At 36.9% G+C, this 71411-nt stretch overlaps 7 protein-coding genes and 1 long non-coding RNA gene across 13 annotated transcripts in view; 6 read left to right on the top strand and 2 right to left on the bottom strand.

Moving 5' to 3' along the window:
* Positions 1 to 3900, top strand: part of LOC105044500 (probable glutathione S-transferase DHAR1, cytosolic) — a 6012-nt gene extending 2112 nt beyond the window's left edge. The window contains exons 4-6 of one of the 2 annotated variants that reach the window (XM_010922425.3): positions 809 to 926; positions 1158 to 1298; positions 3635 to 3900. In XM_010922425.3, coding sequence (XP_010920727.1) covers positions 809 to 926; positions 1158 to 1298; positions 3635 to 3721 — 346 coding nt within the window. In that variant the 3' untranslated portion in view covers positions 3722 to 3900. Of the gene's footprint in view, positions 1 to 808; positions 927 to 1157; positions 1299 to 2817; positions 3095 to 3634 lie in introns of those variants that run through there. The other variant, XM_010922426.3, reaches the window with a different exon arrangement.
* An 11348-nt stretch (positions 3901 to 15248) lies between these two features.
* LOC105044499 (probable sulfate transporter 4.2) lies at positions 15249 to 33011 on the bottom strand. The gene is given in 22 exon segments (XM_073257197.1): positions 15249 to 15702; positions 15782 to 15858; positions 16822 to 16910; positions 17054 to 17192; positions 17826 to 17877; positions 19382 to 19446; positions 19449 to 19497; positions 20637 to 20678; positions 23857 to 23984; positions 24177 to 24237; positions 25415 to 25480; positions 25569 to 25676; positions 25793 to 25900; positions 25986 to 26051; positions 28529 to 28697; positions 30687 to 30888; positions 31018 to 31066; positions 31375 to 31829; positions 31971 to 32205; positions 32286 to 32525; positions 32651 to 32744; positions 32862 to 33011. Coding segments are annotated over 18 exon segments (2040 nt in total). The 5' UTR covers positions 31672 to 31829; positions 31971 to 32205; positions 32286 to 32525; positions 32651 to 32744; positions 32862 to 33011; the 3' UTR covers positions 15249 to 15429.
* An 11717-nt stretch (positions 33012 to 44728) lies between these two features.
* On the top strand, positions 44729 to 47740 carry LOC105044497 (actin-101). The gene is made up of 5 exons (XM_010922423.2): positions 44729 to 44869; positions 46098 to 46168; positions 46291 to 46684; positions 46767 to 47380; positions 47470 to 47740. Exons 2-5 carry the CDS (start codon positions 46109 to 46111, stop codon positions 47533 to 47535), a joined length of 1134 nt encoding a protein of 377 aa, XP_010920725.1. The 5' UTR covers positions 44729 to 44869; positions 46098 to 46108; the 3' UTR covers positions 47536 to 47740.
* A 534-nt stretch (positions 47741 to 48274) lies between these two features.
* On the top strand, positions 48275 to 48614 carry LOC140857886 (uncharacterized). Its single transcript, XR_012141322.1, has 2 exons — positions 48275 to 48411; positions 48459 to 48614. It is a non-coding gene; the product is annotated as an uncharacterized lncRNA (long non-coding RNA).
* Positions 48615 to 52476: 3862 nt separating this feature from the next.
* LOC105044496 (glutelin type-D 1) lies at positions 52477 to 55000 on the top strand. Its single transcript, XM_010922421.3, has 3 exons — positions 52477 to 52768; positions 53833 to 54556; positions 54683 to 55000. The coding sequence occupies exons 1-3, from the start codon at positions 52573 to 52575 to the stop codon at positions 54834 to 54836; spliced, it is 1074 nt and encodes a 357-aa protein (XP_010920723.1). The 5' UTR covers positions 52477 to 52572; the 3' UTR covers positions 54837 to 55000.
* An 838-nt stretch (positions 55001 to 55838) lies between these two features.
* LOC105044494 (metal tolerance protein 5) lies at positions 55839 to 60896 on the bottom strand. The gene is given in 7 exon segments (XM_019850839.2): positions 55839 to 56167; positions 56170 to 56452; positions 56986 to 57219; positions 57653 to 57733; positions 59430 to 59675; positions 59773 to 59876; positions 60741 to 60896. Coding segments are annotated over 7 exon segments (1080 nt in total). The 5' UTR covers positions 60808 to 60896; the 3' UTR covers positions 55839 to 56102.
* A 54-nt stretch (positions 60897 to 60950) lies between these two features.
* Positions 60951 to 62061, top strand: LOC105044495 (uncharacterized). Its single transcript, XM_073257017.1, has 3 exons — positions 60951 to 60986; positions 61032 to 61606; positions 61718 to 62061. The coding sequence occupies exons 1-2, from the start codon at positions 60951 to 60953 to the stop codon at positions 61581 to 61583; spliced, it is 588 nt and encodes a 195-aa protein (XP_073113118.1). The 3' UTR covers positions 61584 to 61606; positions 61718 to 62061.
* A 6537-nt stretch (positions 62062 to 68598) lies between these two features.
* Positions 68599 to 71411, top strand: part of LOC105044492 (protein-tyrosine-phosphatase MKP1) — an 8361-nt gene continuing 5548 nt past the window's right edge. For 3 of the 5 annotated variants that reach the window (XM_073257196.1, XM_073257195.1, XM_019850917.3), the window contains exon 1: positions 68599 to 71411. This exon is cut by the window's right edge and continues 2 nt beyond it. In XM_073257196.1, coding sequence (XP_073113297.1) covers positions 69065 to 71411 — 2347 coding nt within the window. In that variant the 5' untranslated portion in view covers positions 68599 to 69064. The other 2 variants (XM_010922420.2, XM_010922419.4) reach the window with 1 other exon arrangement.

Genomic DNA, 71411 nt, shown 5'->3' with positions numbered 1-71411 from the left:
GATTAAGTTGCCTTTCCATTTTTTTATTAGTTTTGGATTTCTGAGAGATGAATGCTTCTTTCAACTAATAAACCTATGGAACAAATGTCTGCTTAATGTCTGACAGACCATTATTCATTAATGTGTGAAGTCCTTTATTTATATGAGCCTTGATGAGGTATACATGGAGGAGAGGAGGTCAGTGATGGAGAGAGAAATCAAATTAAGAAGAAATGGGTTTCTTCTATAACTTTTCTTAATGAGTGATGATTCTAGATGCTGTGCTTGGCAGAATAGATAGATACTCGTAACCAAATTGATTCATGCCTTTATCTGGTTGGCCTTATTATGAAAGAGATCATTAAATAGTTCTCCTTAGTAGGCATGGTCTGTGAGCATCAGGAGGGTTATGCCTTGTGATTGGGAGAAAATAAATTACCATGTTCTTTGTGCTACTATCTTTGGGTGTGGCTTGTGAGCGTGAAGAGGGGCTTGTTTCCAAGATTTAAAAAAAAAAGTTCCACATGAACATCTGAGTCTGGATCATAGCTGTAAACAAGTTGTTCATACTTCCTTTCTGAACTAGCTTGATGCTTATTGGGTCAATGGAATGAAGAAACTGGAATCCTTTTATGGTTTGAAATAAGTGGGTATCTGTAACACCTTTTCTGATATATCCATTCACTTAGAAAAATACCTTCCCTTATAAAGTGTATTGTGCTGCTTGCTTCAGAACATCAAAGTTTAGTAAATATTTTCAGAGCTTCGGTCTTTTAGCTTTGGATATTCAACTATTCAGCCATCTAACTTTTTTCTATATTCACTTCAGGGGATCAAAAATATTCCCGTCTTTTGTCAAGTTCTTGAAAAGCAAGGATCCCAATGATGGGTCGGAACAAGCATTGCTTGATGAATTGCGTGCACTGGATGAGCATCTCAAAGCTCATGTAAAATATTGACCTTTCTGATTCCTCTCTCTCCCTCTCTCTCTCCACCCCCCCCCCCCTTCCCCTCTTCCTCCATCGTAGGGCTAGCTTGAATGCTTAAGGCCATAAAAAGACCTGCATGCATCTACAACTTAGACTGCGTGCATATAAATATTTCTTTCTAAATACTTGTGTAGTGTGTTACCGCTTCTTCAATACTGGCATATCGTGATTGAGCTCTGATGCTGGCAGGGTCCATATGTTAATGGTGAAAATATATCTGCAGTTGACTTGAGCTTGGCACCTAAGTTGTTCCATCTTGAGATCGTCCTTGATCATTTTAAAGGATGGAAGATACCAGAAAATTTGACATATGTTCATGCTTACATGAAGGTATGAACAAAACCTTTCTGAACTTTATTTGTTCATCTTCTTTCTCTGGTTGACTTCTGTTCTTGTACATTGTTTTTATCCTTAAATTTTTACTGCAAAGGCTTCTTTCTGGCAATACCTTTCAGTGGTTAATGCTGCACATCTGTCCTTGAAGCACAGTTTATTCTGTTTAGGTTGTTGTAAAGTCTAAGCATCGCATTTGGAGTTTGATCACATTTTCTGTATTTGCATTACTATCGGCCTTTTTAGCATTCAGAAATGTGTCTTTGTCTGGTTATGGTGTCTTTTTAGGATGGAGTGTGTAACCTTGATCTCATAAGTTGCTTCTCATTGAGCTAGGGTTTATTTTGGTGGCATTTTACTGATCCTCTAGATCCTTTTTCTTTCAAAACTGATTTTAGTGGAAATTTACTGATCCTCTACATTGACCATGTTATTGATGAAAGAATTCTTGGTAATAATTGAATTTAGTTGTCTTTTGTGGAATTTCTCTTGGCATTTGGTCCTGTTTTCTAGATCTTGCACTATATGGGATTATCTTTAGTTAATGGTTACCAACTAGTTCTAATTCTCCTCTCTTTTCATACACTGTAATGAGGATATTTCTTTGTGCTCTTTATTGTTTCTCACTTTCCATTGCTTAATTACCATATAATGATTAAAATACATTAAATTCTTGTCTTCTCCAAAGTTTTTTTAAATATTGTCTGTATTGATCTTTGAAGATTGACGGTCTGGGGGATCTATAGGCATTTGTGAACCTGACTAGTACTGAGAGATCTAACTCTCTGAGTCTGATCTTTCTGTTCTCATCAAGTTGCTGATTTGTGAAGAAAACATTGCATCAGAAGCATTTATTTTTCATGATGGTCATCATGATTTTCTTGAATTTTCAAACGTACATCAAGGCATGTGCCTTCTGTCGTAAGCCAGGATCCTTGGCAAGGGTTGAAAAATGAACTATACTTCAGTACAATACTTCCATACTGAGGCATATTGAGGGTGTACTAATATCATATTGTACTGTGTACCGAGATATATTGTTAAATCATGAGTTGAAACAAGTGCACATGATTGTACACACCATACTAAATCGTGACCAGTATGCTTCACTACTATGATATTTCAAACCTTGCCTGTTAGCATAATGTGTAAGAGGTTTGGGTGATTTGACAATAAGTATAGCTCATTGCGTGCATCTATCTGACATTTATGTGGTGACTTCTTATCTTAAGAGTTGACATTATGGCTCATCCCAGTTCTGTAAGTCTTGTGGTCTCAGTCTTATCATTCACTTTGTAGTGATCAAACTGGAATGCCCATTATCAGTACCTTAGATTTGTGGTTTTGTTCTTCTTTTTTTCCCCATTGGAATGTTTTATGTGATGCTGAATGGTATTATCTTCTTGAGTAAAAATTGAAGAACAATCTTCCATGACTTGATTCTTTTTATTGTTATTCATAGCCTTATCAATTGTTCAGCTAATTGGGTTCACTATGTTGTTGATCTTTCTTTCAGGACTGCTTCAGTTTGATACATATCTATGCTGGATAAGCTTCTAGGACTTTTATTTATTATGTTTGAGATGTGCGGGTGTGTGTGCAAGCACGTGTGGGGTTGTGTGCTCCCATGTGCGTGGTGGGGATTGAATGATTGCTTAACGTTGAGGAAAGATGGTGTTGTTGAGAGTGATTTCAGCCTGCTGTGTTTATCTGTTGTGTTATCTCTGTAAAGACTCACAACGTAAATAATTGCGGTATTCTCAAACTAAAAGTAGCTATTGGAGATTGTTATCCATGGTTTTTTTTCACTAGAAATAGTCTATCCTAATAAAAGAAAATGAAATATTTTGAGCTATGCACTGGCTCGGGAAAAACCATGCAGCATAGGACTAGAGGCAAACTGATGAGATATCTTAAATTATGCATGTTATTGTGGGAACTGATGCAGTATTTTCGTAAAACCTAGTCATTCTACTTCAATGGAGAAAGCTTAGCTGTTCAAGCTATTAGCTATGCCTGCTATTAGAACGACTACTCAAGAAAGAGATATGTGTATTTTTAAAATGTCTTTACGAACTTTGTGGATTTGTTATTGCTGCTAATTCAGAGAATATTGCCTGGGTTCTTTGATTTCTGCTCATATTATTCTATGCTTGGATCATATTAATATATAAATAGTTATTATCCCACTTTTTAGGATTTTGAGTTCCCTTCGTGAAGAAATGTGGTTATATCTACACATGAATTATTTTTGTGGTGCCATATGCTAATTATGTCTCTTTAGGTAGTAATTTTATGTAAAAGTCTTAATGTAACATTCTCATTTTGTCCAGCTACTTTTCAATCGGGAATCATTCATAAAGACCAAGCCAGCAAAGGAGCACGTGATCGCTGGATGGGCACCCAAAGTTAATGCTTGATGCTTAATGCTTAATGCTTGAGTTTAGTGTGAAGTCGGTTAGGTCAGTGCTGTCGGAGCCCTGGTGCAATAAATAGCCTCTTGCTTTAACTGGGTTTAAGCATTTGCCGCTGTTATGCTTTTGCTACCTTATACCATGGCTTGAAATAATAAATATTTCTCATATGAGTTAAGGACCAATGCAATAGTGTTTGTCTGCTTCCATGTTATTTTGTTCTTGTCTACATTTATATTAGTAAGCTAGTTTTGTGCCCGCTCATTATGTGCAAGTTTTAGGTCACATAATTTATCATGTTATGAAATCAATCATTTAATGTGATAAATAATAAATAAAAAATAATTATGAAATTGATGTTGATAAACAATCTATAATATTCTTAAATGAAGGACAATGAATATAAAGCTATGATAATATGAATATAGATGGTGATATTCTATGATCAGCATTCTTAACATGGTTATAGATTTTGCTTTCAAGTATCGTCTCTTGATTAATAATACATAAAAAATAATCAAAGAAAAAGAAAATCTATTCTCTTATCGAAGGTCTTTTCTAAACACCATTTGATACACAGTCAAATCCAAACAAAAGCATCATTTGAATATCCAAATGATTGTAGAGTAAAATGACAAAGCAAAAAGAAAGCAGTAAAAAAACAACAATGAATAGAAAAAAAAAAGGATAGAAAAAAAAAAGGAAAACTTCTTTGTAACAATATTTAGCCATTGTAAACAACAAATCCATGGAATTCAAAGCGGCAAATCCAAAATAAAATAATATTTATTCATCTAAATTTTTTATGTCAATTCAAATTCTCAGTTATATAGAATGGTAGTGGAATGAAAAGGAAGTAACTATTAATGATTTATTGAACTTCAATTTAATTCATATAAATGGGCTTTAATTGCAAGAATGTAATTATAAATTTTATGGGTTATAATACAATGCTTTTACTCTCTCTTTAGATAGTACTTTTAAGATGCTTTTGATTCAATACTTTAGTAGCATAATGCTTTTCATTCTCTCTCTCTATTTTTAGCCGATGCTTTTAATATTTTTTTAATATTTTAATAATATAATATTTTTCATACACTCTCTCTACTTTCACATATTGTGAAGGTTTTTATTTTGATCCAGATGGTATTAATAGTTGATCATCTTATGCTTATATATATGAACATGTTAAAGTGATAAGCTAATTTCTCTGGGTTTCTAGTTATATATATATATATATATATAGAAATTCCCACTTTCTAGTCCTTAAATTAGGAGTCCATTATTAAACATTGCAATGCCCGTTAGCGAAGCATAACACACAAACATTATTCCCAGCAGATTATGGATCTGTTTAAGCAACGATGAAGTTGCTACGGGAGAAAATTCATAGCATAAACGGAACATATCCTCGTAAGGAAACCGAAAGTATAAGCTCAAACTTCAAAAAAGCATCAAGGTACCAGGGTAGGGTTAACTTCAGAGTGCTTTACCTAATTAATGTTAAAAAAAAATTATTTACAAAAATAACATAATTTTTAACTTATTTATCAGATTGATGTAAAAAAGATAAAATATCATTTTGAATAGTATTTTATCATTGCCACGTCATCCTCCATTTTTCACGTAAACGATGTCAAAATAAATAGTATTTTTTAAAACGTCATTTGAAATGGTATTTTAAAAAACATCATTTGTTTTGACGATTTTAATTTTTTTCAAAAAAAAATAATTTTTTTTTAAAATTTATAAAAAAATTATAATTTTGATAAAAATAAAAATTATCATTTCAAATTAATATCCCGATTTAAAATTATCTTTTTAAAAAAATATCTGAAAAAAATTAGTGTAAAAAAAATTTAAAAATAACGTAAAAAAAGAATTAGAAAGAAATAGAAATTATAATTTTAAATTTTAAGAAAATAAAAATTTTAATTTTAATTCAAATAAAAATCATCATTTCAAATTACAATCGCTTTTTCAAATTATTTTTTTTTAAATATCATAAAAGAAGAAAAAAATGAGAAAAAAATAAAAAACATAATTTTGAATGAATTTTAAAGAATAAAAATTTTAATTTTAATTCAAATAAAAAAGATAATTTTAAATTATTTTGTCCATTTAAAATTAATTTTTTTAAAAAAAATATCTCAAAAAGAAATCATAAAAAATTAAAAAAATAAAAAATACCATAAAAAAGAAAAAATGAGAAAGAAATAAGAAAAAAATAAAAATTATAATTTTGAATTAAAAAAATAAAAATTTTAATTTTAATTCAAATAAAAAATATCATTTCAAATTACTTTCTCTATTTCAAATTAATTTTTTTAAAAAAAATATATCAAAAAAAATAAAAAAATTTAAAAAAGTACCATAAAAAAGTAAAAAATTTAAAAAAATGAAAAAAAAATTATAATTTTTAATTTAAAAGAAATAAAATTTTTAATTTTAATTAAAATAAAAAATATCATTTCAAATTACTTTTTTCATTTCAAATTATTTTTTTTAAAAAATATTCCAAACAAACAAGAAAAAAATGAGAAAAAAATAAAAATTATAATTTTAAATTTTGAAAAATAAAAATTTTAATTTTAATTCAAATAAAAAAGATAATTTCAAATTATTTTCTCCATTTAAAATTAATTATTTTAAAAAATATCCCAAAGAAAATCTTAAAAAAATAAAAAAATAAAAAATACCATAAAAAAAGAAAAAATGATAAAGAAATGAGAAAAAATAAAAGTTATAATTTTAAATATAAAAAAAATAATTATTTTAATTTTAATTCAAATAAAAAATATTATTTTAAATTACTTTCTCCATTTAAAATTAATTTTTTAAAAAAAATATGTCAAAAAAATAAAAAAATAAAAAGTGCCATAAAGAAGCAAAAAATTTAAAAAAATGAAAAAAAATAAAAATTATATTATAAAATTTTTAATTTTAATTAAAATAAAAAATATCATTTCAAATTACATTCTCCATTTTAAATTATTTTTTAAAAAAATATTCCAAACAAAGATGAAAAAAATGAGAAAACAATAAAATTTTAAATTTTAAATTTTGAAAAATAAAAATTTTAATTTTAATTCAAATAAAAAAGATAATTTCAAATTATTTTCTCCATTTAAAATTAATTTTTTTAAAAAAATATCCCAAAGAAAATCTTAAAAAATTTAAAAAAAGTATACCATAAAAAAAGAAAAAATGAGAAAAAAATAAAAGTTATAATTTTAAATTTAAAAAAAATTTAATTATAATTCAAATAAAAAACATCATTTCAAATTACTTTTCTCATTTAAAATTAATTTTTTTTAAAAAATATGTCAAAAAAAATAAAAAAAAGTGCCATAAAGAAACAAAAAATTTTAAAAAAATAAAAAATAAAAATTATAATTTTAAATTTAGAAAAATAAAATTTTTAATTTTAATTAAAATAAAAAATATCATTTCAAATTACTTTTCCCATTTTAAATTATTTGTTTTAAAAAATATTCCAAACAAAGAAGAAAAAAATTTAAAAAAATAAAAATTATAATTTTAAATTTTGAAAAATAAAATTTCAAATGTTAATTCAAATGAAAAACATAATTTTAAATTATTTTCCTCGTTTAAAATTAATTTTTTTTAAAAAATATCCCAAAAAAATCTTAAAAAATTTAAAAAATGAAAAATACCATAAAAAAATTAGAAAAAAATGAGAAAAAAATAAAAATTATAATTTTGAATTTAAAAAATAAAAATTTTATTTTTAATTCAAATAAGAAATATAATTTTAAATTACTTTCTTCATTTCAAATTAATTAATTTTTTTTCCCATGCCGCACCGTACGTAGCTGTTCGTGCTCGTACCAGATCGAGATGTACCAGTGCGGTCTGATTCATCTCATAATTAAATTATTCGATATATTATTATTATTTACGTTATAATTTCTATAGCCGTTTTAGCATAACTCTTTCTCTCCTAATATTCTGAAACACATTAGAGTATGTGTATCCATATCCACAAAGTATAATATCTGATCACTTGAAATTAAATAATATAAAATAAAATCAATAATTAATAATATTAAATAAAAAAAATATGAAGTATACAAAAAATAGTACAATAAAAATTTTAAAAATATTAAGTACAAATCTAAAAAAGACTAAGTCCTACAAGGACGTCGTGGTGCCCGTGATCGCTTGGACCTTCTCAGGAAGGTCCTTAACGGCTGCTCCTGCTCCTATGATGGCTCCTCTTTTATATCAGTGGAGGAGGTCTGCTGGTCATGCTACTCAGAAATAGCTGATGCTGTCGAATCATCTACAGACTGAGCGATCTGCTCAACCCTCTCATCTGGATACACGGATGGCCTGCAAAGAAAGTATCATACTCATGTGACCAACTGGTACCCGGTGATGTCATCTTGGGGATATAAGAAGAAGAAGGCACTGTCATCTGTGGATCAAAAGATGGTGGCATATGTGCAGCATCTAGTGATGATATCTGCGGAATATACAGTGATGGTATATGTGGAACATATGGTGACGGCGTATATCTCATATCTGACATATCGGCTGCTCCATACCAAGGCGCACAGCTATATGGATCAACACCAATCGCCACCAATGTTTCGAAACTTTTTTATCTATCTCACGCAGTATCCGAATCCATTCGTCCTCATCAGTCGTAGATAAAGCACGACGAGCGTCCAACACAAGATCCGACATAGAATCAGTCTACAAAATAAAAATAAAACAGTCAATATACTGTAAAATATAAAATAAAAATATAACACAAACAACATAAACTAATTTTCATAGTCTTACCAAAAGACGCATAGCAGAACTCTCGTCCTCGTATCCGGGAACTGCATACCGAGGCTGTCCAATGACTCGTACTGTAATGCTAAAAAATCAAGCCATGTAGTTCTCGGTATATGAACGGCCTCTCAAAATGGGATCACCATGAACAATGTGATCTCGACGTGCATCCCAAATATCGATGTATTCTGTATGTCTGATACGCCAGTCAATACGAGCTCTCCCTCGTCGATTAATACGATGAAGTCTCTAACTGGTATCAAACTGCTCTGGGATGCCCTGAATCTGACCAAACTGCCGCAGAACACGATCGAAAAGATGCCACTCTACCATATCAAAATAAATAAGTGGCACCCTAGCAGTCCATATGTCATGTCCAACTGTACACATCTGCGGCAATATAGCCAATATCTCATCTGTATATGGCTCCCATAAAAACTGATAGAGTAAAAATAAAAAAAAATTAGTAAGCTTAAATTTTAATAGATTATGAATACTGTAAAATGATATTTGTAAAAAAATTATAATTTATCCGTCTATATGTATCAACTATTGTATCCAACTGGCACGTATAAACCCATGCCACTCTCGTCGATACGTGATGAACGTTGAATGTAACGTTCCATCTATTTCACAATCTACTCATGTTAAATAAATTTTATCGGATTTAAAATAATAAGTTTCAAATAAAAAAAATAATATTTTTATACCTATATCCCAATGGTCCGTCTAGTCTGAATGGAACATCAAGATCATGCTGTTCTGATGGTATCTCGAGCAACTGTCGTCGTAATGGACTGATAGTTGGCATACGCTCCTATACCCAAATCTGCAAATTTCAAAAAAATCATACATGATATACCCAATGTGAAATATAATTAAATATTAAAAATAAAAATTTTTAATTCACATATCTGTAATAATACAAGATAACCACCAATCTCGTTCTGATCAGCATAAGAACTCCGACACATAGCTCTGTACAGGTAAGCTAGTACTGCACTGCCCTAACTGAGTCTACGAGCGAAGTCTAAATCCTCTAATAATGGTAAAAACATCAACTTCATCTTATTCAATGAAGTATCGGGTAACAGGACATCACCTAACAACCGCAGCACTTGACCCCTAACATACTGCTGCACCATCTCCTCTGGTGCATCATCCGCAATATGAAAATATCGATAACGATCATCCAAACACAATCCTGAGTTGTGAATGATCGAAAAAATGTGCGTCGGGCTCAAACCCTAGCAATCGCAAGCACAATGCCTGTCACTCCAGAATGATAAGCGTGGGATCAACTCCGATAACTGGATCGCCATCAACTGGTAGTCCAGTAAGGATGCTGACATCCTGTAAAGTGATGGTCACCTCACCAAATAGAAGATGAAATGTGTGTTTCTGGACGCCATCTCTCAAGCAAAGCAGTAATAAGACCAACGTCTATCTGTATACGATCAATTCGATATACTCCATAAAATCCAAGATATCGTAAATAATCCAGCACTCTATGTGGGATGTCCTCTATTCTTCAGAAGTCAGCATCGGATCATCGTAGATGAAGATGTCTGGGCTCCTGCAATAAAATATAATAATTAGATAATGTATATGATTTTTCAAAAAAAATTAAATAGTAAATAGGATTGGAATGTTTATACCGTCATCTAAAATAGTCTGTGATCGATGGTGCTCCTGCAATGTAAGAATACTGCTGTCTCAAGGATCGGGATGCCGCGAATCATAAGCCATAATATGCTAATGAATCTAAAATAATGATATTATCATAAATGTATTAAAAAATAAGAAATATGACAGTCATTCATTTTATGAGAAATATATTTTAAATATAATATTATCACACAATACAACTTAAACACAAAATTCAGTTCATCTCTGGATATTAAACACGTATATTCAAATACAATCTCACAAAAATACATAAAACAATGACGAAAATACATCTTTAGAGCCTTTAATTTCTTCCACTGCTTGAAGTTGAAGTGTGTTGAAATATCCTAAGATAGCGGCGGTGGTCATGACCCTGTTCCTTACAAATGCCACAGTGGTTCTTACTTCTTATTTGCCTATCATCCATCTCATTTCGTAGTCTTGTTGACTTTGGTCTATCTTTCTGCTTAGGTCTCAAACGATGATGATCAGGAATACATTTGAATATACGTATATGCATTCAATAATCTTCATGTGGTAATGGATTAAAGTCACCGCTTTAAGCATTCATATATGCTGTAATTGTATATGCATCATCCACAAAATCACTAAAATATACAGTAATTTCTTGACACACAGCTAAAACGTGTGAACATGGATATTTGTACATGCTCCACTTTTCATAAGAACATTTTCTTTCAGCTAAAGTAATAGTATGAAAATTTTCTCCACCTCGTAACCCTACACTTGCTCTCCTCGTAAGCATTTCATATAAGCCTCTTTGAAGGTTGAATGCTGTTACTCGGTGCTGGTTAGCTTTAACTTGATCTTCAACAATCTTAATTGCAACATGAGAAGTAAAAAGATTATTTGGATTCTCCTCTACATATTTCAAGGCTTGGGCATACCTCGTATTGAAGTATTTCACAAGACGATAAAATATCATTTGAACACAAGCTGTAATTTATACGTTTCTAGCTCCTCGTAAAATATTGTTAAAATCCTTCGACAAATTTGTAGTTAAGACACCATAGCGCAAACCATCATCATGTGCCAACGTCCACTTCTCCTTTTCTATCTCAAACAACCAGCTCAAACCTCTTCATTCACTGTTCTGATCCTACCCATGATAAAGTTGAACTTGCGAACTTGATGAATGCTTTCTGCTTGTCATACTGCTCTTTTCAGCTGCACATTTTTAAAATGAGTGTTGAAATTACTGCAGATATGTCTTAAGCAATATCGGTGATAGACCCGTGGTGGACTCCATCCAATAGACTCATCTGCGATGACATTTAATATACCTGGATGCCTATCAGAAATTAAGCATATTCCATTTCTATCTTTGATGATATGTATTCTGAGCTGGAAAAGAAACCAACTCCAACTTGCAGTCGTTTCCTCATCTACAATTGCATATGCAAATGAAAATATCCCATTCTCTGCATCAATTCCTATTGCAATTAACATCTTACCTTTAAACTTTCCATACAAATGCGTGCCATCAATGCTGATTACAGGACGACAGTGCGTAAAACCCTGGATAGATGGTTTGAAAGTTCAAAAATATAATTTAAAACTCAGACATTGGAATTCACAGTTTGAAAAAAATTCTATGAAACAACTGTACCGGGATTTGCATGTTGAAGTGCAGCTATATAATTGGATAATTTAGCATAAGACGGCTCCCATTCTCCATAAATATCAACCAATGTCTTCTGCTTTCCACACCATGCTTTCCTGTATGACACTGTATATTAAAATTGATCATTAACGGTTGCCACAATAGCTTCAACTTTAACACCGAGATTTTTCTCAATAATATTTCGAACTAGTGTGCCAATCATCCTTCCACTGACATATTTATGGTCTCGACTCAACCCCGTAAACAAACAAGTGTGAGGACCCTCATATTTTGTGATTTGAAAATTTTCATGTTTTTTCAACAATGCAGCACGAAGCCTCCATTTACAATTTTGAACATTATCTGATGATGCGCACGGCACCGCAGAGCCGCACGGGCCTGCCACCAGAGGGCCGCCATGGGGCCATCACGGGGCCACCGTCGGGGCCCACCACGGCCCGTCGTCGGGGGAGCCACCGCCGGGGCCTGCTGCGGCCCATCGTCGGGGGGGCCACCGTGAGGGGGGGCCGTCGTTGAGGCCCGTCGCGGGGGGCCGCCGTTGGGGCGTGTGGGCCCACCGCCGGCGGATCAAGGAAAAAGAGGCAGAGAGAGAGAGGAAGAGGGAGAGAAGAGGGAGAGAGAAAGGAGAGGGAGAGAAGAGGGGGCCAGCCAAGGGAAGGGGAGGGGCGGGGCGGCCGCCGGCGGCCCACTGGCGGACCAACTGACGGGGGCACGCGGGCTCGCCATCGGCCGTCTGTCGCCGACGGGCCAAGGAAAAAGAGGGAGAGAGAGAGAGAGGAAGAGGGAGAGAAGAGGGAGAAAGAGAGAGGAAGAGGGAGAGAAGAGGGGGCCGGCCAAGGTAAGGGGAGGGGCGGGGCGGCCGCTGGCGGCCCACCGGCAGACCAACCGACGGGGGGGCGCGGGCCTGCCGTCGGCCGTCTGTCACCGACGGGCGAAGGAAAAAGAGGGAGAGAGAGAGAGGAAGAGGGACAGAAGAGGGGGCCAGCCAAAGGACGGGGAGGGGTGGGGCGGCCGTCGGTGGACCAACTGGCGGGGGCGCGCAGGCCTGCCACCAACCGTCTGTCGTTGGCGAGCCAAAGAAAAAGAGGGAGAGAGAGAGAGAGGAAGAGGAAGAAGAGAGAGGAGAGAGCTCACCGCCGTCGGAAGCTCGCCGCCATGCCATCGGAGAGGAGAAAACACCAGAGAAGAGGGAGAGAGTTATTTTTTTTTTGGATTTTATGCTTCAAAAATACCAAAAGGAATGATGTTTTCAAAAATGTCATTCTCTCTGACATTTTCTTTCAATTTTTTTTCTTTTTTTATGATATTTTTAATTTTTTTAGTTATTTTTATGTAATTTTTTAATAAAAAAATTAATTTAAAATAGAGATAGTAATTTAAAATGATAATTTTTTATTGTAATTAAAGTTAATTTTTTTAAAAAAATTTATAATTATAATTTTTATTTTTTTACCTTTTTTTCCCTTTTATTCACTTCTTTTATGGCATTTTTTTTATTTTTGGAATTCAAATTAAAATTTTTATATTTTAAAATTTTTATTTTAATTCTCTCTCATTTTTACCCTTTTTGGCATTTTTTTAGGTATTTTTTTCCTTTGTTTGGAATATTTTTTAAAAAAATTAAATTTAAATTAATTTAGTAATTTGAAATGATATTTTTTATTTGAATTATAATTAAAATTTTTATTTTTTTAAATTAAAAATTATAATTTTTATTTTTGAATTAGAATTAGAATTTTTATTTTTTTCAATTCAATTCTTTCTTCTTCTTTTTTTATGGTGTTTTTTATTTTTTCTACACCATTTTTTCAAGATATTTTTTTAAAAAAATAATTTGAAATGGAGAAAGTAATTTGAAATGATATTTTTTTATTTTAATTAAAGTTAAAATTTTTTTTATAATTTTAATTTATAATTTTTATTTTTTTGACATTTTTTCTTTTTTTTCACTATTTTATGGCATTTTTCTCTTTTATTTTTTGAATTCAAATTAAAATTTTAATTTTTTTATAATTTAAAATTTTAATTTTAATTTTTTCCATTTTTACCATTTTTTCTGTTTTTATGAAATTTTTTTAGGTATTTTTTCATTTGTTTGGAATATTTTTTAAATACATTAATTTGAAATGGGGAAAGTAATTTGAAATGATATTTTTTTATTTTAATTAAAAATAAAAATTTTATTTCTTTTAAATTTAAAATTATAATTTTTATTTTTTTCTCATTTTTTTAAATTTTTGACTTTTTGTGCTCTTTTTATTTTTTAATTTTTTGGACATCTTTTTTTAAAAAATTAATTTGAAATAGAGAAAGTAATTTGAAATGATGTTTTTTATTTGAATTAAAATTAAAATTTTTATTTTTTTAATTTAAAATTATAATTTTTATTTTTTATCATTTTTTATCATTTTTTATGCTATTTTTTATTTTTTAAATTTTAAAGATTTTTTTAGATATTTTTTAAAAAATTTAATTTAAATGAGAAAATAATATAAAATTATCTTTTTTATTTGAATTAAAATTAAAATTTATATTTTTAAAAATTCATTCAAAATTATAATTTTTTTTCTCATTTTTCTTTCATTTTTTTCTTTTTTATGATATTTTTTAAAAAAATTAATTTGAAAAGATGATTGTAATTTGAAATGATATTTTTATTTGAATTAAAATTAAAAATTTTATTTTTTTAAATTTAGAATTATAATTTTTATTTTTTAATTATTTTTTAATGATATTTTTAATTTTTTTTACAATAAATTTTTTTCAAATATTTTTTTAAAAAGATAATTTGAAATGGAGATACTAATTTGAAATGAAATTTTTATTTTGATAAAATTATAATTTTTATTTTTTTATAAATTTAAAATTATAATTTTTATTTTTTTAATTTTTAATTTTTTATTTTTTTTGAAGAAAAAATTAAAATCACCAAATAATTTGACGTTCTAAAAAACGTCATTTGATTTGATGATTTTTTTTTTTAACGTCGTCTACGTAAAAAATGAGAAAAAAAATGGATGACGTGACGATAATAAAACGTCATTCAAAATGACGTTTTATCCTTTTTATGTCCATTCGATAAATAAGTTAAAAATTAAATTATTTTTATAAATATTTTTTTAAAATTAATTAAGTAAAGCACTTGTGAACTTCACCCACAAGAATCACTCAGAACCTTTACATCGCAGTCCACGTACCGTTACCTAACTAATAGCACCGGTCCCGTCAATGAAAATGATCTTGATCTCAGTCCCTGTCGGCTCAACGAGCACGATTAGTTTGCCATATTGCACAAACATGTGCCAGACTGATCACGTGGGGGCGTTATTGAACATTTATGTAGTGATAATGGTACACTGCCCCGAATGCCAACATATATGAAGCATTTCACCCCACATTTTTTGACACATAAAATTACCTGACCACCTGGTCTGCACCAAGCAGCTATCTTATAAATTATGGAACCTTTTCTGGTTTGACAAGGCAAAACTATACTTTATTTTTATCATATGAGACAAGAACCCTTGCCACCGGTTCACATCTACAGTTGATGGATGAACCAGGAGAAGGCAGGACAAATGGGAAGAAACAGCACTTAAACCTCCTTTTGTGACAGGAGTGGTTCCTCGTCAGGGCTGGATTCCTCTCCACCATCGTGTCTCCTTTGCCACTGCAGGAAACCTGTTTGCCTACCGGGCGTCTGGTCTCCCATTCTCGGCGTGTTCCCGTGGAAGTTCTGCATGTGTTCCAGGCAAGCTTTCACAGCATCATGCACGCTTACGAAATACCATCGCTTGCCAATAAGTTCGATATGACCAGCCCGCGAGAGTGTTATCAGAACTTTTCGGTTCGGGTTGGAAATTGCAATCTGCACAAGGGACCCCAAGCCATAAAAATCATATCAAAAGATGTGAACGTTAGGAACTTGGAATAAAGGTATGCCGAACCTGGATTTCACGTGATTTATATTCTTGATGCAAGTCCTTAAGAGCTTGAACTGCACTGGAATCTATGTACGGAACAGCTGCAAGAATTAGAGACAAAGCTTCATGATTTCAATAGTAATGTTACAAGTTAAAAAAAGAGGAACAAAAATTACAGAGGGATGATCACAACACGTCCAAAACTCAACGGGATACCGAGCACCCCTCCAGGATGGCTGTTACGATTTTTTTTTTTTTTTTTTTGAAAGAAAGAATCCGAATCGATTAGCTGAAACACCCGGATTGGACCGATCTCCTCAGCCTGGTCTCTTCCTCATTTCATACTCTCAATGAAATGCGAGTTGGGTACCTGTTTCGCTCGAGATTGGAAGAGACGAAAACAAAGATGGGCAGCAAGAATAATAAGAAGTCTCAAGGATTGAGATATCCAGCATTCTTGAATCCAAAGTCTAACCACAACGGAGACAGACAGATTGTGAAGCTCTGAGAAAGAGTAGGTCAAAAAGAAAGAAAGAAATGAACATAGAATCCTGTATAAGATTTGTCTGAAAACAAGGAGCATCTACTAGAATTCATCACTACATCCCTACTCTTCACTTAAGTATGGACATGTTTGTTCATAGAATGTGGTTTTGTTTCCTCCCTAACCATATAACCAAGATCCACTAGCTCACTTACAGAGAGCAAGGTGCTACATGTCCGTGATCATCATTTGTGTCTCATAGTTGTTCAAATTATTCAACATATTCATTAATTTCTCACTGGAGTAAGCTCAACGAGAGATATTGAGACCTATATGTGTTATTGTATGAGCAACCATATAGGCTATACGATGAATTACATTTATCAGGTAGCATCATAACATAAACATAGTGAAGAGAGGATGCTTTCAATAATGAAAGCTTACTCATCACTGAGGCAATTTGTATAAGAATCTCAGCCAGGTCAATTATGTAGATTTTTTTTTTATAAAAAAATATATTTTTTCAGTTTCTTAGCTTAAGTAGTCCTAGAAACTGAATGTGGGAAATTTGAAGACTCACGTGCCATTTCAATGATCACAAAATATATTCTTTCAGATTCTGCTCCATGCTTTGTGCTGCCTGAACAACTGAGTTCATATTCCCGTAGCCTGTTAACACCAAAACAGTGATTGCTTGAAATCAATTCCAAATTTGATGAAGAAAGCTAAAGCATACAAGATTTTACAAGAAGTGAATTTTATTTATATTCTTCTTGATTCGTATGCATCTGCAAAGAACTATAACTCTTCACCTGTCTTTGATGTAACTTATATTTGCAAAGTAAATGGGTGCATCAATTCGTACAACTACAATCCCATTATATACATATGCTTCAGGATATTGTTCAATGTTTCTGTAGACGGTAGTACCAGGAAGACGTCCCAAGACAGCTGCAACAAAAACATGCACATGACTTACCAGAAAAAGAAAATTTAAAAAGAAGTAACAATTTGGAATGCAGATGACGACAAACCAATGAAAATATGTAAAAATATCTCAAAAACAAAAATTAGGATGCTTACAAAATTCCAACATCTCATAGTTTACTTTTTGCAAACTTGAGGATATAAACTTATGAAAACATTCACTTGGATAATATGCATCATATTAGAATATAGCAATACAAAAATCAGAAGATTTTCTGTTGGTCGATAGAATAATGGTTTCAATAGTAATTTAGACAAGCTCAATGCAAATCAAAATGGGCTTGAACAAGAAATGACACCATCAAATAGTCAATTGCTTCATCTAGAAAACACCACCATCAAATAAATTTGGAAATGCCAAATTTATGACCATTAATGATATTTAGCTTCAGCCCCCCGTGATGCAACTTTAGCTAGAGCGGAAAATGGAACATAGGATGAACACAATGTTCAGTACTAGATTAAAATAAGATTATGACCATAAATTAAAAAATTGCCACCCAAATATTGGATGAAGTCAATCTTTCATGTTGATAATGCTGCATTGCGAAAATACAAAGTTTCAGTTTGGTGATCCAACTCAAGAAGCATACTTACCAATATACGGATTTGCTGATTCATGGATAACAAATGCAAGGGAAGCACTGACCTGCAATGTAAAACTCCCCACTCAAAATTAGATTTGCTATCTTTTAATCAATTGGCACTACTTATTCTCAAACAAAAAAATGGCACATCCGGATATACAGAAATGAAAGAACTAAACCTGCACATATACTAATCATAAACTGTGCCATAATATAAAGTATTTCTGGTTTAGTGGGCTAACAGAACTGAACCTAGTAATCATGAATGATCTTGCACTGACTAGATGTGACATAACACACAATGCATTGGCTCATGCTGACATCATACTGATTTCTGTGCTCTAGAGTACTACAATTCTATGCAAGAATAAATTATTCTTTTAGAATGAAATTCAAATAAGTTATAAGACTACAATTATATGAATCCTTAAAATATTTCCTCTAAATTTGGAAATGCTCAGCTTTGTCATACTTATATTGTTAGAAAAATCTAAAAAGATATCTTATGATATTTGGTCCAACTTTATGACTTATTGGATGCAAGCCTCGTGACTTGCACATTATCCAGGATCACAAATTTAACTTTCAAAATAGCATGCTTGCCAATACAAAAACAAAGTTAATATAGGGCGAAGGATCAGCTGTATTCCAATATTTTAATAAAAAAACACATTATTTTGTGTACATGATGGCAAATATCGCATGTGCCCTGTTCTACGCTTAGTTATTACTAACCACATAGATCAGTCTTATTTGTACTGTTAACAGGAACAATGAGTTGCATGAATTGAAGACCTTGACTTCTCTTTATTCAGTATTTTTTTTTTTAATTAAAACAACATAAGTTACACTGGAAACTAAATAGTTTAAATGGCCAGTGAATTAAGGCCAGAAGAAATATTAAACAACTCTCAAGGGGAACCTTAAAACCCAACTTCTTAAGTTCAACTTTTAAACTTATAGTGGAAACAAAAAACTGTCATTCTTCCTTTTTCATTTGTTAAACAATCATCAGCTTCCATAAATGATAAGCTTAGTCCTATAAGCTCTAATCTACTTCAGAGCTCACAAGTGGCATATATACAAGTTGAACATGGCAAATTGTTCCCCCCTTTAGCAGGACAGCTTCATATCATTATATCTCATAATGCCATGTAAATTCAAAAATAATATCCAATTTAATTGTTCGAATGAAAATAATTAAATAAAACTATAGCCATCTATAGTTATCAATTGTAGGACCCTCCAATATATGTTTTCTCAATAAGACAATTACACGCTTCACATTTGCCATACAAAACTGTACAATATGGTGAAAAATACTTAATAAGGTAATGGACAATGGGTGGCCTGTCTTGAAGATCAGACAAACTGTGCCAGTTATGGCCATGATAATAAAACATAACATCAAGAAGAAATGACAAACAATATAAATAATACATAAAAGGAAAGAAAATGAAAATACTTTAAAATTATGCAGTCCAATGAGGTGGTAACAATTCTAACAAGGCATCATGTCCAGCGAAGAAAATTATGCTTGAGATACCCATGTAAATAAATACTTACTCCAACAAGCACACCAATCTCTATCCCAAGAAATAAAGTTGTGATACAGGTGATGGTCCACAGAAGAAATCTTTCTTGTCTACACGCCACAAGAATAAGGCTTCCTCATAATCCACCTGAAATAACAAAGGCATATCTGTCATTAAGTTGACCATGTTCTAACCTACCATCACAAAGTTGTTTGAAAAAAATCTAATGAAAAAGTTGTATGCCAAAATTAACTTCGTAGAGAGAGAGAAATTTTAATGCCTACATCATGGAAAAAGGGGAAAAAGATTAGAATGCCCTATAATGTGGAAATTGCATCTATTGCAGATCTTGCTGCATCTATGGCACTCTCACATGCGCACTAACAATCTCAAACCCTCTGACATGTGGTTGTTTCAGTAATTATCAAAAAGTTATCACTTGCAACTCACAGAATTTTATCTAACCAATGATGCTGAAGTAGAAAAGTCTGTCAGACAGGATTGTATCATTTCTGGCTAATACGAAAAAAAATATATAGCAAGGCGTGGCATAAATTATTGAAGCTAGCAGTTATAGACATGCAGAGCAGGCTATGTGATGTTGGCAATACAAAAGAATTAAAACAAATGTCAGACCAGATGAGCAAGATTAATAAATTTAGTAGGTCAGAAAACAGATAGACTCCAATTTTGTAGGTCAGAATATAGATAGTGTCAGTATCACAAAAAGATTGTATAATGCACCATATACAACCATGCTTTTTATTTTTTGCAGAAAGGGTAGGTGTTGAAAATCTGGAACGTGAACCAAGACAAAATGGTGATAATTGGCAAAAGTCTTGCCTTGTTTTTTATTCACAGTTACCAGTATTGGATCACCAAATTGCTTGATACAAAGTGACCATGATTTACTAAAGGATTAGATAAGTGGAGGGAATATCTTGCATAATTTTTCTAGAGGTATTCAGAACAATTTGAATGAATATGAGAGAAGAACAGAAAATGGATGATAGATAATAAACCGAAACCAAATATATTGACCATTAAGATACACATTTCATTTTACATTTCCATTTTCAACTACCAGATCACTGTTTATGTAAATCCCATCATTCCACTTCTTATTCAGGGCATAATTTCATGGAGAAAACAAGTTAAATGGTGACCATCTATTGAAAAGGGACTCAAATGAACCCAGGTATCACCCAACAAGTGTGACTGGTAAAACTCATCATGAAAAAGAACACTGAGATCAGGTAAAGGATTCTTTTTAAAGGATTTCTTACCAGACTTATTCCAACAGAGATAACGATGGCAGCGAGTGCACACTGAAACATTACAAGGCAACTTAAGGTCAATTTAACTATAAAGATTGTCCAGAGTGCTAAATGAAAAAAGAAACAAGGCTTAGATGATAAAAATGTTGACTGCCAGAAAACAGTAAAATAGAAAACTAGCACTGTTTACAAGAAGGATGAACGTTATAGAAAAAACAACTTAGATGCATCTTGCACAACATAGTTTGGATAGGATAGATAGATACAGAATCCCAAAAATTATTTTAGCAGGCATAGAAACTAAGTAACATATGTTGTGGTCAATTTACAAGCAAACTCCCAATGGACCTTGAAAGTTGGTTGAAGAAAATTAATATGAAGCAATATATCTAGCAAATGCCTATGCACTTCCACATGTGCTTGGTCCCTAAACCTTTTTTTTTTTAAATCTATCTGTAGCTATTTTTGTTTTTTCCTCCATCATTCCAAAAAAAAGACCTTTCTCCACCAATTGCATATCAGGACTTTGTGCTGCAGTGCTAGGTTTCTTTCCGTGTGTATTGCATACCTTGGTTTCTTTATATTTTCAGTATATTTTGGAAACATTCTGCAATGTGACATCTAACACTACTTTTGATATAACTCTTAAGATTTGATTTCCTTTCTTCAAAATCCTTTCTTCCAAATATCCCTACCATCTTAATATTGGGAATCTTGTGATCTCATTCCTTTCTTCTTGTTAACAGTGTGCACCTATATACTGAAGTCAGATTATGTTCATATACATTTCATTTTCACTACCAGTTTGTCCCCTTTTTCTTTACAATATTCTATTACTGAAATGGATATGTTGCCCTCTGGACAATCAGCAGATGCTCAAGCATTAGCATGTACTTTCTATTTGCTAGATAGGCCATAAGAGACATATAGTCATTTAACTCATCCTAAATACCAAACCATCTTCTCCATTCACTATTCTGAACTTTTTATATCATTTTGCTGCATGACCTATCAGGTCAACACTTGTAAATATTGCTTGTTCCTCCAGAACTCTTTTCATTTATCCATCAAACTCATCCCAAATTAGAAACATTAAGGAGCCCTTCTAGAACCATATTTCCTTTATGGGCTTTTAAGAAGTTATTAAGAGGTTCCTGAGGATTCATCATATACCTTTATTTGCTATTACAGATGCTTCTGCTAGATGCTACAGTTACAAACGGACCTCAGATTCTATGAAGAAAAACTGGAGCTAAAACAAGAAGGTGTGAAAAAACAATATTTATATATACGGGCCCAACCCACTACATCTTAGAAGCCATTTGACATGTTTGATATCCAGACCTCATAGCAATAAAAGCTAACATCTGGTTATTTGTCAAAAAGTTACTGAAATAAATTATCAGAGAAAAAAGAAAGAGCAACTTCAACAAATATGTTGAGTTAGAATTTCCCTTTTGGATATGCAATGAAATGTGTCATGCAGGACATTGTCTATTCTACAAATCCTAGTGTAGAGAGCTAGTTCAGGGGGAGTTTTCACAAAAATATACAAGTATAGGACTTTTTGCATGCATTCCCTGTAAGTCTGGATAATTCAACAAAACAAGTAGAAAGGATGCAAATGCAAACCAACCCCGCCCATCAGCTTTTCTCCTTGACATATAGCAACAACCCATATTGTAGATTTTATGTACAATGGTTAGCGTAGGCTTTAACTAAGGCAGAATAGAACTAAACCGAAGCCATATTTACCATTATACCCTCCATTGTAAACCAAATCAAACTCAAATACCTTATGAATTTCATAGAATATTTGAAATATATAATTTTTCGATGCTGATTTGGCTAAAAGAATAAAAAATGTAAAGCATTAGAATAAAAAGGATTAAATATATGTGAAGGAAACCTTTCAATTGGATCTGAAACTTTTCAGCAAAGACTTGGCTTTAAAACAAATAAAATTTCTCTTCATGAGTAAGTGGTGTATTTCAAAGCTAACATTCTTGATATAGCATTGAAAGAAAATAAATAATTGTGTAAGCACACTGAATATAAAATTGTTAACAATATGGAGAGAAACATTGATTAGATTTATCATATATAAAAATGGATCCTTGAGAACATATGAAAATGTTCTAAAACAGACTTGGATAAGAGAATGTAAGAACGTGAACAAAGCATGGAAGTAATGTAGAAATATGGGTACTTAAGGGTTGTTAGGCATCACTTTTGTGTCTTTTTTAAAAAATAAAATAAAATTACAAAAATCAAGATAAATAGTATGTCTATTTTTTTATTTTTTATTTTTCGAGGTCATTTTTATTTATAAAAGAAAGTAAATAATTCTTATTTTCACTATTTTCAGAAACAAGGAATTCATATCTTTTACCACCACCACGGACACCATCTCTACCATTGCTATCATCATTGCTACCACTATTGTCATCTCTACCACTGCCATTATCTACACCACCACTGCCACCACTGCTGCCAATGCCGCCATCTCATCTGCCATTACCATCACTGTCACCGCCATCACCGTCATCGTCACACCCCCCACCACCACTATCATCATAGACACCATTATCTCCACCACCACTATCACCACCTCAGCCACCATGATCATATTTATATTCTTAGAAATAACTGACTACAACAAACATGGCTATATTTTAAAAAAATTAGAAATATTTTTTTTATTTTTGAAAATAAGAAAAATGAAAATGATGACAAACAACACCTAGATCGTTGGAAAACCAAGTGGCAAATGGATTGTTTCCCATTCTTGTTAAATGCTATAATTTTTCCCTTTTTTACACATATCTGCATAAATTTTATTAGCACCAAGTGAGATACACCTAAGGTTCTAAAGTGGGGTTTGTATGCACTTGTCTTCTTATATGGATATATGTACTTAGACAAAATTATGGGGCAAAGGCAGAATCCAAAAAAAAAAAAATCAATGTCATACAATATTCTGCTGAAATAAATGTAATTTAATGTTATTTATACACTTATGAGACAACAAGTTATGCTCTTGGATTCAATTTTCAAAAGGCGACCATCAGTTAGAAGTCATTCATCATGTTAAGCATTTTTTTCATTTTCCATCCTATGACAAGTTAGAGGAGCAAAGTACGCTAATCTTTTCTAGAAAGAGAATCCCTAATTCGAACAACGATTATATATATATATATATATATATATATATCATGCAGAACCATACCTGAGGTATATCTCTAAATAATGGAGTCAGAAAATAAAGAGCACATCCCATTGTAAATCCTGTTGTAATTCCAGATAATCCAGTTTTTGCCCCGCCCTCATGATTTACAGCTGACCTAGAAAAAGAGCCTGCAGAACAACTATCAAGTTACCATCCCTTCATAACATGTTAATCCTCCTAACAGGATAGTACAAACATAAAGTACAAGCTTACATGGAAAAACTGTCTGCTGCTTATGAGTCTAATGCCGTTAAATTAAGTAAGGAAGCTAATATATTTCTACATTTTTGTAGGAAGAGAAGCATGATTCATATATTTACCTGTTGCAGGATATGCAGAGAAGAATGAACCACAGATATTTGCCATTCCTAGACCAAATAACTGCAATAGAAATATTGCAAATATCGCTCAAAATTCAAGAGTAATATGTTAGATTGCACCCAGCTTTACAACGTTGAAAATTGCTGATGTATGCGGTACAAAGTCAAAAGGTTTATGCCATATTTCTTTTTCTTATTTTAAAAGAAATGCTGCATTTTAACTATATCAATTTAATTCTTTCTAAATGCCAGATTAGATGCTCACAATCAAGTTTTGGATCATCATTTTTTATGTGCAAACAATTTCAAGCAGAATTTTTTTTTTTTTAAATAAAGGGTCTTACAGGAAATTATGGATGAGTACTAGAAGAAGACAGGTAAAAAAGTACTGCATTAATAAAGATAGGGAAGGTTGAATAAGTCGGTCAACAAAAGCTTACAACATAACTAGGTTGAGTGATTGTGGATATATAATGGCACTGGGTTGAGCTGTTCCAAGAGGACATGGGCTACAAAGATATTAATCCACTGGCTCATCACAAATCCTCTAGATACATGTCGAATATGGGAAGCAGTCATTGCTGTAGCTGTTCCTAATCATAGCCGACTACTTACAAGGAAAAGAGAGATGTGGAAATAAATTAACTGTGGATAGAAGAAAAAAAACTACCTCTAAACTCTAGGTTTCTTCCATCTTAAACAAACTTCAAATCCAGTTGAGAATGGAGTGGCACATAGTACTCACACTTTGCAAATTATCTTCCATGTGCATTAGGCTATCAAATATTTAATAATACATTGGCCGAAACTCAATCTTTTCTTGCTAGAATTGATTGACCTATCCAATATAATATCAGCAGAGCGGAGGGAGAAGAAGAAACGTAAAAAGTAGGGAGATGGGATGGAAAAATAAGTGGTTAAAGAATGTAAACGGAGGCAAGAGGGAGAGATTAGTGAAGGCAGGCATAAGTGAGTACTGGAGGTGAAGGGAGGAACAATTGAGCAGGTAACTGTTTAGCATAATATATCAGATGATTTGGAAGCCTCTGGATCCATAAACTAAAAACTGAGATCAGCAGAGTTGGATATAAATCCTGCAGGAAGCAATACTGGCAGCCCAACCCAGTAAATATCTCTCTCTCTTACAAACACAAATTTCACGATTACTGACTGAAACATTAAAGTAGCAGTACATGGAATTGAGCTGATCTGAAACAATAAGGCTTTCTAGTTCTTACCTCCTGATTTGAATCCAATTCATACCCATTTTTTGCTGCCAATGCTTTGGCAATCCCCACAGATTCCTAAGGTCAAAAAGGCATCCATGACTATCTACTTAATAAAACTGGAGACAAAGAAATGATTTGGATGATAAATGAAACTTCGTTTTACCAAAATGGCCACTCCAGTAATGAGAACTGCTGTTGAAATCAGAGATTCCGCATACTGAAATTCTCTAGGTATGTGGAATTTCGGAAGGCCTTGTGGAATTTCACCTACCTAAAAGCCACAGCATAAAACTGAGATGAGAAATATTAGATGAAAAATGGACTATAGCATGAGGTAACATATCTACTAGTTCAGATTCCCATGGTTCAAACAGAGACTACTCTCACCACTGATATTGAAGATGGATGAAATATTTTCACAAAGCTTGTACCCAGTATGACTGCAGTAAGTGGTCCTGATGCTCTCAGGAATCTCAGACTCTTCTTTGTTTTTCCCTGAACATTTGTAAATAACAATAGCTTGACAAGTTTGCTCCAACACTGAGTCAAACTTCACCAAAAGGCAATTAATAAATCCTACCAGGTGCTTCATGAGAAGAATAATTGCAAGAATAGTTGATCCCATCACAAAGGGAGGCCATGAGAACTACAGAAAAGAAACTATCACATGGAATTAGAAAACATCGATGCCTTCTAAAGATAACAGAACTCAAACAGAAAAAAATAAAACAATGATGTCCGAAACAGATATGTCTATATATCAAACTTAACAAACAATCACTGAAACAAGGTACATTGCCTAGAATCAACCAATAGCTTTTGGCATTACAAATGAAACATGCAAAAGAAAAAAAAAGACACAATTGTTAATTAATGTCAGCAAAGAAAACGTAGTGGCCATGATAAATTATTATACCTTTTTTTTTTTAAGAGAAAACAGGTTACGACAGACAAGTTAGAGTAGTTTTACTTGCCCAGATTATAGGGCATTTCTGGCTGGATCATCCTATAATTCTCATATTAGCCTGTAAACAACTCATTGATTGCATGGCTGCAATGTCAAGTAGACCCATCTATGTAGAAGTTCAGCCTATGTTTAAGCACGTAGGTGAAACAAAACATATATGAGTATGCAGTGCTTTCTTTTTCTTGTTTATGTTGAAACCTCAATATAAAATTCTGTGTTTTGACAACCACAATATTCTAATCTGTTTTGATGTTTGACAAACTTATAATACATATAATAACCTTATGTGGCACTGTCGATTGGAAATCCAGAATGCTTTTCACCAAGGTTTGCCGAAATGGTTACAGAGGGGGTACAGGCCGGTGACTAGTTCAGCATGGTATGGGTCTATATTGCGCTATTCTGGGGCATGTTGACACAGGAAGGCCAGAGAGGGAGGGGGAGAGGGAGAAGAAGAGAGAGGAAGAGAGAGAGAGAGAGAGAGAGAGAGGAAGGGAGGGAGGAAGCGAGAGGGAGGGGGGAGAGAGGGCTTGAAAACCCTCATCTCATTGGCAAGGGGTTCCCCTGTTCCTATTTCATTTCGTAATAAAGGATGCCCTTTTTTGAAAAATTTGAAATTGAAGTCTCATGTTTTATTTCAAATTTCGTTTCAAAATGAATTGAAGCCCTTATTTGCCGATATCAATTAATTTAAAAAAAAAAAAAAGGGTATCAGCTGTTTTGAAATGAAACAGGGGAACCCCCTATAAATGAGATAAGGGCTTTCAAGCCCTCTCTCTCTCTCTCTCTCTCTCGGCCTCTCTCTCCCCACCCTCCCTCTCTCCCTCTCTCTCCCTCCCTTCCTCCTACTCCTCCCTCCCTACTTCTCTGTCCTTCTCCCTCTCTCTCTGTTTCGAACTGATAGGCTAAACCGTGCCAGTAACCAATCGTTCTAGTTCGGTACTCCCCAAACCAATCAGTTCGGTGCAGTTCGACAGACCTTGCTTTTCACTGTCTAGGTGATGCATATCTTCATTTCTGATGTCATCCTTCTAATATGATCTATTTACAGCTTGAAACCTAACTGAGAAGTTTTCATTCAACTTATCTCAAATTTCACCAACACCTTCAAAATGATAAGAGATTGTTGTACACCAAGTCTCCAGGACATACATACATACACATGTATACATATGTGTGTGTATGCATATACATATATATGTATGTATATACGCATCCGACAATACAGAACTTCTAATATAATAGAGATGATTAATTTTTCTATGCATTAATTTGTCAAATTGAACTTATATTCCCACCTAATATGTTTTGACAAATGATACCCAAGTTCATCATTGATTCTTATGCATTTCCAGTTTCTAACTCATTCAAAAGAGTGGGCTGCATTATGCATGACTTCATTCAACTTCAACAAAATAAGCCACAACCTCAAGAAGCCTAACTCACTGAAAAATCAAATACCATCTACTTCTAAATTATGAAGTTATGGAAAACACTTTAAAGTTTAAACTCTGGTTCTGAATATCTTGCATATAGTAGGAGAAGCAATTAATTGCTAGCTCAGAATCCAAAATAAGCAACAGATCATGATTTTTCCTGAATGTATCAGTCAAAACCACAGTAAAAGAAGGCTTACGAGCAAAGAAAGGGTGGTCCATTGTTAAACCACCATCAGGTGGAAATCTATCAGACAGCTCCTTGTAATATTTAAGTTTATAAAGAGGACAGCTAAAAGAAAATGAAAATTTAGACACTCTGGATTGGTTAATGGGATGGAATTTTCTCACTGAAAATGAACCTCACTTTAGCAGTAGTCTGAGAAGTTTATAAATCACAGGAGTTTAATTAATTGCCTGACTAAATAAATAACTTCCTTTTTTTGGTATTTCCGGTTATCAAATTTAAACAGTTAAAAAACCAAATCATTTTTTATAAAATCAGTGTGTAGAACAAGCTAAAGTGTATAACCATATATTAAGAAAAAATGGAACTGGAAATGACCTCCACATATAATGATTGCTAGAATACATACATGCATACATATATATATATATATATATATATATAATATATATATATATATTTTTATATATATATATATATATATATATATAGAGAGAGAGAGAGAGAGAGAGAGAGAGAGAAAGAGAGCTTACATCTCCAGCTCCAGCAATAATACTTTTGGCAAGTGGTACAATTTGGCTGCTCCTTTCTACATTGTATCCCAAAAAGTATTTGGCTTGAGACAGAGCAATTACAATAGCTGACGAAGTAACAAAGCCAGATATGACAGAATGGCTGATGAATCGGAGAAGCCAACCAAGCCTGCAGCAACATATAGACTTAAAGTTGTCCATAAAAGATTTAAAAAGTGAAGAATTGTTGAAAAACATGATCTATGTTCACAACTTAAACACTACATGATAAAACAACACCTGCATTTATGTTAAGCATATTGCCTACAAGTTTTAAGAGCTTGTTAGAGAGCCTGATACTGCATATAAGGTTCGACAAACTATATGATAGTTCAATATTACAATTCAGGCTGAAAATCTATTAATCTTATCATTAGACAGCTTTAAATATGCACATGCTTCCTGTTATTTCTCAACCAATGCCAATCTCCTCATAACTGTCAAGCACAGATATTGAGTCTCGACAGAATCCAATTTTGATCCAACTGCTATTTCTAAGGTGGTTTCCAGCTTAAAAGTTCATCCATAGACATGAAGTCTTCCCACATCTCATGCAAACAAAATGAGAAGATCAACATGTCTGACATAGCATCAACTGGTCATTACCATAATCTGAAGTCAGAATTCATAAAACCTTCGCCATTCAGTGCTATGAAGGGCTATATACTCTTTTGGACAAGCCTTTTCCAATATTATGTCATAATCTATGTTCCACCCCTTACTAGTTACTGACCTATAAACCTTGCTATGGAAGTTAGTATCTAACAACACACCATAACATGTGCAGTGGTTGTCCATTAATAGAATCTTTTGTTCATCATGAGTCCATATGAGTTATGCATGCAGTTTGTAAACAGGCTCTATACAACACAACATAATGCAGTGCCATGGAGTGTAAGAACTGAACCTGATGTATGGCTCTACTATATTACGATTCAAGCATTCAGTCATGCACTTGCACCTTATGTTTATGATATTTTATCCCTTGAAAGACCTACCATATGGAACTCATTAGTCTCTTGCATTATGCAATTAAAATAATACAGTCTACAATCATGCTTCGGATAACCAGATCTAGTTGGTGGAGTAATGCAAAAATCAGCTAGCTTGCCAGGAGCTGATTCAGAAACTTACCAGAAGTTCTCATCCTTAGGTCTTTAAATGGCACAGGCACCAAGTATCCAAGACTTTTCTTTTTCCTAACACTTTGCCTCCAAAATATCAAGCATAGCAGTATAATAGACTACTAGTATAATTCCGATAAGCAAAATCATAACTAAGCAGATATGTTGGTCATTAGACCAAGTAAATTATTCAATGCATCTAATTACGGAAATACATGGATGTTCCATGTTTAAAAAATGGAAGTGAAACTATACTATAAGTTTAATGACACTTAATAATTAGAAACATTTGGTACTTGAAAGGGTAGGCAAATAGATTGTCATTGCCTACACTAGAGTATCTTTTAACAAGTTTTTTGCAAAAGGTGTCTGATATCACTGTCTAAGCTAACTTAGATGTGTAATCCAATTTTGAATTACCAAGGGTATCATGTTGTCTCCTTTCCAAGTAACCAAGTTCTCACAGCCTAAATGTTCAGAAGTCAAGATATTCTAGTCACACAGTTATATCCACCAATGGGTGATCCAACCTCCGTTTGTTTCTATAAGTGAAAAGTGAAGTGTTATTTGATTCCATTTTTCTGTCAATGAACCACCATAAGATTTAATGGTAGGTTCTTCAGTTTGCATTGGCTCCCCTGATTCATATCCAAGAGAGCATCACTAATTCTATAGATGAGCCTCTTGCTAATCCAATCTAGCTTAGCTGGATTTCCCTATCTTGAACTTTGATTCACCACTGAAACATCTAGTAACACTGTTACACAACCTTTAATTTAGAGTTCAATATTCTTTCTCCTTTTTTTACTGGGAAATCCTAATTCTAGGTGTTGAATTTGACTCTGTTTGAGCCCTGAATCCCAGCGATTGGATCCTTGTAGGCCCATAGCCTCTACTCATTTCTAAGGACCTCTTAATGGTTCAGAGTTGGGAGCTGCAAATTCCTCATGCATGACTACAGTAATTACAGAAAGGGTAGAAAAATGATTAGATACCTCAGCAGCCCCATCGTACATTCCAGTGCACCAACCATAAATGCCAACAGTATAGCAAGCTCCGTGTATAACTCATCTGAAGGATCAACAATGTTACTCAAGACATTGGAAACCAAAAGAGATACCAGTGTCACCGGTCCAATTGCAAGTTGACGGGATGATCCAAACACAGCATAAACAAATATTGGAACAAAACCAGAATCTGCATTCAATAAATAAATGGCAAAACATTGGTCTCAGAGACTGCAGTAGACAGAGGTAAAGAGATAAGAAGGAAGTATTAAAAAGAAAGGAAAACAGCAACGAGTAACAAATGCAGTAGTGAACTCACAGAGTCCATAAATCGGGTGAAGCCCTGCTAGCTTGGCATAAGACATTGCCTGACCAGTTTGCAATAAATAAATCAACAAAATGCAAAGAGAAGGGCTACTTTAAGAGTTAAGTCAACGATGATAGGAACTGATGCAAATTATTTCCTGACTTACAAATAATGAAAATCAACATTGACACTCAAAAATCTGAAACAATTAATTAGTAATTCAAAGATCCAAGTAAAAGCATTTCGGAATCCCGATGACACTATGATACTAATGGAATGCGAGAGAGAGAGAGAGAGAGAGAGAGAGAGAAGAGAGAGAGGAAAGTATTATAAGATCAACTCTGGGCAGCCGGATTGAACCCATTGCACCTGAGGAACGAGCATGACACCGACCGTGATGCCAGCCATGAGGTCCACCTGGAGGAACTCGCTCCACTGATATGTTCGCATCCACCGGGTGCATGGGAACAGGAGCTCCATCCATTCGACGAACGACATGCTCTGGAGCTTCAGACGCCACTGCGCAAGTGGTGGGGGTGAGGGAAGTAACGGGGATGAGGGCGTCGGGCGCTCCAGCGGAGTTACTCTGACCTGCCTGGCTAATCCTCTCACAATGTCGCTGTCAGCAATGTCGAGATTGCTCGACGTAGCATAGGATATCTCCATCGGTGCCTGTGCCTCCCCTGCCCTCCCTCAGTCGCCCGTAAGCAGTTAAAGTTGGCAAGAGAAAGGAACATATGTAGAGGTGGTATAATCTCACCTCCATCGGTACGTACAGGCGGCACTTTCCTCAGGGAGGTCGTTCATGAAATGTGGAACATGCTCTGCGAGTGGAAGCGCACTTTAGGAAGCCAATTCAATACAACATCATCAGCTGACTTCTTGAGTGGCTCTTTTGTTTTTTTTTCCTTTTCTTTTCTTTTTTCTTTTCTTTCCTTTTTTTTTTTTTTTTGGCTTTCCGGTACCTGAACATTTTTCTTTCTGGATGCTTGGATTTCACTTGCATGTAGCCATTCAGGTGGGGCCACGTCTAAAATGGCGTTATATGTCTGGTGATTGCCGTTTGGAGCTGTTCCAATTTGTTGCTGAACCAATGGAAGAATCCGGCTATGTTTTCAGTTGCATGGGATACGCTTTCCGGCATCCAACCGGTCATTCCACCAAGGATGAGAGCAGAGAGTTCTTGTACGTTGGGACATCCTGTGGAAATCATTCATGTACATCCATCAGTAATTCTGCATTCGAGGTCTCAAAGATTAAAATGACGCATATAGTCTTACCGTCTCAGTACAGTCTCACCACTATCATGTGCAGGTAAGAAAATAATCATTGCCACCGATGAACTAATGCACACCACGATCCCGTCCATCAGACGGTCTCAACCAGCCCAAAAAGTTGGAGCTTGATCCATCCATTAGATAGAGGAGTCCAGGTTATGGCCCAGAACATGCCCTCACCGCAAGCTGGCTTTCCTTCCGTATACGCAGTCAGGTTCGATCTGTTTTGTTGGGGCCCCCCTGCTGAAGCATAAAATGTTCGATAATCAACTGCGGTTCAACTTTTATTGACCAAAGCCCACCTTAAATGGGCGAACCATGTTAGCTGGATTCGACACAATGTTAAATGCTTTTGGGTGGAAAGACACCTGCTCGGCAGAGACCCGAATAATTCTCGGGTTGTTACATACCAAATGATTCTTGTATCTAACCTCATGAAAAAGCACTAGACCACCTTGAATCCTGAAACAAATAGAAGGAATCAAACAAAGAGAAACTTCAGAAATCACCACTGTTCCATACTAATCCATAAATAATGAATGCCAGCTGGTTCAGACAGAACAGGAAAGTACGAAACACCTCATATTGATAACATTCATATAGTCCAGGCCTCATCACTAGCAGCCTCTTATAGGATTCCATAAAATTCGTTATACAGGGAGGAAGCATTGTTTCCGTTAACAATGTGTTGTACTGCAAGCCAGTGGAAGCTTCCTGTGCTCAGTACAAGAACCAAAGGACGATACATGAAAACAACAACGGGCATTAGGTAAGCAACTTACCGTTTGTTTTTCCTTCCCGTCCCCTTGAAGAATTTGCTTCCAATATGGATAGAGGTGCGCGGCATCAATGCCGCCACGACACCAGTTCTCTCCCCATCGCACAGTATGAGCAGCTTTTATTTTTGATGATGGCTCGCAAGTTTTGCGGTATAAACTAAGGACTGCAGTCAAGAAGATGGAATATGTAATGGCTCCAAGAAAGGAAAATCTCTCTCTCTCTCTCTCTGTTTTTTTTTCTCGAAGCAAGAGGTCTGAAACTATTTACAAGCAGTGGAGGAAAGACAGAATGCACAAGAGAAAAGAAAACCACACTCGATTCAACCCCTCGTGGACCACAAAGATCTCAGCCGATGTGCCAGGGAATGGTGGCTGTCCATTGCTTTCCCAGCACAAATATTTCCCGAGTGTTGAAATGACAACAGAGCTTTTTTGCAGCATAATAGAACTGGTTGTTTGCTTTTGTGAACACACGAGGGTTTCTCTCTAACCACAAGTGCCAGCAGAGCCATTGGCAATTGGTCCCATGCTTTTGGAACAAGTGGCTAAGAAAATCATTTCAACTGTTTGTGTTGATTGTAAGCATCCGGTATCAACCGGGTATACTTCCGCTGCTTGGGTAAAATTTACAAGCAGGAACTCAAAAATGGCTTCTGATATCACCATTTAGGGGAGTGTATGATGAACACACTCATGCTTTTCATGTCCACATCATAAAAAAGCTAAAAACAATTGCCAAACTCATTTATTCAATTAGGCAATATACTTTGATGATATAGTGACAGGGATCACCATTATTGCTTTTTTTTTTTCCTTTTTTTTTTTTTTTGAGTAATCTACTCATCCAAATGCTAACTGAACACTAGATGCCCCTTGGGTTATCCAGGTTCACAAACTTATCAAACAAATGACAAGAAGCTTCGCAGAGAACATAATCTCTCAGATATGTCTCATCAAAGATGATCACACGGCTAGATCATGTATTACTTGGACTATAGTAAACTACAAGGGTAATTGAAATTATGCAAATATAAATTAACCAATTAAGGAAAACATCCAAATTTGTGATATCATCAGGCAAACACATGCAAATCTCCACAGGATCATGGGTAGATCAACAATGCCCTTTTCAATATTCTAGATCAGCAACGGAGCCATTGACAACATACATACCCATGAAAATGGTCCCTGTCAGGCACATGGATGCAGGCTTATGCGAATAAACACATGCAAGGGAATCAGGAACCATCACCTGTAGGTAGGTAGCATATCTTACATCTAGTTAACCCAATTTTGCCCTGCACAAATTCTTGAAGAAATCTGACATGCACTACTTTCTCAGCAGACTTCAACAAATATACAGCTACTTATGCATCTAGTGTAATACATTATATACACTTACTAGGGCAAAATAACCGTCCATTCACTAATCTCTATGAAACATATCCAGCAGAGACCTTCAAAAAACTCCCTGTACATTCCTATGAGACACGAGTGGACAATTCATACCTTTGAGCATTTTTTTTTGGGGGGTCCATGTCCGATAGGATCATAGCCTAATCAGCAGCTTGTTGGAAATCAATATTTACTAAGCTGTAAGCAAAAAAGTAAAACAAATTTTGTAGTCAAAACATATTCATGAGAATATCAGCAGCAGTCATACTTTCGGAACAATGTGTCCGTGACATACGGTTGTGAGCCAAAAGAAGGGAAGCTTACTATGGTTAATGAAGGAAAAAGAAACAAAGAACAAGAACAAAGCTCACTGCAGTAAGATGAAATTTTAGTGGTACTAAGAAAATATCAGAACTTTACTAGCACAGGCTTTTGACCCTGATAAGATATACACCAAGTTAAACAAATTATAATGTCAAAAATAATGAGTTGCATAAGCATAGCAATTATGTACAAAATTTAGTTTAGAGAAGGAAAATAAGGCTAGTCTGTTGTGTGGTTTGCTCAAATTATAACTGGTCGGCTGCCAACACAGGTCATTAGTCATGGTTTATCAGTAGTTACAGTTACTGATGATTAGATATACAGCTTGCCTCTTCTATCAACTGTGTTACACCACGAAGAGAACGTGATTCTTGGCCAACTGAAATCAAGCTTTCAATCTTCTAGGCATCAGAATGGAAGTAGATTGATGAGTATGCCAGTGCTGAACATAGCTTCACTTACAAATTAACTGCCAGGAAGAAGCTCGAATTCAAGTTACATGCCTGGAAAGAAAAACCTAAAAGAGAACCCAACATTGTATAGCTGCAACATAATCTGATCAGTTTGCATGAATAAATCATCATCTTGTCCCTTTGAGCCTATTATAGCATATTTTTCTTGCTTCCTTTTCAGTGAAAAACTCATTGCAAGTATACCCATCAAGTTGCATAGCCACTTGACAACACTATCAAATATCCTGGTGAACTCAAATGTATGAAAATTCTGATACAGGATACTTGAGATAAAATAAGCATTATGTGAGTGTGTTCACAAGCATGCATGTGCACACAAATAATATGTATATGCATGCATCCATGTACATATGTATATAAAATAATGGATTTAATGGAGATGGGTAAAAAACGACAATCATCTGTTAAGTAACATATTTAACAACACTATAGAAATATTGACAGTGCAATATGAACAAGCTCGTGCTTAGTTATAGTGTACCAAGTTAAAAAGTTAGTTGACATGTTCATTGTGAAAAAAAATTGGATAATTCAATTATACTGAAATTGCATAGAAAATGACATTACTGAAGGAAGAATATGAGGACCACAGTTGAAAAAGTGTTTTAATGGAAATAAATGGATGTGAAAAAAATGACTACTGAAATGAAGGTTTAAATCAAGAATTGTAAATTTTGGCACATAAGTAAGAAGTCAAATCCATATTATAAGCTGATGAGCCCTCTTCTTAGAGGTCTGAAGTCAAAATTTTATATTTTAAAGGTAGAGACTAGGCTGAAAACACCTTCGCTGGATCCAAATTTTGTCCAGCCTCTGTTGAAACCCACAAGCAAACACCAGTTCAACATTAGAAGATTTTGATACATCATGTCTGTTCTTTTGGAATGCAAGTGCTGGAGTGAGATGTGCAGTTTCGTCAGTTTATCCCCTTGGATAACTAGCTTGCTTGCACTTGGATGCCTTATTTAAACCCGCCTACTACTGCCCAAACCTGGGTTTGCTGTAGGAAGGACTTGTCATTCTTCATTGCCCAAACTCCAACCCCCTCATCATGTGAACTTAATAAGTGGTCAAATCAACAAAATCTAGAGATGAAGTACAGGGGGAGAATGTCATTATGTCACTATTCAGCTCACGTTGCCCAGTAAGGAATGTGAAATTTTCATGAATTATAAAAAGATTATAACTGCCACCAAGAAAATACCATGAAGCTCCAAACCATGTCAGAAGCAGAATTTTTCAGATTCTCATTGTACTGCATCAATATCTATGCAAAAGCGTCATAGTCCATGATCATCAATAATTCTATCTGAAACCTCGAAGCTTGATGGAAATAAGTTAATAAGCAGCAGATGATTTCTGTTTGGACAGGAAAACCTTTTCTTGATCTCTGTATGTGCATGCCATTGTGAAAAAAAATATAGGGAAAACACAAGAGGCTGAACAGAAGGACAATATAAATAAAAACTTTCAGAGTAACGCTTTGTTTGGATCAGCCCTCATAAGGGAAGGGAAGGAAGGGAAGGGAAGGGAAGGGGAGGGAAAGGGAGGGGGAACATCATCTTTGTTTGAATAGCCCTCATAAGGGAAAGGAAAGGAGATTAAAAGACTATTGTACTCTAATTTTATTTTAAGATCTGTGGGTATTTTTATCTTTTAATTTGTCACAAGTTCCTTTCCCTCCCGGATCCCGATTCCCCCAAATTGGGGAATTAGAAAACTAGTTTAATGGAGGAAAAGAGAGGGAGAAAGGTATCCCTCCCTTTCCTCCCCCTCCCTCAAAAATTAATATCCAAACAAGGAAAAGGGAATCCCCCCCTTTCCTTTCCCTCTGAATCCCTCAATCCAAACAAAGCGTCAGGGAAAATACCAGCAAACTCCTAGCACGTCAGAAGCAGCATCCTTCAGATTCTCATGGAACAACGTTCTTGTCTTTATGCCACATGAACACGTGTGTAACTAGCATCAGAATCCAAAATATTCCTCAAAAACTTCACTTGAAACCTCAAATCCTGTTGGGAATCAGTTGTTGAGCAGCAGAAGATACCTCTTAGGCAGACAAACAAGAAAAAGAAGGGGGGGGAAGCCATCTTCTCGAACTCTATCCATACCATGAAGGAAGAAAATACAAGGAAAATCTTAGAAAATAAATCGAAAGAGAATAAAACAGAAAACTTTCAGATTAAAGGAAATCATCTAAGCTTCTCATGTACCTTATTGAAACTTATAACATCCACGGACCTCAGCAGAACAAAAATCAATCCAGGAAGGCTACGAGAATGGTTTCCCCAGTTGAAGCCCAATTTATACGAACCAAGGAGAGAAAACTTCGGAGGGTTTCACGATATCAAAAATTAGGGTTGCGTTTCAGTCGTTTCATGGGGGAAAGAAAGTGAGAGTTAATAGATGAGAATGCAGGAACACGAATCGGACATAGCGACCAGATGTCAGAACTTACCATGAAAGAGCGTAGATCGCTGGAATTCAGGGCATGCCATGGCGAAATCCAATCCTTGATCGCAGAGACACGGCGTCGAATCTCCCTCTCGCTCCATTTCTAGGGTTCCTTCTCCTTTTCTCCTCTCCGGCGCACCCTCGATCAATGGGGAGAGCCGAGTCGGGGGCTTCTGTTTCCAGGCGGGAAACCAGAATACCAGTTTTTGGGCATTTAAGTCGGCTGGCCTAGGTCCCACGCCGGTTGGTAGGGTATGCACGGTTGATTTGAATCGGATCAATTTTCAAACGGTATCGATTTAAATCGATTTTCTAAAGTCGAATGGACTATATAGAAATATTAATTTAAATTAAATAAAAAAATAGATTTATTTTGATTCAATTTATTGGATTGTGAACTGTTGGTCGAATGTAAAATGGATATTTATGAAATAGGCTAAATGGATTACTGTCCATTTTAATTTTTTCTAACCATACCGAATAAGCAATTTATGTGATAGGTTAAGTGGGTAGTTTATGAAATGGAATAAATATATAAACAATTAACTAGTAAGATTAGGATAAAATATAAGTCACTGACAGTTCATGTATAATACGTATAAAGATATCCACAGGCCTGTTAAGTTTAGATTAATTTTTATATATACATACAAACAGACGATTATACCATTCTAATGTGAGTACAATTTAAGAAGTCAGAAAATAAAATATCTTATAGAATTCGCAGGTAAATATCATTCTGATGCTAGATCTAATTTTCGATATGTTGAGCAATAAAGAATTCAATCCAATCTATTGTGATGTTCGCCTCCCAAAAAATATATCGAACAGATATCGCGATGGAAAGACAAAGGAAAAAGATATCTTGGAGGAGTGGATGAGACTGTATTGGTAAGTGCGTGCAAGATGGTAAGCTCAATGTACAATATACGCCAATCGGTATCTAATGGTCAAATTTGTATTGGACTTGTGAGCAATGGAAAACTATGATCTGATAAGACTAGAAGCTATCTCTATAGTTAAGCAGAAGGGTTATCAAATCAACTCCCTATATGATATTACTTGATTTTTTTTAAAAAAAAATAAAATATGAAAGGGAAATGATAAATCTTCCAAAAAATTTGAATTTGATGGATGAGCATAACTACAAACAAATTTTAAAATGATATTTCCTAATAAAATATTTTTTTGAATATGTGAAAGACTGTTTCACTTGAGTGTGAAGTTGTGAACAAGAAAGGAAGAAATGGAGAATCATATTTTGTTAAATTATCATAACACCTCTATTATTATAATCTTTAAAGTTTATTGCAAGCTAAGGACCTGTTTGGATGATTAAATAGAAAATTTCATTGGATTTACATATTAGGTCAGTATAACCAACTAAATAATAGAAATACAAACTAGCATCCAAGACTGATTTGGGAATGGGCTGACCTGAACCCCATGGAAAGAAAAAAAAAACATGCTGGGATTTGGATCAGCCCACTCCCATATCACTCCAGTATTTATAGAGCATAGGCTTGGTTAGCCTGTATTCCCATTTCCTAGCTTATTGTACTCGCCTAATCCATAAATCTAATAGAATTTTTAGCCCAAACACCGAAGCTTCGATAATGGTTCTTGATGCTTAGGAAAGTCTAAGCTATTCTTATTTCAAAATCTTCAAAGGGCCAAGAAATGGCCCCACTCTCGAGGGCTTATACTCATGGAAGTTTGGAATTGAAACTTTATTGATGGCACATTACTATTTTTAAAGTAAGAATTAAAAATTATCAACTCATGTCTATCTTTTATATTTAGATCTTTTTATTTGTCAATTCATGGCCTATGAAAGGGATGGTGCAAATATAATCAAAATGTCATGAATGTTTCATGCAATATTCATCCTCTTCCATGCAAGCGTTGTGCAGTATCAGCCATGAAACACATGCTTGAACGGAAACAAATTTATTTACATTATGTTAGAATTTGACGTCTCGAGATTCAGTTCACATTGAGCCTACAGCGAGGTTCGCGGCGAAAAACGGAGTCCAACGAGACCAAGATCACCCCAAACGGAGCTCGGATGGAGGAGATACGACTTTTGAAGTCGGCATGAGAGTCGAGACGGCGGCGGTGCATAGTCCAGGTGGGGTCAACGTGCGGGATGCGCGACCCAAGCAGGCGGGCGGCCCAGCCGGGCACGTGGCCCAGGTGGGTGTGCGGCCCAACCCCTGTGCGGGCCCGCATGCGCTGGCCGGCCCAGGCGCCTTGCCTAGGCCCTGTACCCCGATCCATCGTGGATCGGGCGGTCCATGGCGGACCTTGTGGGTGTTTCCCACACATTTTTCACGATCCACGATATTATTCCATGGACCGATCATGATCGAATGGCTCAGGGAGTTTTCGGTGATGATCCAACGGTTTGGAGCTTTAATTGTATTTGATTAGGACTCTTAAACCTAATATAATAGTGTTTTAGTCCTATAAAAGAGCTTGAACAGTGAAGGTGGTCTCGTATGATCTTTTGGATTGGTTTTCTCATGGAGACCCATGAGTGCCTGTGGCTGCATGAACCCGAGAAGGAACCCGAGGGAGAGAGAGAGCTGCTTGACATTGAGAGAGAAGGAGCAGGGCTCCTGGACAGCGGACGCCGATCGCTTTAGGGGTTCAGGGGGGTCTTCCAAGAAAAAGATCTTTTCTGAGAGAAACTTCTAATGAGAGAGAAATTGGATGTACAAGGGTTGAGGATGAGATCTCCTCTTGCAAAATTTCTTTTTCATAGTGAAGTTTGCATGCCCCATGGAGGCGAGCCCTTTTGTGGCTGATCCACGTATTTTGATTATTTTGTTTTGTTTCTTCTTTCTTCCTGCTGCATCACGTGATACTGAAAAGATCTTGGAAGGTAGTGTCTTGACCAGACATCCACCCAACAAGTGGTATCAGAGCAAGGTGATACAAAGACGCAGATTGCAGCGGTGGTGAGCAAGACTAAAGATGGAGAAGACATGAACAATCAAGATGGAGATCAACAAGTTCGATGGTAAGAGCAATTTCTCCTTGTCGTAGGCAAGGATGAAGGACGTGCTCATCTAACAAGGGTTGATCGATGCTCTCTTGTGTGATGAGAAGCCGACCATCATGGAGGTGCAGGATTGAAAACGGCTACAGATGCAGGCAGTGAGCACCATCCGCATGTACCTCGTGGATGAGGTGGTGATCCATGTGCTAAGCGAGACTTCTCCGACGGTACTGTGGTCGAAGCTCGAGGAGTTGTACATGGCAAAGTCTCTCACTAACACTCTTTTCCTCTGAAGGCAGTTCTATCAACTGCGGATGACTGAGGGACAGAGTGTGCAGGAGCATCTGAGCCGCTTCCAGAAGATTCTCACCGATCTCCTCAGCGTTGGTGAGAATGTTGAGGAGAGACTAGGGCACTGGTTTTGCTAACGTCGCTTCCACCTTCGTACGAGTCTTTGGTGACTGCTCTTCTAGTGAGAAAGAGTACTATCAAGATGGACGAGGTCACCGTGGTGATACTCCAGAACGAGGTTCTCAGGAGGGAGAATCCGGCTTTGAGCTCAGGTGGCGGTAGCTCAGCTTTGATGGCTTCTGGAGAAGCAGGAGGCGGTAGATGGAGCAACAGGAGATCGCAACGAGGGCGGTCTAAGTCCAGGAGGGGCTTGAGTAAAACCAGGTGTTATCGATGTGAGGAGTTGGAGCATCTAGCCAGAGATTACCCTCAACTCAAAAATCGAATGGTGGCTGCTATAGCGACGGTCGGCAGCGATTCAGATGGAGATATCTTGGAGATATCTGACGAGGTATCTACTTCTTTCCAGTAGTAGTATTAGATTTTACGTGCCCTATCATGTATGTTGCAGAGAGGAGCAGTTTGACTCCTTGGAGAACAGTGAGGGTACTGTATATCTGTCGGATGGATCAAGCTGTACGATCAGAGGCATCGGGACGGTCAGCTGGAGGATACATGATGGTGCAATGAGAAGATTGGGGAGATCCGATACATATCCAATTTCAGACGAAATCTTATCTCACTTAGCAGACTGGATTCAAGAGGCTACAGGACGGTAGCTGGTGGAGGAATCCTGAGGGTGCTATGCGGCGATAGGATTGTGCTGGAGGGGAAGAAGGGGAGTAGAGGATATTATTTTCTGACGGGGAGCCCAGTGCGAAGTGGAACTTCGGGAGCCAGGCAGAGCCCAGAGCGAGGTGGAGCTCCAGGTGGAGACAGATCGGGCACGAGACAAGAGACTCGAGAGGACAAGAGGCGACGTCGCAAGGTGAGATTCCTATTACCACAGGACGATACCCCGAGTATGTCTCAGGTCAGGAGGAGCACAGTATACGATGGAGATGGGATCAAGCAGCCTGGCTCGACTCCCATGTTTGTCCATCCATGATCAGTAGGCGATTGCCCCAGGATATGGGAGCGAAGAGATCCAGAAGCTCTCGGAGTTTGGAGGAGACCAAATATCGAGTCGAAGTAGAGATTATTAGGATTTGATACCTCGAGATTCAGTCCACATTGAGCCTACAGTGAGGTTCGCGGCGAAAAACAAAATCCAACGAAATCAAAATCATCCCAAACGGAACTCGGATGGAGGAGATACGAGCTTTTGAAGTCGACACGAGACCCGAGGCGGTGAAGGTGCGCGGCCCAGGCGGGGCGGCCCAATCGGGCACGCGGCCCAGGCGGGCACGCGGCCCAGCCCCTGTACGGGCCCGCGCACGGGCACGGGCACGGACCGACCCAGGCCCAAGCACCTTGCCTGGGTGCCTGGGCCTTGTACCCCGGTCCACCGTGGACCGGACGGTCCATGGTGGACCTTGTGGACCGCGTGGGCATTTTCCTTACATTTCTTGCGGTCCACGGTACTATTTCGTGGACCGATCGTGATCGGACGGCCCAGAGAGTTTTCGGTGATGATCCAACGGTTTGGAGCCTTAATTAGATTTGATTAGGACTCTTAAACCTAATCTAATTGAGTTTTAGCCTATAAAAGGGCCTGAACAGTGAAGGTGGTCTCGTGTGGTCTTTTGAATTGGTTTTCTCACAGAGATCCGTGAGTGCCTGTGGCTGCGTGAACTCGAGAAGGAACCCGAGGGAGAGAGAGAGCTACTTGACGCTGAGAGAGAAGAAGCAGGGCTCTTGGACAGCGGATGCCGGTCGCTTCAGGGGTTCAAGGAGATCTTCCAAGAGAGAGAGCTTTTGTGAGAGAAACTTCTAGTGAGAGAGAAATTGAATTTACGAGGGTTGAGGGTGAGATTTCTTCTTATAAAATTTCTTTTTTAGAGTGAAGTTTGCATGTCCCGTGGAGGTGAGTCTTTTTGTGGCTGGTCCACGTATTTTGATTGTTTTATTTTTTTTTTTCTTTCTGCTGCATCGTGTGGTACTGAAAAGATATTGAGAGATGGTGTCATAATCAGACATCCACCCAACACATTATTTGCTCCATCTCACTCATACTTACTTGTTTAGACCTTTACACTCGCATAGTTTTCGTGAATCATGAGTTCCTCCCTAAGTTTATTGTGAACGTTGAAATAAAAATATATTATTATTTTTATGATTCTAAATGAATTCAATATATTTTTAATCATTTTTTGTTCTTTCTCTTGCAAGATAATTGGACTGTTTTATTTGGAGCTTGAGAGGACACCATATTGTCCTTTCCTCAAAAAGATAGGACTTAGACATCGAAGAGGCACTTTGATTTAGTTAAACATACGAGAACCAAGATTTGCAGCGCTAAGCTCAACCATTTCACCATAGATTCCAATTCGACAAGCAAGGCATGGAGGTGCATCCAGCCATTTTTAACCAAATAAATCATCTTCCATGCTCCAATTAGGTATTACCAAGAACATCAAGCTGTGGGAAACATATACACGTGTTAACTCATGCTGAAACAAGAACCAAAATGCTAACTTGAGTGTTGTCAATGCACATAAACACCTTTCAATTGTCGACTTGTTCAGCTTCTTAGGACCCATTTGGTTCGTCGGAAATAGAGGAGAGAAGAGATGATTTTAAAAAAAAATAATTTTTTTTATTTAATTAAAATTTTAAGAAATTTTTTTTTTTTTTTTTTTACAGGAAGTCACTTCTCAAATAAAAAGTGAAAATTTATGGGGGAGTAAAAAGTAGTGGTATTTTTTTCAAAATATTTTTTTTAAATTTACGCTTAAGATTTTACAAAATATCAATAAGTAGTTACGATAGAATACTAAATAATAATATTATATTATATTAATATTATCTTAATATCTATATAAATATAATATTTATATTATAATATTTATTATACTTTAAAATTATTTTAATATTACAATAATATAATATTTTTATTAATTAATAAAATATTATATTAAAATATTAATATTATATTAATATTAATATTAATATAATATTTATATTTATATAAAATTTAGAGCAAAAAGATATGGTATTATATCTACTAAAGATAAAATATATATTTTATATAATTTTTTTTTAAAAATAGGTAATCCATTGAATATAAGCTACTCTTCAATTAATTATTTTTTAAATATATCAAAATTTTATTTTTTTTAAATTAAAAAATTTATTTTTTGAGATTTTTTTTTTCCGTGAATCAAAAAAATCCTCAGCGAACCTGAACCCATTCCCTGCAAGCGAAGTCTGTACGAGTCCAGTTTGGCTGCACGCACCCACCTCCACCCAAACCCAATCATTACTCCCTCTAAAAAGTGAGCATTATGTCTCAAGCTTTGGGGCCTCCTTAGGTGGCTAACCACATGAGCCGAGCTGTTCCCTATCCGGCCTCAACTTTGCTTTTTTTCTCTAACGCTCTAACAACTGGCAGGCCTCAAACAACTGGGGTCCACCTGTATCCCATGTAGCTCTCGATCTGAAAGGATCGACGGCTATGATAATTCCAAACAGCGAATATGCTGTTTGGAACGACCAGCGGATCTATGAACCTCCAAATGTTCATGGGGACAGAATGCTGGAAGGTCATCTTTTGCGATGTCCTTGTTCCGCGCGGCCATCGTAAAAAGGGGGCTCCCTCCGCTTCTCTGGTTACTAGGAGCGCTTCTTTGGCTCAATCCCTCTACCCAGCAGCGGTCTTCTCCGTGGAAGGGGAGTTCTCTCATTCCATCGCCAATTCTCAACGAGGTAAGCAACCGTTGCCTCATCGATCTCTCTCTCTTTTCCCTTTATTTATGAATTTTTTTTGATGGATCTGTTCAATGTTGTGATTTTTCGTATCAATTTACATGTAAAGTTCGAAATCAGAATATCGATGAAAAATGGGGACAATTCCATCTCTTCATGTCCAGAGACATTCTTTCTGGATCCAGATCTCTCAATTTCTTGAGGATAAGATCCGATTTAGGAGGTTTTTACGTTTTAGGTTAAGTGGAAATGAATTTGGACTTGTTTTTCCGCGAAAAAACAATAATCGTCTCAATGTCGATGAACGTTTTTTTTTTCCAGTTAAGTTTTTGTGCCAGTTAGGTTTGCAGCAGAGATTTGTGATATATGAGTGATTTTATGGAGTTTTTAATGATCTGGATCTAGGTTATTCTTTGATCTAATCCTCGGTTTGTGTAGTCATAGGTGAGATCTGGAGAGGCATTAAGCACTTCCATATGTTTTCTCATTGCCGTCTTGGTTGTTTTGATGGATTATGTAATTATCGCTTTAAAAATGTTATGGCTCACAGACTGTTGGGTTTTTCATTCTATGACTGATATGGCTGTAGATATGCATGAAGTTTTTGTTGGGTGTATATGTCCTTTATATTTCAATTTGGTATTGGTTTGGGTGTGGATGCTTTTCTTCATAACATGGATTCATTTGTTTGTAGTTAGTTGTATGTTTGATTGCTTCTTTTATCTGCTTCAGTATCCATCATGTCCTAGGAAGACGACCAAGTGATTGTCCCTCACAGCATGGAGAGTTATGAAATTATGATCCTTCTCATATGATTTGTTAGGAGCTAGGTGACAAAACACAAAATGAGATCACTGGTGGCTGGATCTGCACATCTGATTATCACCTAATAATCATGATGTTTAATTTGAATTAATCATATTCAAATTGGAAATGATCCTCATCAATTAGTCATGTAATTATCTCGTGTGTTACATATCTAAAGCATGCCATGTTTATGTTACAACTTTCTCCCATTTGCCAAAAAACAAAGTTGCTATCAAAAATAAACAGCAGCACATGGCCTTCCATCACTCTGTATGAACAATAAATGCAGAATTTAGAATTGGGAATTTAAATCAAGCTCAAAATAACTTGCTTAGTTTTGTTATCAGGTTCAAATATATGGGTTGATTATTCTTTGTCAGGTAAAAAATAAATACTTTCACATGCAATATTTCTTGTGCAGAGCTGTAGAAAATGGCTGATGCTGAGGATATTCAACCTCTTGTCTGTGACAACGGAACTGGGATGGTCAAGGTTAATAACCAAATCTTTTATCAGGCTTATTCTCTTCTTCCTGCTTTGAGAATTGTCCTCTCTGCAATTCCTTGATCATGATCTCCAAGTAACTCCTTCCCTTATCTTGAAATTCTCTGTAGGCTGGATTTGCTGGCGATGACGCACCAAGGGCAGTATTTCCCAGCATTGTAGGCCGACCTCGCCATACAGGTGTCATGGTCGGGATGGGCCAGAAGGATGCTTATGTGGGTGATGAAGCTCAGTCCAAAAGAGGTATCCTCACTTTAAAATACCCAATTGAGCATGGGATTGTCAGCAACTGGGATGACATGGAGAAGATCTGGCATCACACCTTCTACAATGAGCTTCGTGTTGCACCAGAGGAGCACCCTGTGCTTCTTACTGAAGCCCCACTCAACCCTAAAGCAAACAGAGAGAAAATGACCCAGATCATGTTTGAGACTTTCAATGTGCCTGCAATGTATGTTGCAATCCAGGCCGTCCTTTCCTTATATGCCAGTGGCCGTACAACAGGTTCGTATCAGGATGGCTTCATTTGTTAAAATATTTCATAATCTTCATTACTTCCACTGAGTTATTGTTTTTTGGTTTACAGGAATTGTGCTGGACTCTGGTGATGGTGTGAGCCATACAGTTCCAATATATGAAGGATATGCACTCCCTCATGCCATCCTTCGTCTGGATCTTGCTGGTCGTGATCTCACAGATGCATTGATGAAGATTCTTACTGAGAGAGGTTATTCTTTCACCACAACAGCAGAACGAGAAATTGTTAGAGACATCAAGGAAAAATTAGCCTATGTTGCCCTTGATTATGAGCAGGAGCTTGAAACTGCCAAGAGCAGCTCCACTGTAGAAAAGAGCTATGAACTGCCTGATGGACAGGTTATCACTATTGGGGCGGAGAGATTTAGGTGCCCTGAGGTGCTCTTCCAGCCTTCTTTGATTGGCATGGAAGCTGCTGGAATTCATGAGACCACATACAACTCCATCATGAAGTGTGATGTTGATATCAGGAAGGATTTGTATGGGAATATTGTTCTCAGTGGGGGCACAACCATGTTCCCTGGAATTGCTGACCGAATGAGCAAGGAAATTACCGCCCTTGCTCCAAGCAGCATGAAAATTAAGGTGGTTGCTCCACCGGAACGGAAATACAGTGTCTGGATTGGAGGATCCATCCTTGCCTCCCTCAGTACATTCCAACAGGTGGTATCTTAGTGCTGCATTTTTCTATCACAATGGAATAAATTTGTGTTATTGTGCTATGCCTAACTACCATGTCTCTGTAATTGCAGATGTGGATTTCTAAGGGAGAATATGATGAAGCAGGACCATCCATTGTCCACCGGAAGTGCTTCTAGGCTTTTGAAGGCCGATAGGTTTTTCGTTGGTTAGCCACGTTTCGGCGATCTACGGACTTCATTATTTGAGTGTTCTTTTCCTCTCCCTTTTTGAGTTTTGCTGATGATATGTTCTATTTGAATATATAAATTCTCCTATCATGTTGTATTGAAATATTATTTTGTATTTCTGTGATAAAGCTTTAAATTGTTTTGTTATGATCAATTCTTTCTCTCATTTGATTCATGCTGCAATCTCTTGTTCACTGAGAGGTGTTATGTTCATCTTAAGCAGCATCTTATGGTTCTTATGATGCATCTTCCAATGGTTGAAACTATTGATGTAAAATTGGCCGAGCATTCATTTTTGTTATGTATTGCCTCGTCCCCAGATAGTCTTAAATGAATATGTTTGTTAGAGACTAATTTTTCTGAAAATATGCCTAATGTTTTCTTTCATGTCTTCTTTCCATTTGAAAATTAAGCCTTGAGCAAGAAACTGAAGTTCTAGTAAATGGCCAAGACGGAAGTGGATTTGTAGCCACATGGCAAACCTGTGCAAATAGTACTGTTGCTTCTAGTATATATTTTTTTAGTTGTGAGCTAACAGCATGTCCATTCATATTCCTAATATCAATAACAACATACTTTAATAGCATAATTAAATATACATAAGTGGATTTCAATTCTATCCATTAATGACATAATGCTTTCATGTAATGCTGGAAGGATTGTTAGATAGGAGAAGCTAGATACGTAGCATATTGAAAATTGATTTTGATCCACATGGTATTCATATATGAAAATTTGCTGCTCATGTGAACAGCTTAATTGACTACTCTATTTTCTCTCTGTTTCTACTTTCATATTCTGCTTTCATATGTACCTATATATTAGGTTGTTTCTGCTTTCATATTCTGCTTTCATATGTACCTATATATTAGGTTGTGACTTCAACTGTGGATGATTCGATGCATTGGGATGGCCAGGAAGCAATTGTTGAATTAACAAAGATTATTTTTGGTAGTAGGAACTTTGGACTTTGGATAAGCTGTCGGATATTATATCATTTGATAAAATTTTCCCCTCCTTGCAACAAATTATGGCTGTTGGGACACTTATGATGCTTAGTAGTGGCAAGTGATCATTGGCAAGTGTTGCCTGTAATGTTTCTGGTATCACACGACAATGATTGAAGACCATCCAGGTTAAAATGTTAACATGATTTGTGCAAACTTTTCGTAACACCATACCCTTCAATTTTGTTTACTTAAATTTTGTTCACGCTACTCTAGAAGCTTAAATTTTCAGTAAAAAAAAAAAAGAGAAAAAAAAAAAAAATGGAAGAGCACAGTCTTGTAGGTTAGGCATCTCACATCCGAGTCTTCGTTCAAAGGGTTGCTGGATTTGAAAATAATTGGACGGATATCCAAAAAACAAATTTCTCTAGCCTAAGAACTAGTTAGGCTTTTGGTATTTTATAGCTAGCTCTGTACCTTTTGAGGCAACACAAAATATATCGGACTTTGTCATAACAAACGAAATTGTAATGGGAACATAAGATAGAGTGGAAATAGAATAATGGTTAATTATTAAGCAAAGATCAACTAATACTGAAAACAAGTTTGTGATGTTCTCTTTTCGGGCTTAATAGCTCATGTTTGATTGAATTCTGATGAAAATTAGGCAAGATATAGGAATTTCAAGAAATCTAGCGTCAAGTCGAGGATTAAATCCGTTCTAGATAAAGGATAGCCGGAACTCAAGGCAGGCCAAGTTGTGGCCTGACTCCACGGAATCAACCCATCCATAACTTATGCCTTATTGGATTTGGATCCTTATCAAGTTTATAAGGCCTGACCAGAACGCAACCTTACTTGCGTCATGAGTGACACTGCGACGGTGGGTCAAGATGTTTAGCTCACAACCAAGCCATAGCCAATTTGCCAACCGGCAACCAACCCACCACCCATTTGAGGCCTAGGCCCATTTAACTCTTTATAGGTAGGCTACTTTTTATAGTCTTTGGGTGTGTATTGCAGCTCATCTCTTTATTTAGTTCCGAACCATTGTATCAATTGTCCACTGGACCACTACCTCATATATTACATAGTTTTCTAACATATATAAATATCAATATAAATATATTTTTCTAAAAAAAATTATATTATATAGCTCCTTTTCCGTAACCTTATAGGTGGAGAGGCTTTGACTGAGAAACCACCTAACCTAACCTACTGGCAAGTCGAGATTGTGTAACCTATACTCTACCCCGAACTCGACAAGCTAAGTGTGTCTAGTTCGGATCAGGTCAAAAATTGCCACTCTTAATTCTAGATCCGCTCTTCCTTTTTTTAAAAAAAAAATATTTCTAGAGTAAAGGGGAGGGCAAACCTCATATTAATACATTAAGAAAATACAATATTGGGCATTAATTTTACTAAGATAGGATAGCTAGGGGTGGGTTGTACACATCACAAAGACCAGTTTTGCATGTAGCTTCTTGACCTGCCAACCAATCTAGGGGTTGGTTCCCCTCTTTGAAGATATGATGCGCGTGGGGAATTAAGGTGGTGTCCTTAATATGCCTAATATCTTTTAATAGTATCAATTGTGTTGTTGAGCTCATTAATCCAATTGATCATGTTTCTCCCATTGATGTAAATCTCAATACATTGAAATATTGAATCATGATATTAATCATGATTATATTTTAATCTTATATCTGAACTAGTTTTTATTGTACATATATTAATTTATGATAAATAATTTTAAAAATAATTATGTTGTCCATTATTTATATAAATAATGATAATTAAGATAACATGTAATATATATTATTTATATATTAATATTTTGAGTGAATTCTACTTGAGTTTGAACGGGTTAAGCCCGGCTCTTTCTTAATTGAGTGACCTAAACTCAAGCTAGCCAGCTCATTAACCATCCTTACCCCTATAATATAGATAATTTGATAAATAAATAGCTATATACTGATTTGGAGGTCATAACAATGGTACTCAGTTTTGAAATTTTTTTCTAAAAAGGAAAGAAAAAAAGAGAGAAATAAAATTGTCCATTTACTAATAATTTGCTACTCTACTGGTGATATGGAGCATATCAGAAAAATATTATAAACTACCATCTTTTCTCTGTCCTTATACAGGTAACATTATTGTTGATAAGGTGAGAAAAATCATACTCTAAGGTACTGTTTGGTAGGAGGTGATATTTTATATTACCTCAGTAATGTGAGTTAGGTGATATGATCATCTTATTTGGTATTATAAAATTCCATCCAGTGATAAAAGATCCAGTGATAAATTCGGTAATAGCATCACTGCATAGTGCAGTAATGTTATCACCATATATACCCCAGATGATAGTATATCATCGGATACTGGTGATATGCTTGAATTATTTTGAGACAAAAATATCCCTAGCCAATAAATTAGGAAGAAAATAAAAATTATTCTCATCTTTTTTTATAGATGCCTATCTGTTAGATGTATTTTTTATTTTTATTGGCAGATTTAGTTAAATGATATGGATACCTTTTATTTATTAGATACCTATTTTATTTTTATAGGTAGATATGGTTAATTGGCATGGATGGATCATGTTAAATCCTTCATATTTTTTTTTGTCAATTTATTTTGATGGACAAAATCATTCCTAATGGGCAGTTCTAATATTAATGGTCAATATTGATTGAGTCCAGTCAAACTTGATTATATATAATATTATTATAATATTATTTTAATAGATTCATCAAAATAAATATCTATAATAATAAATAAATAAATAAATAAATAAATAAATATTATTATTGTTACTACTGCTATATGTTTTTGTGAAGAGTTATAAATGAAGAATATTTAATCAAATTGTAGAGTAATTATTATGTACTAATATATAAGATTATTTATGATATTTTATATATTATCACTATCATTATTTGGTGATATACCAAACACAATGAAGTTTTATTTTTAATAATATTCCAGCGATATACTAAATACAATGATTATATATTACCTTAGTATTTGCATATTATCTCAATATTTATATCATCCTAGTGATCATATCACTCCAGTGATTACATCAGTGGTGATATACCAAATAGCACCTAAGGTGATATTTATTCCCATCTTAACATACCACGTCCAGCATATGCATTAGAGTACCAAACTCAACCTAAAGGCTTTTTGATCATCTTCACGTTAGACATGTGTAATCAATATTATATTTTTTATCAGTACAGAAAAGATATATATATTAATATCAATATTTAAATATTAAGATTGAAAGTATGGATATAAACACGGATAAGTAAAATATGATTATAAGTGTTATCGGATATTTAGATATAAATTAGATATTATTTATTTATTTTTTTTAATGAATATAGATAAAAATTTAGATATCAATTAAATATTTAAATTTTTATCTATATTTAAATAAATCAAGGTATGAAAATTCATCCGGATAGATTTGCTTTTATCGCTACTAAATGCTCACAGAAATTGTGCGTTAACATCCTAAAAATAATATCAAATTAGGCCGGCAAGATGATACGGATGCCTGGCAATTTGAAGGATAATGAAAATATCTTCTTTTTTCAAATAACACCTCGCAGCGACGCAGCGGCAACGTTCCTTTTTTGGTACATCAGCAGCAACGTTAAATAGCAATCCGAGCGGATGATATTGACGGTTGGCAATTTCATAACTTATCCAGAAACAAATCAATAAAAAGGATAAGGATGATCAGTAACTAATCATTAGGATTGGAATCGTAACCGCGCAATAACCCCCCCCCCAGCGCCGTAGTATTAAATTCCCACTCGAAAAAGTGATCCTCCGCATTTCAAGCCTTCATATCTCGACCGTCCATATCTCTTTGTTTTTATCCATAATTGGCACGTCACCTTATTCCTTTCCATATAAATCGCCACCTCCACTTCTTTCCATCCAAGTCCGACTGCTCCTTTCCTCTCCTCTTCTCCTCCTGTTCTACTTTGATTGAGAGAGTTTGCAGAGTCTAATTTTTGCGGCGATGGATATCGATCTGAGTCCGAGGCTGTCGAAGAAAACGTACGGTGGGGATGGGGGCTCCTACCACGAGTGGTGCAGCGAGGAGCTGCCGATGCTCGCCGAGGCCAAGATCGGGGCGGCCAAGCTCGCCTTGGAGAAGCAGGGGCTCGCGCTTCCCAGCTACTCCGACTCCGCCAAGGTTGCTTACGTCCTCCAAGGTAAACAAAAACCTTTGATCTTTTGCTTTCTCTTTTTTTTTTTTTTTTTTGATCGCAATCTAATGTATTTTTCCCTCTTCTCTCCCCCTTTATGTTTCTTGATTGCGATCTCGGCTATTTTTTTTTTTTTTTATTAATCGTGCCCACGGAGGACATGGGTGGTTCCATCAGATGGCTTTCCAGCGTCCTTTCGTTGGGTTAATAGAGACATTTGATTAAATAAAGAAGATGGTACGCTGTCTGGGGAACTGGAGTAAGTGTACCCTCGTCTTTAATGTGTGTTTTTTCTTTTTTTGAAAAAAAACATGATATTAGGTCTCTAATAATGGATTATTGTGAATCTTCGAGACCGAATCAAGACGATCAAAAATCAAAAATAAAAAATAATAAGATTTTAAATAAATTAAAATAGGAAAACAGAAACAGGATAGAAATTTTTAAATGAGTACTGTTTAAAAAATAACCTGATTTTTTAGATTAAAGCCCAAATTTATGCTTAAATCCTAGTTTTTAACATTTCTGTATTTTAATTTTGCTCGTTCTGCTCGCGATGTAATTTGATTCAGTCTAGTTTTTTTTTTTTTAATTTTTGAGCCCTTTATTACGAATGGATCGTTGTAGAATAAATCTGCTATGAAGGCTCTCTTTGTTTTCTGAGAATCTATTACCATATCTGGATAACATTTTATTGATGCAAATACTGGAAACATTGTAGTAATATAAAATTTAAAAAAAAATAAAAAAAAGAACGTCAAATCTAAATGTGATTGTAAATTGATTTTCTGAAACATGACTTTTTTTTTTTTTCTGTTCTTGTGAAAATAAATGCACTTCTTCAGTTCAATCCATTTCTCTATGTTCATAAACAAACAGTTCTTTATGATTGATCTTTGCTCACAGACCTTATCTGTTATAAGATATAAAAATCAATCCAACAAAAAAAAAAAAAAAACCGAGAAATGCTAAATCTAAATGCAGTCTCAGATTAATCAACTTTCCCAGCTTATGGCATATATTTCAATTCTTGTATCATGATCTGTTCCACACCTCATTCTATGTTACAGGAAATGGCACCTGCGGAATCGTGTTGCCAGAGGCCACGAAAGAGAAGGTGCTTCCCATCAAGAAGGGCGACGCTCTTGCTCTCCCCTTCGGCGTCGTAACTTGGTGGTTCAATCCGAACGACACCGAGCTCGTCGTCCTCTTCTTGGGCGATACCTCCAAGGGCCATAAGCCTGGGAAATTCACCAACTTCCACCTCACCGGCACCAATGGCATCTTCACCGGCTTCACCTCCGAGTTTGTCGGCCGTGCATGGGACCTCACCGCCGATGAGGTCCAGAAGCTGGTCCACAGCCAAACCGATGCCGGCATTACCAAACTGAAGGATGGCCAGAAGATGCCCGAGCCCCTTCCTCAAGACAGGGAAGGGATGGTTCTCAACTGCTTGGATGCTCCACTGGACGTCGACATCAAGAACGGCGGCCGGGTCGTCGTGCTGAACACCCAGAACCTTCCCCTGGTGGGCGAGGTTGGGCTTGGTGCTGACCTTGTGAGGATAGATGGCCATTCCATGTGCTCGCCGGGCTTCTCCTGTGACTCTGCATTCCAGGTTACTTACATTGTCAGGGGGAGCGGCCGGGTTCAGGTCGTCGGTATCGACGGCAAGCGGGTATTGGAAACCAGAGTGAAGGGTGGGTGTCTGTTCATCGTGCCGAGGTTCTTTGTGGTGTCAAAGATTGCTGATGCTGATGGCATGGAGTGGTTCTCCATCATCACCACTCCAAAGTAAGTTAAATTCACTGTTACTGTTAATATATGCATTACTGGTTATTGATGCTTGATGATGAGATTTAGAGTTGTTTGGTATTGGTGTCTGAAGTGGTTGTGATGTTTGGTGATGGAATTTTGCAGCCCGGTGTTCAGTCATCTGGCAGGGAGGACGTCGGTCTGGAAGGCTTTGTCCCCGGAGGTGCTGGCGTCTTCGTTCAACACAACTCCAGAGATGGAGGAGCTGTTCAGGTCCAAGAGGACCTCGGATGCCATCTTTTTCCCTCCTTCCGACTGATGAAAGAATTAGTTTCTATGATACAGAGTTGGTTTTCCTTTGCTTTGTTGGCTAATAAAATTCCAGTAGGACCTATCTATTGCTTCTATCTTGCTTCTGGAAGTAGTCTCAGCTTGATGACATTTAATAAAAGAATGTAGCTTGAGCTACTCGTGGTTTTCGTATTCTTATGTTCTTGTTCTGGTATTCATGTGTGGTCCTTCTCAGTGGAATGGTAACTTGGTTGTGCTTGACTTAATGTTTTTCTTTTCTTCTTCTTCTTCTTCTTCCTTTTTTTTTTTTGGTGAAATGGCTGTCTGTTCTAAGAGCAGGGAATGTGAGTTTAAACACTTGCTTTGAAATGTACTTATTACAAATTTCTATGCCAAGTAAATTCAAAAAAACTACTCTAGGGGCAAATGTATTCACCGAGTTCAAGCACTTTCGTCTTGTGAGCAAATATAAGTTTGTTTCTAAAGATTATTAGTTTCTACAGCCTCATTCAATTAGACCACAACTTTTTTCCATTTGTGGATTATCCTCTCCTGCTGGTCAGCTTTAACATCGCAACTTGGATTGTTTCCCAAAAGTTCTAGATCTACCTTCAAAATACTAGCATTCAGCAATTAACAATTTGTTTGTATTTTGATTTACTGCGACCATGTCCATACCGTCTTCAGTATACAAATCATCTATCCTGGTTTCTATGATTCCTTTTCTTAGAACATCCCATTTGCACCAAATTTCTTCCCTTGCCAACGATCTTAAAATCATAAAGGTCAGATAAATTTAAATCTAAAAACTCCTGTGGTTTACCATCATAGATGCTTGCGTCAAACTCTGCTTGCTTGCCACTACAAGATTTCAAGTCAATATCCTGCAAGATAAAATTCTTGCATAGCTTGCGAATGATCACTTAACATCTAAAACTAAATTTCAAGCTATAGATACACCTTTGCAGTCAGATCGAATCATCCATCAAGAAAAAAAAATCAAAAAACATTTAAAAAAAAAGAAACGAAAAACAGATAAAGAGTGACCTGATCCATTCAAATTTTAACCAATAGCTATATCCACTTCACACATTTTTTAACATTGGACTTGAGTACCAACAAAATACTAGCCACAAAACATTGAATTACAGCATCCCCAACCAAGCACTCCTATATATTTATCATTCATCAACTATCATAACCCAGATACATGATTTCAGTGGTTAAGGATAAACATGCAGTCCACAACAAGAAGCCAGAGTGAACATAATGGTAGTTTCATAAACGGACTAGGTCATGCATCATGAGCCTGTGCATGCTCCGGGCGATGGGTGAACTCATAATCAAGGTGAACAAAGGCCGCTCTATCTCGGGCAGTCGTTCAAGCTTCACCTGTAAGGCCTCCCCAATGTCATGCGCCTCTCTCAAGGGCATATCTGAGGGCAAAATAATATCCACCTCGACAAAGTAGTTCGAGCCAAATGTGTAGGCCCGTACAGTGTCAATTTGTCTTATGGCATTGTGATGGTTCCGGCAAAGGTATGTCAATTTCTGCAGAAATTCCGGTGCTGCCGACCGGCCAACCAGGGAGTTCACATTTTCCAGCACAGTCGTCGACCACGTACGGATGGTATATAACGCCAGCTGTACACCAAAATACACTAAATAAGTACAAATGTAGTCAGTCATGATTGTTTAAGGACTGTCTAGATTTTCAAGAAATGTGAGAATCATAATGCACTCTTCAATTTTGAGTTCCCATTCAAAAGTAAACCATTGTAAATGGACCATAACACAAGCAAATATATCTGATCGAGTTATTTTAGTATCTTTTTTTTTTTTTTTTCCTTTTTGTATTTCTTTCGTAGACAACCTGGGGATTAGTTTTCACTGTGGCAACATCTTGGACAACACAGTTATGATACAACTAGATATTATAGAGAGCTCAAACTTTTGGCCACCATCTACCCAAGAGTTTGCCTATCAGCCAAGTATCAGGTTCTGTTTCTTATATGGGTGCCACCAGGTGGAGCATTGTAGGAGACAGGTTCATGAGACAGCCAAATGACACCATGTATCCTGCCTCATGTAACAGCATACAGGTTCCAGCTGCAAACTAAAACAGTTGCTCACACAGTTCATGCTGAGCTACAATGGAAATGGTGAGTACTACTCACAATGATAGCTCCAACAGGATCAATCCAGTTTTTGATATAATTGGCAAGAAGTGCAGCCACCAGACCAATGACATTTGTAATGACATCAAAAAAGTGGTCCTGCGCATAGGCCTTGACAATCTCATTAGTGAATAAGCGGCAGTAAAAAACCAGAGCAAGCTTCACTAATGTGGCAGACGACATGATGCCTACAACCCATCTCTCTTGCTGCTTTGTCAAACTGAATCCATCTTCCTGCATCATATGGTCAGATATCTATCTGTCTTTAATTCACAAAAACCGTGACTGTGATGCTTAAAAGCCTAACCAATCAGGAGCAGATGTAAACAAATCTATGGTACGATGGTTAGATCCCATCATGATTGGATGGTTAAAGAACTTATAAATTGGAATCTTTGTCATGAAGTTGGTAAAAAGAAAAAACTGAAACCTATGCTTGGTCACTCTGGAATTTATCATGCCGGTGAAGGATGCAGATGCCACTTCCATACAGAAGCCCTTAGATGGCATAAATGTAAATAAATTCTAATGGCAAGCCAATACCGTGTAGGTGAACTAATATGGAGGATGGCACTAATATTCTCTAGAATATTAGAAAAGATACTGTGTCAAGTAGGATAAAATGAAAATATGCTTGTCTGAGAGTTGAGAGTTTTTTCTGACTTACATCGGAAATTAGGGAGTGTACTGACTCTAAAATGATCTGAAGTCCCAGCGTTGCCATAACAGATGCAAAAACAAGGATTCCCTGCACAGTATAGCTACTTCTAATTGAACAAAATGTGAAACAACTCAGGCATAAGATAACATGTATTCAATATGTTACATTCACTTCATGGAAAAGATATCCACAAACTTGAAAAATATAAGTTCCAAGCGAATGCCAACTTGTTATAAGCTAAAATTTAAAGGATTATATCAGTTAAAGGAATTAGAAAAAGAGGAAGAAAGTTGTTATCGTTTAAAGAGAAAGCATGTCTGCAGCAGCCTAAAGCAGAGAAACTTGTATATCATTCCACTAAATTTGGAAGAGAAGGATCACATGATATTTATCAGAAATAGAGAATGAAAGGCGAAGAGTGGTTAAACCATGAAAATAGTTGTGTTTAAATGTCAGGTGGATGTAAAACAATGCAATAGGTGCGACCAAGGTTTTAAATCCCATGGGATAAAGATGTTTCGGTTTCTCCATGGAACAGGATGCCCCGCTATCCCGTTTCGTCTCAACAGCAGTCCGGTCATACATCCCTGTAGATATCCTCTATCTTTCTCTCCTTCTTCTTTCCCTTCTTTCTTTTTTTTTCTTTTTTCTTTCTTTCTTCCTTCTTTTCTTTCTTTTCCTCTACCTTCCTTTTTTTTCTTTTTCTTTTTCTTTTTCTTCTTTATCTTTCCTTTCTTTCTTTCTTGTTTCTTCTTCGCTCCCTACGTGGATGGGTTTTGGTGTCCCAAGCCTATCCCAGTCTCGTTTTCTTATAGAAATGGGATGGGACAACTGGGATGCCCCCATCCCGTAGGGACGTAAACCCTTGGGTGTGACACTAAGGCAACACTGTCAAGGATGCAGCCTACACTAATGTAGCATAGGATTTGTAGCCATGTTATTTTCAAATACTTAAAGAGTATACCATGTAGCATATGATGAATTCATGGAGTTTTTGGACAACTGGTCACAAGGAAGCGATGTAAGAAGTAAGAATAGTACTAAAATTACTATCATCAAGTCACATCTACTAGCCTCACTATAAACTACTAAGCCAATGGTTCCAAGACAACAAGAACATTAATGTAAGATGATATTGGTGGTACTGAGTTGAACAAATTTTGATATACTAAACCTAACAGGATCAACATAATGACTAAATTTATGGTTATCAATGGGTAGAATTATATGGCACAAAACCAGCAATAATTTCAGGACCATACGCACATCATTCCAAACATCTAGGAGGAGAAAGGCAAACGTCTTAGCATGCAATATACATTACTCCAATTATTGTTATAATGAAAGGTGCACTACAACGTAACAATCTATGGAACTTTGATCAAACTATAATCTGCACCAGTGACCATTTTTCTGGAAGTCAAGCTAGTGTACACCAAAACCCCTGCATCTGCTGTTTATTGAACAAAATAATACCCCACAAGCAAGTACAAAGAAGATGTTTAACAATCATGATTGTCATCTATATGTTTATGCTGGTAAGCATTTAGTGATAGCTTCTGGTAACTCTAGAGCTATAGCTACGTATTCAATTCTATTAAATCCAAATCAGAATACAGACAAACTAAGAAGCTGTTTGTTCATGCAAACAGCAATTCAAATTTTCAGAAGAAATATCAAATAAAAATTGCTCTGACAATATTCATATTCCAAGTGTTCTGTCTAACTCACCAAATGATTATCAGAAGGGAAATATTAAAAACAAGAAAGTCAGAAAAACTACCAGTGGCTGCATGCGCCTTTTCCCGATAGGATACTGATAAGGATTTGGTGTTTGCATGGAGAATGCAGTAAACCATAAGATAAATCCTGATAACAGATCAAGGAGAGAATCTAATGTGGATGCAATAATGGCCAATGATCCACTCCTTATAGAAGCATAAATCTTGGCAGCAAAAAGGATCATGTTTGCGATGTTGGATAAACGGATTGCTATTTTCTCACTTTTAGCAGTCCTTTCACGTTCTTCCTATACACACCAAAGTAACATCAGTTCACAGACCACTCTGGAGATATAGAAAGATGATTCTTCCCCGTTTCAAATTAATCCACTAAGTAATTATGACCTTTGACATTACAGGTAGAAATCCATGATCAGCCAGTGCATCCATTTCGCTAAAGCCCTCCAACATTTCCACCTGCTGTTGATAATACTCCGCAACCTCACCTCCTGCACCCATATGTCAAATAAGTATCCTACTTTACACCCTTCATTTAATTCAATCGATTCTACAAATTAAGAGCAAGTTAAGAATGCAAATGAACAAATAACAAACTCACAAATTTTATAAGTATGAAAGAAGCAGAATTGAATGAGAGAACGAGAGAAATTATTTCGCTATTAGATACATATACAAAAGCATTTCAGCTAATAAATGCTATGAGACTGTGCAGCTGAAACTGTTTGTAACTAAAGAAAGTTCAGACAGATCTTACAACAACAAGAATAAAACAAAAACATACTCCACCACTAACACAATTGACATCCGATGATCCAAATTTCTGCCAGCACTCAAATTTTCACCTAGTAAAGACTCTTCAAGGGATTGTGTAAGCAAATGCTATATCCTATGCCCTGCCAAATATCTTTATGTCCTTCTTCACCAAATCTATGAATTTTTTTGAGAAAAACATTTTTTTTATAACATCATCCTCTATTTTGGACCCTTGAGCCAAAGACCAGTCGTCAATCAGTTGTTTATCACAATATCAACCAAAAATTGGTCACAATTTAACTTGCAGCATCGTTTCTTCCACACCTAAGTCATAATTTTTTTTTAAAAAAAAAGGGAGAAACACATACCACAGCGTAACTTCAATCATCTATACACGGATCCTTCAAGAAAAAAATGAGGAAAAAAAAACCAACTATACACTATTAGCCAAATACTTGACCACTACAATCCTCATGATTTGCTCAATCACCTTAGATTTTCACCTGCCCCTAACGAATTAAAGTTTCCATGACCAAAATCATTCCACAAACTCAAGATACCAAGATGGGCATCTAAATTGAAAAAAGCGCTAAGAAAACCTTCAGATTTCTCGATGGGGAAGCACCAAAAGCTCATATTTCCTACTCTCTTTCTCCCACTTGACATTTTCGTACAAAAAGCACTAACAAGCTTTAGCCATGTCTAAAATACAACAGCAAGAAAGAGGAAAGAAGGGCCATCGCACCGAATGGATTCGCGCATTACAAAAAGAGAAGTTGAAAAGAGAAAAGAAGAGAAATTTAGCACTAATGGCGACAGAGATTAAAAGGGAAGCATCTAACCAAGTAAAGAATCAAAAGAAATTCCAAAGAGATAAGAGAGAATAGCAGGAGATAGAGATAGATAAGATAAAGAGACCTAACACACCGAGACAGCCTGGGGGCCTCGAGGGGGTTTTCTCTTGGCACTCCGACCGCCGGAATCCGTCGAAGCTCAACCGCTACGACCGCTCCCGGTCGCCGGGTTCCCGCAAGAGGAGCTTCGATTCCTCGGCATACCCTCGGTTCCCGTCGATTCCAACATTTTTTCCGGGGGCCGGAATTCGCTCCGGCAAGGAAGCCATGGCGTCCGCGATCGACCGGACCGGCTGCCAACGAAGCAGCGCTAACGGTGTACTGCGGGAAGTCTTTGGGACGCGAACATCCTGCGAGAACCATGGAGACGGTGTTCCCCGAGGATCACGAGGCACATGCCGTGATTTGGACAGGTGGCGGCGTGACAGGTTTGTGATGGAGACTCATGCTGCGGAGTGGCCTGGTGGTTTCGTTTGGCGCCGAATGGGTGCGCTCGTTTACATCAGGTCGAGGATGGTTTGGCATGGTCGAGGACAGCCAATGCACCAAGCATTGCGTGCTGAAGGGAATGGTAACCCTTGGACATAGGAGAACTCATCTTCTTTCCTCAGGTCAAAAAAATTTTAATGATATTGAATTTATGATGGCAATTGGAGTCAAAATCTAAATCAAAATTAAAATAAGAATTAAAATAATCATGTTGATGCAAAAATCTGTTTCAGATCGAAGGCGTTGGAACAAGATGACATCTGGCGGATTGACAGCGGCCGGACCTACAAAAAAATCTCATCGGAGGTAGCTCCAGCATGGACCCTTTGACGTTCAAGTCAGATTCATGCGCAACAAGTGGGAAAGAGCGTTTTTGAAAAAGAGAGGAGATGTATTTTGTCTCTCATTATATTCTTGTCAATTGTGCCTCGCAGTATTGCCTCATGACATGTGAGGAGTCTGGGAGAGAGAGAGAAAGTCATAGAGTTCCTTTCTTTTTGTTCTTGATGATGCTCTCGGAAACTGTGCTTGACCCTTTGATTTTCTAAGGGCTGGAAGATAGCGTTACTATACAGCAAATGGGAGCCACCCTCATTAATGGTTTATCCATGGCTATTGTCTTTTTTTAAATGAGATGACATGACAGAAACTATCATAAGGCCCTTTGGAGGCTAATAACCAAAGCCTGAGGCTAGAGGCCGATGTCAAGATCGGTAGTCGATGTAGGGGACATTGTCGTCATGAGTTCATCGGTCGAGATGGGATTCGAACATATATAAAAGGTGCGGACATCGATAGACCGAAGCTGGATGTGCGGATGCATCTCTCCTCTTTTTTTTTTCCCACCAATTTTTCTCTCTCCAGCCTTATCTTTTTTTTCTTTTGTTTTTGCTCGTGATGGGATGTAAAAGAGGAAGGCAATTAATACTTCCATTGGGTCCAGTTGACTTAAGAGCAGACATATAATGGTTGGGGTGGTTTAAAGATTCTTCACCCTACATCTTTGGCCAATCAAAGAATACCTCCAATAATAGCCCCCCTTTACTAGGTGCAATCGGCTCATTTAACGTGAGCAGACATATAATGGTTGGGATGGTTTAAAGATTTTCTACCCCACATCTTGGGCCAATCCAAGAATACCCCCAACAATAGCCCCCCTTTATTGGGTGCAATCAGCTCATTTGACGTGCGGTCGTAGTTGAGTTTGGCACTAATTATGAATTCATGGATTGTCTTCACGACGTCCTTTGGAAAGCCTTCTCTATCCAGAAGAGCTTCAAGAAAGGGGAGGCCTCTTTTTTAACAATCTGCACAGCATGGACCATCCTATTTCTTTCGGGAGTCGGCATACAGGGTGTAAGGCTGCCTCTGGTGGCTGACACAGCATGATCTCTGATCAGAGCATCCATTGGCTAGGATGGCTTGACGTTAAGACACTTCAAAGATGCTTTCTAAGACAACATTGTGGTAGGTTGCGTGCTCTTCTTCAAAAGTGGACAGAGCCCTTCCTCTAGCATCAATCCATTGATGCAAAAATCTATCTTGGACCGGAGGCGTTGGAGCAAGACGACGTCCATTGGGTTGATGGCGGTTGGACCTATAAGAAAAACTCCATCGGAGGTGGCTTCAGCGGAGATACTTTGACGCTCAAGTCAGATTTATATGCAATAGGTGGAAAAGAGTATTTTCGAGAAGGAGAGGAGGTATACCTTTTTAGTGTCCCCTTTTTATCTTTATATATAGTAGGAGGTAGGAGCTGCAGGGGAACATAGATTGTTAGAAATATTTTGTCTCCCATTATATTTTTGTAAATTGTGTCTAGCAATATTGCCTCATAGCACATGGGGAGCCTGGGAGAGAGGAAGAGAAAATCATAGAATTTTCTTCTTTTTGTCTCTTATAATGTCCTCGGGAACTGTGCTTGACCCTTTGTTTTTCTAAAGACTGGAAGATGGCACACTATACAGCAAGTGGGAGCCGCTCTCATTAATGGTTTATCCATGGCTATTATCTTTTTTTAAATAGGATGACATGATAGAAACTATCATAAGGCCCTTTGGAGGCTATTGACCAAAGCCTGAGGTTAGAGGCCGATGTTAGGATCGGTGCCGATGTAGGGGCCATTGCCACCATGAATTCATCAGTCGAGATGGAGTTCAAATATATGCAAAGGATGCGGGCACCGATGGACCAAAGCTGGATATACAGACGTATCTCTCTTCTTTTTTCTCTCCCACTATCTTTTCTCTCTCCAACCTCATTTTCTTTTTCCTTTGTCTTTGCTCATGATGGGACGTGAAAGAGGAAGGCAATTAATGCCTCTATTGGGTCCAGTTGACTCAAGAGTAGATATATAATGGTTAGGATGGTTCAAAGATTTTTCACTCCACGTCTTTGGCCAATACAAGTCTTCAGCCAACCCAAAAATACCTCAACAAACCATATTCCCAATATGTTTGGTTTGTGATTAGAGTCGAAATTAGAATTCAAATAAACTTAGGGCTGGAAGTGGGTTCAGACCGGCCCGAGGCCCATCGGGTCAAACCGGCTTCAGGTCAGACTTTGGGCTCAGTCTGAAACCATTCAGGTTGGGCTCGGATTAAAAAAATATGGCCCATTTTATTTTCGGACTGGGCTCAGGCTTATCCTTGGCCTGGCCCAAGCTCGAACCCGAATGCCAGCCTGACTCCTCCCCTCATACTCCTCCTTCCTCTCATAAAAGAGTAGAAAAGAAGAGAGAAAAGTGGCTGGGACTCCCCAGAAAAATGGTGAGAGAGAGAGAGAGAGAGAGAGAGAGAGAGAATGGCGGTGACAGCACTGTGGGAGACTTTGAAGCACTCGATCGAGGCCTACACAGGGCTATACCCGATGATTTTCTTTACCATGCTAGCCCTGGCCGCCGCCTTCTACCATGTAATCTCTGGCTTCCTCTAGCCTCCTCCCGCCTCGAGGAAGTACGAGGTCGAGTTTGAGGAGCTTGAGCGGTCCCGCCCCTCGTTCAGCTGGATGAGATCATCGAGGAGGAGCTCAAGGCCTACGATGGCTCCGATCCTAAGAAGCCTCTCCATATAGCCATCAAGGGCTAGTGGTAGCTCTTTCGCCGCTCCTTCCGACACGATTCTGCCCTCCGTGGCCTCCACCGCGAGCTCGATCCTGCTCTCCTTGGCTTCCGCTTCAATTTTGTTCGGGAGCTCTGACGACTCATCGATTTTAGAAGCGGTCTCGTCCATGGCCAGGATCGGAGAACTGGATTTTTTTCAGACGAAGGAGATCTAACTGCAACGAAGAGACTCTATGGATTCTTAACTTTTTTTTTTTTCTTTAACTCCTTTTCCTTCTCCTCGCATTAAAAAGACGACAATGCACCCCTCAGGCCATGTCACCCAGAGCAGGCCGATCACCCACTTCGGGTTGGCTCAATCGGGCTCGGGCCCTTTTTTTTAAAAAACAATCGGGCCTAAGTCCGACCCAAAATCTGAAATATTTTTTCGAACCGAGCTCGAACAGGGGTATAGTTTGATCCAACCCGACCCAGTTCCAGTCCTAAATAAATTTTTTATATTACAAGAAAATAGGGATTAGGATTTAGACATTTGAGATATTTTTATTCTCCTGGTAGTAGAATAAGAGTGGAACCCCCTTCAATCGAATAGCTAAAATGAAAGTTGCTCTTTCTTATTCCCATTTCAGAATCCAACTTCTTTCGAGTCAGCATGCCCATAGTTAATTATTCAAATAAATTATCTACTTATTAATCCAACTTTACATATATGAGAATACACCTAAAATGGGATTAACAATGGCTCGGACAAATTGCAATCATGGATCTCACCGTGTCTTTGAAATTGCAAGCTTTGTTTTAGATTTTTTTGGATGTTTTCAAGCATATAATTGTCTAGGTCATCGATTCAATTATCCAAATACATAGATTAACAACATGGTATGATTAAATATATGATGGTTTACAGGATATTTTTAGATGGAAGGGCTGTTTATTTATTTTTAAGGCAATATATATTATATTGGTAAACAAGCCAACCATATGTATTGACTGGGGAAGCAGAGTGCAGATTGGGTACGTACTTAGCTCGTCAAGAAGATTCTTACTTTTCTCCCTGAATCATCTGTTCCAGCTGGTTGTGATTTTGGTGGCTCATACACAATGTGTTATGCACATGAGATAATAGGTTGTTTGATTTTCCTGGCACTCTCTGTGTACCAAAAAAAAAAAAAAAATATTAAAATATCATTTTCAAACAACATTATTTTACATATCATTGAACATGTAAATTATTTTACATATTTAAATTCTCTCACATACATCTACACACATGTGTGCACCCATGCAAAGGGAAAGGGGAAGAGAGAGAGAAAGTTATATATGATTGTGATGATCATTGACATACGTGTTCGTACCTCAACTATTTGGATTAAAATATGAAAATATATTTTGTATTAAAGAAAATGTGTTTTATATCTTAACCAGCATTTTTTTGGAGCCCAAGATATGATCCAAGAGACATCTGGATGCATTAGAAAAATTAAGGCACTTGGTCTTCATTTCCAGGTAGTGATTTGTTTTTGCAGTGCATCATCAGTCCAGATTCTCTACTGCTTTCTATGGAGGTGTTTCAGGAAATAAGAATTACAGCAATCCAAACGTGGCCTGTAGCAATAATGAAACAATGAAGATGGCTAGGGGCAATCCTAATTGTTCTCGTTTATAATACTCTTATTCTAACCTAATCACTGTTCTTTCTTAACCTAATCCTATATGAGGGGGACACGAGGTCTATGATGACCGGACAGTTTGACTGTCTAGCTTTTATTCTGATGGGCCCTGCAATCTTTTGTCCTTCTGCCGTTATAGTCATAAGGTCGATTATGACTAGCAATTTTAATGCAGAGGAAATGTTCAATTAACAGTCAAATAAAAGCAATCATGATGTCCTCCTTACAATTATTGAATTGGAGTAGTTCTTCCAAAGCAAAATAATCCACACTTTTAGACTTTGGATGGACATGTGACTGGAGAGGAAGAACTCTGTTATCAAATTCAGTTTATTAAAACCTAGAAGTCTTTTACCAAGAAAAAAAACCCCGTAGAAGCCTGATAGCTGACATGGCATATTTATAATTTATCTTTCATTGTCATTACATAGCAGGATTAAGAAAAGATGACAATTCAAAATTATGAAAAAATTCATTTTATTGCTAGTTACATGATTTGGCTGCATGAACTGATGTGTCAACAGGGTAGTCTATTTAAGTAGATATCTTATCAAAACAAGTTTGTTGATCATAAAGCTATTTAGGTTTTATGTTGGATTCTATTGTTTAAAAATTTAAAACTAAAAAACTCTAATAAGAATTTATATGTTGAAAAAGATAAACTATTAGAATTTAGAAATGATAGCACCTGGAGCGCAGTTGCTTAAAAAAACTGTCTTAACGTGCTTCTCATAGCGCCCATTTCTCACCCTCTGATAATTGACTCCTAATAATCTCTTATGGTTTGGAGCCTGCATAATAAAAGGCTTCAACTATTTTTTTTAATCCCTTTGGACCCAAAAACCTTCACAGGCTTTTTTTTTTTTTTTTTTTCCTTCTTTGGCTTTTGGTTAGTGGTGAGCTGCATTCGACTCATATATACGCTAGGATCAAAAAATTAAACTTTTGTGTCACCTTAGAACTACTTTAATTTTATAATCATATGATGTACTAATAATTATCTGTAGGCTGTGATCTACTACGACGTTGCAAAGGATTGTTTTGCCATGCCCCGAGCTTTGGTTTCTTTTTTTTTTTTTTTAATAAAAAAGCACCTGCTTATTAGCTAAGTTGTCATATCATTTTCCTTGCTATTTAGGGAGGGAGAGAAGCACGGCCGAGAAGAATAAAGAAAACACAGCTTTTTTAGAAAAATGTCAAAAAGAAAAATCATATACCTTATTAAAATTCCTATGGATGGTGTAATTTTTTTTAGTTTTTGATCTACAAATTGCATATTTATCAGATTCTCTTTTGAAGTTTTGATCAAAACAAACTATAATATTTATCTCTCCCATCCTACCTACATTTGTTGGCAGTCGAACCATCCATCTATTACTTTACTTATATGTCCAGTAGACCTAATAAAATTATTGATTGGATATTTTAACGAGAAATTATTGTTTACACTTAGTATACCATAAATATTGGATACTAAGTTAATAAAAAAATGTCACAAGAGTTATAATCATTTTAATTCATCTGCTTTACCACCTCAAATATTGCTGTAGTATATTTTTCATTACTTAATCTATATCAATTATTGAATACTAAGTCTATCCAAGAAATTTTCCATTCTAACAGCTATATATGTCCTTATTATTCCACAACAAGATAGCTGTTGGTTTGATGTACTTTATAAATTTCTCATTTGACCCATCAAAGACGCATTAAAGATGGAAATAGCACAGATGGACGGCTCTTTTTTTCTTTTTTTTTTTTTTTTGTCTACATGAGTGCCTCGTAGGCTCAGCCTAACTTCGTAGATTACACTCCGTTGGTGCGACACTCCTGCTAGTGTCACCAAACTGGCGTGACGCAGCCCGAACACCTAAACTTCCTAGTTTAGCTAATCCACTCCCTAACTAATTAATGGTGGGATTAATTATTTTAAAAAACCTGTCTTTTCGCTATTATGTAACGCCGTATTTATTGCGCGGTGGGACGATGTTGACTGGCAGTTCAATTATCTGCCGTTCATCGTAGTTGGTGTACCGCGCCCACGCGAACTACACCATCCATCCAGGAGACGCAACTGCTCCAGTCAAAAGTGGGACCCACTCTCCTCCTGCAGTCTCCGGCGATGACCGGATTTACCCCACCCCGGTCAAGGAGGGCCCACTAGCAGTCAAAACAAATCTCCCATATATCGACTGCCAGCTGTCCCATGAAAAGGGACTACCAAATCTACGAATGTGATCTGTTTAGTCACTTTGGATTTTCAAATACACGGCGCCGATTGGTTCGCGCAAGCTTCACTCGCGACGGAAATTAGGTGCGCCCCGAATCCACCCAGCCACGGTTAAATCCCCACCCTATCCTCTTTAAACCCCTTGGGCCTCGTCGCTCTCTCTCTCTCCGCCCCTAGGGTTAGTACTTAGTCCGCATCTCCCACCTTTCTCTCTCCTCTTCGATGCCAAGCGTCGTGGATCCTTGGTTGCCTCTGCCTCTGTGAGTATCTTTGTTTCGTTCCTCTCCTCCGCCTTTTCTCTCTCTCCTCCGCCTTTGTTTCGTTCCTAGCTTGCGTTTTTTCCCCCTACTTTAAATAGGCCTGGCAAGAACCGAATTCGCCAAAGGCTGGAATTCGATTCTTTCTGGATTTCCGCTTTCGTCCCCCACTTCCCCCTCGCCATTTTTTTTTTTTTTTTTTGTGGTTTTTAGGTGTTTTTAGGCCGGAGAATAAATAAAAATAGCTTCTTGCTGTCGTTTGGATTTGGGGATGTCGATCGGTTTCTGTCGGGATAGATGAGCCGTCATCTGGTCCTATCTAGGGTTCTTTTGATATCTTGATCGGGAGGGGTAGTCAAGTAATGGGAGGCAAAGAGGATGAGGCCTCCGGTCCGCAATCTGGCAGCCGGAAAACCTTCTGGAGGTCGGCGTCGTGGTCCTCTTCACGGACCTCTGTGCCGGACAGCTCCAGCTGTTCTACCGAAGAAAAGAATTCGACCAACGGCCAATTCCGACGGTGCCCGGCCCCTCCCCTGACTCCCAGATCCCAGAGCGGCAAGGTTCGGTCCTGCCTTCCCCCTCTCCAGCCCCTCTCCATAGCCCGCCGTAGCTTCGACGACTGGCCCAACCCCAGCAGCGACGACGTTGGGGAGTGGTCGCAGCCCCCCACTCCTAGTGGGAAGGCCAGCGCCAACAAACCCGGTGAGGGTCTGGAGCTGGATCTGTCCTTGCTGCGGTCCCAGGTCAAGAAAGATCAGATCGCCTTCTTTGATAAGGAGTGCTCCAAGGTGGCCGACCACATCTACCTCGGCGGGGACTCCGTCGCTAAGAACCGAGAAATCCTTCGCCGGAATGGAATTACCCATGTCCTCAACTGTGTTGGATTCGTTTGCCCGGAGTACTTTAAGTCTGATCTCGTTTACAAGACCCTCTGGTTGCAGGATAGCCCGACGGAGGATATCACGAGCATATTGTATGATGTGTTTGATTACTTTGAGGATGTCCGGGAGCAGGGCGGGAGGGTGTTGGTCCACTGCTGCCAGGGAGTGTCGCGGTCCACCTCGCTGGTTATAGCTTACCTTATGTGGAGGGAAGGGCAGAGCTTTGACGATGCCTTTGATTATGTTAAGGCTGCGAGGGGGATCGCTAATCCGAACGTGGGTTTCGCTTGCCAGCTGCTTCAGTGCCAGAAGAGAGTCCATGCAATCCCGTTGAGCCCCAATTCAGTGCTGCGGATGTACCGAATGGCACCTCACTCTTCGTATGATCCATTGCACCTAGTACCAAAGATGTTGAATGATCCTTCGCCAGATGCTTTGGATTCACGGGGGGCATTCATCATTCACATCCTCTCGTCGATTTATGTGTGGATTGGTAAGAATTGCAAGCTAGTAATGGAAAAGGATGCAAAAGCTGCGGCTTTTCAGGTGGTAAGGTACGAGAGGGTGCAGGGGCCTATCATGATGATTGAAGAAGGGGATGAGCCACGAGAGTTCTGGGAGGCGTTTTCAAGTGCCCCTCCGAATTCAGACAGTGCCACAAAGATTAACAAGGAACAGATTGAATCAGCAATCAAGGCTGGCGTTGGTAAGAGGCGAGTGGAATCATATGATGCAGACTTTGAGCTTTTCTATAAGGCAATTACCGGAGGCGTTGTGCCACCATTCTCTTCTTCGGAACCGGGACGGGAAACCAACCTTCCGGCAAGAGAAAGCAACTGGAGTATTTTGAGGCGTAAGTTTATAACAAAAGTTTATTCAGATTCTGCATTGCTGAGGAATACGGATCCCCGCATGAACCGAATGCAGCTTTTGACTGCGGAGGCATCTACATCCCCTCCATATCTTTCTCCTAGTTCACTTTCCTCTGACTCGAGTGCTAGTTCAAAGTGTAGTTCAGAGTCACCTTCCATCTCTCCTTCAACATTCTTCTCTCACTCGCTTACTCCATCTCCTGCTTCATCTAACTCGTATGACCCTTTGCCACCATCATCTAGGCCTTCTCGCCAACCCTCAAGCAATATGGAACCCTTGAAGCATTGTTGGGAATCAGGTTCTCCATCTAAGGGGCTTGCACGTTCTATTGCTGAAAGAAGGGGAAGCTTTTCACCTCTGAAATTGCCATCACTGAACAAAAATGATGCTCCAGTGTTATCTCGGAAGGTGTTAAATACATCATCTGTATATGTTGAAAGGGCAAATGAAATCATAGATAGGAATAACAATAGCTGCATGTCCAAAGATGATGCTTTAGACAGGGAAGGTAATGTAGGGGAAGTTTCAGATGTCAAATGCACCAATGAATCTGCTGTTAATAGTTTAGAAAATCGGGCAAACACTCAGAAAAATCATCCAAATCAAAACGATCAATTGCTGCCTGGTTCAACTGGAAGGGTTGGTGTTAGGTTGAAGAGTCCCAACCCGGCACATCTCTTAGTGTACCGCTGGCCTAATATGGAAGAGCTAGCAACATTTGCTAGAGAAGATCTTGATTCTGAAGCAGTGTTTCTTTTCTTGACTCCTAATGCTGGTAAAAGTGGAGAGTCAGGTAGGACTTTATATTTGTGGATAGGAAAGGGCTTCGAACAAGCTAATGATCGAACTCAATTAAAGAGCAGCAAAGATGTAGGAGAAGTCATTCCAAATGACTGGCACCGAGTTGGCTGTGAGTTTCTTGGTTTAATGGGTCTGGAAAAGGACCTTCCGATTA

This window comes from Elaeis guineensis, chromosome 5 (genome assembly GCF_000442705.2).
Source record: "Elaeis guineensis isolate ETL-2024a chromosome 5, EG11, whole genome shotgun sequence".
NCBI classification, from domain to species: Eukaryota; Viridiplantae; Streptophyta; class Magnoliopsida; order Arecales; family Arecaceae; genus Elaeis; species Elaeis guineensis.
This window is presented reverse-complemented; position numbering and strand designations above follow the sequence as displayed.

What these genes read in the sequence shown, in the direction of transcription:
- LOC105044497 (XM_010922423.2), top strand. Translation starts at nt 46,109, where the DNA reads ATGGCTGATGCTGAGGATATTCAACCTCTTGTCTGTGACAACGGAACT. An exon ending in TGCCAGTGGCCGTACAACAG is followed by an intron (nt 46,685 to 46,766) that starts GTTCGTATCAGG and finishes TTTGGTTTACAG; the next exon opens with GAATTGTGCTGGACTCTGGT. An exon ending in CCCTCAGTACATTCCAACAG is followed by an intron (nt 47,381 to 47,469) that starts GTGGTATCTTAG and finishes CTGTAATTGCAG; the next exon opens with ATGTGGATTTCTAAGGGAGA.
- LOC105044496 (XM_010922421.3), top strand. Translation starts at nt 52,573, where the DNA reads ATGGATATCGATCTGAGTCCGAGGCTGTCGAAGAAAACGTACGGTGGG. An exon ending in GGTTGCTTACGTCCTCCAAG is followed by an intron (nt 52,769 to 53,832) that starts GTAAACAAAAAC and finishes TCTATGTTACAG; the next exon opens with GAAATGGCACCTGCGGAATC. An exon ending in TCCATCATCACCACTCCAAA is followed by an intron (nt 54,557 to 54,682) that starts GTAAGTTAAATT and finishes GGAATTTTGCAG; the next exon opens with CCCGGTGTTCAGTCATCTGG.
- LOC105044495 (XM_073257017.1), top strand. Translation starts at nt 60,951, where the DNA reads ATGGCGACAGAGATTAAAAGGGAAGCATCTAACCAA. An exon ending in AAAGGGAAGCATCTAACCAA is followed by an intron (nt 60,987 to 61,031) that starts GTAAAGAATCAA and finishes AGAGAATAGCAG; the next exon opens with GAGATAGAGATAGATAAGAT.